Here is a 71,220-nt window from a genome sequence, read left to right on the forward strand (position 1 = left end):
ATATTTTCATATTGGTTACTTCTAATTTATTCTCAATTGCTGCATATATTTTGGCATTTCTGTGCTCATTTGCTTTAATTTATACCCAGTTTTGTTCCAGAAAGCACTTAAAGTGGCTTACATGTACGCACAGACGCGCGTGCGCGCACACACACATGCCTATAAATAATAAAAAATACATTAAAAATTGGTGGAAGAGGAAATTAATATAAAGGAAAAGTGAGAGTAGAAAATGTGAAATAATAATAATAATGCCTGAACAATGACCATTTGCTAAGTGGTAGGCACTGTTCGAAGCACAGTGAATGCATTTAATGAATGCATTTAATCCTGACAACATATTAGTACTATTATTCTATCCGTTTTGCAGATGAGGTAACTAACTGAGGCATGGAAAAGTGATTGAGACCATACAAATAGTACGCGGTAGAGCTCTGGGGCTCAAATTGAGCACTCTGCCTCTGCCATGCTTTCCTGATTCAACAATAAAGCTGGAAATGAGGTTAATACACAAAGTAGAAATTGTAAGGTCTTGCAGTCCTGCTAGAGACTGACCACAAATTTACCTCTAAGATTTTGGCAGAGAAAATCGAGAGGGGAAAAATGATCAGTTACATGATTCACAGTGCTTAGGAGATAAAAACAAGTGAGTTGCTCAAGAGTAGCATAATTATTTCTGGTTGGGAGACCAGGAAGAAAATTCTCTTGTAAATTCTTACAAAGAAGTCACTATGTAATGAAGTGGACACTATTCTCCAGCAAGGCTGACAGATTTTCATAGGGCTGTTTCTTACAACATCCTTCACTGTGTCATAATGTATAACCAGCACTAAAGCCAAATTCAGTAAAAGGCAATTCTGTAGGAGTGGGGATTTCAGAAGTTGCGGTCAGGTTTGTGGATCTCTGCTGGTCGGGCTTCATTTAGGAAAACATTTTAGGCTATTTAGAGGGAAGAATGGACTGTAGATCCTGCAGTCCACTGTCCATAATTATCATTCCTCTCAATTGAGCTTTTGTAAAACTTTGAGTGTTAGTGAATTTGAGGTTATTTCCTGACCAGGGCCTGGAGTACCACTCTTCTATGCTGTTGGTTAAGTGTAGAGTTTTAGCTTTAGCAGCCAACTGAACTGGTGAGGGATGGACTGATTTTCTTGTGAAAGTTGAGGGAATGCAAGGATATGATGCTTACAGAGGGCCACACACTCTGTACAGGACCATATTCAATGGAATAGAATCTGGGGCCTTGATCACCAAAAATGTATGGAGCCAAAATGACTGCAAAGGTGAAGTTACCCATAGAGAATTTCACTCTGGAATTCTTAAAGCAGGTGCAACCAAATACCTACCTTGAGGATTAAATATATCTCAATAATGGACTCCTGAAATTTTTCAACTTAAAAATAAAACCTATGTAATAAATATGTAGACATGACTCTAAAATAAAATAGTATATAGGAGCTTAATCAAAAAAGTAATCAATCTTTGTACCAGCTCTCTCCCTTCCTGTTTACTTGCTAGAGGCTACCACTTAAAAATTGTTTGTTTTTACATTTTACCCAGATGCACCAATTCCTAATATTTTGCCACATCAGCTTTATCATTCTGTCATTCTACACACACACACACACACACACACACACACACACACGTACACGCGCACGATTAATTTTTTAAACCATTAAAGTTTTACATCAGAAAACTTTACCCTTAACTACTTCAGCATGTATTTTCTAAGTACAACTTGAATATTCTTTCACATAACCACAATTCAACTATCAAATTCAGGAAACTTATCATTCATTCAATATTTCATTAAATCTAAAGTTCATACTCCAGTTTCATCAATTGTTCCAATAATGCCCTTTAGAGTGTTTGTTCTCTTTTAGTGCAAGATCCAGTTCAGGATCAAGTATTGTATTTATTTGTCAGTCCTTTTAATTCCTTTATTCTGGAATAATTCCTCAGCTTTTCTCTATCTTTCACAATGTTAACACTTATTTTTACATTTTATTTATTTTTAAAGCTTGAGATAAAATTGCCACATAATAAATTGTAAATAAATTGTACAATTTGATGTTTTGAAATATATATACGACTTTCCACGTGTTCCTCTGTAAGTTCTCTCCAGCTACCCACTATCTTCCCCACCCCCATACAACCCCAATCTGCTTTCTATTACTAGATTAACTTATATTTTTAGAGTTTTATATAAGTGGAATGATAAAGCGTATACTATTTTTTCCTTTCGGCATAATTATTTGGAGATTCACCCATGTTGATGCATGTATCAATATTTCATTTTTTTTATCATTGAGGAGAATTTGTTTGTATGGATGTACTACAGATTGTGTGCCCATTCAGCTATTGAAGGACATTTAGGTTGTTTCCAGTTTGGGATAATTATGTAATGAAGCTATGAACATTCATGTGCAAGTCTTGTATGGACATATTTGCTTTCTAGGTAAAGATCGGTAAGGGAATATGTGGATTACATGGTGGTGGGGGGTGTCGTCTATTAAAGTCATTTGGGGAACTTGTCTGAAAGCTGCACTGACATTGCGAGCTTACTATTTGTGTTTATTTCAAGAGGGGACTAGGGGAAATTATGGAAGCTAAAGTTTCTTTTCCCAGGTACTCCTAAGTGCCAATGCTGGAGAGCAGTGATAAAACTACATTGGGAAGGAGGGGGAGAAAGATACAAGTATGCTAAATCCTCATCTATCATAACAGGAAATCAAATGTCAATTTCTAAATTAATACATTTTAAAAGCGCTAGAAGCAAATTACTTAAATATCTGAGGAAGAACTAAAAAAAATAGAAGTTAATAAAATGGTTGACTCAACATATAACAAAACTATTTTTGCACTTATCTTTTGCCTAGCAATCCTATTTCTAGGAAATCTACACTTAAGATATACCTCAACAATATGAAAATACATATATACAAAGTTTTCACTGCCGTATTATTTGTAATTGCAAAATATGGTAAATAACCTAAATGATACTAATTTGGCCAAAATGGTATTCAAAAATACTGTGTATAAAGGGCACGTGAATACATTTCTCTTTTAAATTTTAACTCTTGAGGGTGGGTGGAGTTTTTATGCTAAAGCTTTTCACACCAAGGCATGCCAGCTTTTGTTGCCAACTTGTTATGGTTTAGGACTGAAAATTATATTCTGGAATTTAATTGGAGAATTGCTGTCTGGGTTCACTTTTTATGGCTGATCCCGTAGTGCATGAATTGGCTTACTTGTGAGAGAACACATTTCATGTAGCATAGACCTGTGTGTGGGTATTTATCCACTGGATTTATATAGTGTACATTTTTTCTCAAGTGAAGAATGTTAACAAATATTTACTTGAAAATAAGTTAACAAGTTTAAATACCAGGATAGTAAACAAAAGGAGAAAGAGTAAAGATAGACAAGAGGGGAGAAGGGAATATGGTTATTGGAAGAAGACAGAGAATAAAGCAAAGACAATCCCCCTGCTTCTCCCCTCCCTCCCTCCCCAAAAAACAACTAAGTCAGTTTAGCAGGCAATGTAACTGATACAGTAAACAACTGAGGTTATCTGATTTTGGTGCTGGAAGGCACAATTATTACTGTTGTAATTTATTTTAACAAAAGGGAAAACATGGCTTTTATTTTTGTCATTTTATATAGCAGATTTAAGCACATTTAAACACATGCGTTCAGTTTTATAAAGCTAAAGTATTACTTTGCAAACTTCTCAAATTTCACACACAGAAAGTCATGCAAACTAAACAAATAAGCTATCAACTGTTTAGCACCCTAAAGTACTTCAGCAACTCTTGAAGGTTATAAGTATTAAACAAATTTCTTTTGCTCTTAAAGACCTAAAAATCTACTTCGTTAGGCAATATATGAAATAACTGGAGATGAATAAGTTTGCTTTCTTATAAAAACAAAGTAAGTTATGTGATAGAGAGTGAGATCCTTTTAGAAATTCAGAAATCCATGTGAGTAGAGTAAAGAAGTCAGCAGTCTTCAGGAAGACAAAGTTTGGGTTTAAAGGAAGAGAGATTTGGGGGAGATAATTTTGTTTCAAATTAAATTCTACCATGTGCATGAATTACCACCTCAGTCTAGTTTTCTGTATTGCAAAAGTAGACAAATTACCACTATCACTAATTCATTCAAACAAACTTCTGAACCATTGGTCTCTGTTGCAGAGCTCCTACTCACTTGACCTCCTCATCCCCACTATTTCCTTTGGGGCTCTCTCTCATCTCCTGAATTGAGTAGCACTTTCTTTTCAAGGTCTCTAAAAATAATTATTCATAGACTTGTGAAATTTGAACACAATACTATGGCAAAACTTAGGTGCTTGAATCTCTCCCAAATTTCTACTCTCAAACCAAGAGTTTCCTTCTTGAAAGCTAGGAAACTTTTTAGGACTTAATTTGTGCCTCCCACTTGTGGCACTTGGGTTACCGAGAATGTTTCTAGGCCCAATATGTATATATAGCTCATGGCTGAGACATGAAAAGCATCTTCGGTGTTATTCTTAGGTTCCCTAGAGAATTGAATTCAGGTAACATCAAGAGGAATGATGGGTTCTACCTAGCAAAAGAGGTGAGGGTAAAGATGACTGAACTCAGGATCATGGAAGCACATCTGAAGCCAAGGGAAAGTCTGTGCTCTGCCTTAGAACATGGAAGGAAGGAAATGAGAGATGAGGGTATACACGTATTCCAGACCAGAACCCATGTGAGTCCATTTTATATAACTATTTTATATAACTATTTACTGTTGTATCTATAGTGTCTTGGATTTACCAGACATGTGTCTTAAATGAGTAATACTATCCAGAAGTCTTCAGAATTATCTGGTAAAGATGCTACCAATGTACAAAATTCTCTTAGAGTTTATAGGAAAAAAGCCTCCTTTTTTTTTTTTTTCCTTTAATAAACACAAGTTTTTGTATCAAAAGCAGTACTGAGGGAATAACATTAGGCTGTTGAGCTGCAGAGAAAGTACGAGATTGATGAATCCATGGTAGGAAAGAAATTCAGTGCAGGAAAGAACACCCCTGAGAAGAGTGACCACTGACAGTTGGCTATTGGAAGCTGTGGTATCCATCAAGGGCAAGGGCTAGGTGCTGCCATTCAAGGGACTGGCCCTTGGGAACAACAGAGAAGAAGGTCACTTTAGAAACATGATGTAACCTGCCCCTTCAGGCAGATTCAGTCATACAGCCTTTGCAGAAGATGGCGAGTCCTCTGTGTATTATCAGTCTTTCCTTTTGTTAGTTTGGTCTGACTAGACGATCTCTAGTCAAGTCTTTCTGTTTGGGAATTAAGTCTGATGACCTGAGTGAGGAAACAGGGTCATAATTTTCCAGCATTCTGATAACTTGAGTGAATTACATAAGCTCTAAATAGTAAAATGGCTCTCAGGTTCCAAGTTGGGAGGGAGTAATGACAGGAAAATGAACTGCACATATTCTCTTCCAAAGTAGTCCTACTTAGTGCCAACCAAATTCTGTAATTTTCCTCTCTCTCCTTATTCAGTAAATTAACTTTTCTGGCAGATTATTATAAATTTGTCACTTGGAGTTCCGCAAAAAAAATTTTAATCTTAGAAAAACATTTTGCTTTTTAAAATTTAAAAATTACAGAAATTTTCCAATATAAAAAATAAAATAGTATAATCAACTCTTATTTATTCATTATTCAGCTTCAATACCTAACAAGATATAGTCATTTAATAACCACTTCCAGGCCCTAAATTATTTCTATTATTTTCTCCCTTTCCCTCTCCCACTTTTTTTCTCTCTCCCCCACCACGCACATATCCTGGTCACTGGATTATTTTAAAGCAAATCCCAGACATTATCATCATTTTGTAAATATCATTAGCTCACCTAAACAAAATTTCCCCTCCCTAAACAATACTTAACATCAAATATCCAATCAGTATTCTAAATATTTCCAGATGCTTCATAAATTTTTTTTTTTTTTAGTTTATTTGTTCAAATCAAAATCTAAACAAAGTTCACACTTTGCCTTTGGCTTGTATGATTCAAAGGCCTTTCTTTAACTTCTCTTTTAATTTATAGGTTACCCTTCCTTCTTTTTTTTGTCTCTTGCCATTTTTTTTCATTAAGAAGCCATGCCTTTGCCTTACAAAATTTTTTTATTTTTGTTGCCTGTTATGTTTGCTTTTTTAAAAGAACATATTATCTCATTTTATCTAGATGAATACCTGACAAAGTAGGTAGAATAGATACTTTACTATTTAGCAAATGAGGTGATCAGGGTACAGAGAGATGAAGTAAAGCAGTTTGCCCAAACTCGGAGTTAGTAAGTAGTTGAACCAGGGCTAGAATCTAGGAAACCCATTATTTAGACCTGAGAGTTTTTTTTTTTTTTTTTTACCCAAATAATGGGTCTCTTATTTCATAATTAAAGCAGTACTAAAGACACCAAAAATCTTGAGACTTGAATAAAAAGATATCAGCAAGATTTAATAACTTTTTATGATTTCTTAATAGCAATCCATGTACACTAAGTTATCCAGGCACCATTTTTCATGAATGAGAGTCATTTGTATAAAGTCAAGCCTCAATATATGTATGTATGTTTATATGTCTACAGCAGTATGCATGCCTATATGACTTTCTTTAATTTATTCTTTCATATCATTCACGCATTTGAATATTTCTTTATTTGCTATACTAGATTATAAACTTTGCACTTAATACAATGTTAGTTTCTTTGTAATTCCTCATTGTCAAATGTATGTGACTGATATTCAAGATCTTTTTAGTGAAAAACAAATGCAAACTAGGCTGTGTGAATTCTCACGTTACTGAGGTAGAAACAGCATTTTCTGAGTAGTGAAATATCTATTGTCTGCTTTTCACTGCCATCTACTGGTGCCTGATGTTTCTGATTAAAATCCTTCAGAGACGTCTATCATAGGCACTTTTGGAGAGAAAAAAATATGAAGTTATAAAAGTTCTTTGAGAAAATTCCTTTCAAAGGAATAGGTGTTTTCTTGATAGCTAAATTTATGTTGTGTAAAATAAAAATTACTAACTTCTAAAAAAGTTTACTACAATTACCCCTAAGCATTAAGGATGCTAATTAAACTTCTAGACTAGCTACAATTTTTAAAGCATAAAATAATTCTAACTTCTAGCCAACAATTTTTATCACAATAGAATTACTGTAAAATTAATTTTTAAACAAATTTAATAAGATAGTACAACACTTCTGCTTGTTAATTAGAATATACATTATACACTTATGTAGTAGATTCTGAAAACAGAGCAGAACATAAAACCATGGTTTCTATCCTCAGAGAAGATAATTGTAAATATTGATGAGGAAGTAGAAGACATTTATCTTTTAAGCTTTTTCTAAGTTTATATAAAGAATCAACAAAATGAAATCTAAGATTTATTTAATCTCTATAGTAAAACAGGTTTTTTTTCTGCATTTTGAATTTATTGTTGTAGATAATACAGATCAGATTAAATTTCTAAAGCTCTGATATAGTGGTTTAGATTTAAGCCTTTTGGTATATCATGTTATTGAATTTTGTATTGGTGACTTGAGAGAGAATGAATTGCTGAGGTATTTAAAAAAAATTTTTTTTTCAGTTAGAGTTGACATTCAATATTTTATATTAGTTTCAGGTGTATAGTATAGTGGTTAGGTATTCATATAATTTACGAAGTGATCCCTCTGATTAGTACCCATCTGGCACTTTATGTACCTGTTACCATATTATTGACTATATTCTATATGCTGTACTTCACATCCACTTGACTTTGTAACTAACTTCTTAATCCCTTCACTATTTTTATTCATTCCCCTAAACCCCTCCCATCTGGCAATTATCAAAATGTTCTTTGTTGATTTTGTCTGGATAATATAGCCATTGATGATAGTGAGATATTGAAGTGTCTTACTGTTATTGTACTGTTATCAATTTCTCCTTTAAAATCTATCATTTACTTAATATATTTCTGTGCTTGGGTGTTGGAAGCATATGATAGTTTTATCTTCTTCAAGTATTGACTTCATTATATAATGACCTTCTTTGTCCCTTATCATTTTTGGCTTGAAGTCTATTTTGTCTGATATGGTTATGCTTATTTTGCTTTCTGCTTGCTTGAAATATCATCTTCCCTTTCTTCACTTAGGTGTGTGTCTTTAGACCTGAAATGAGTCTCCTGCAGGCAAAAGTTGGGTCTTTTTTTATCCATCCAGCCACTCTGTGCCTTTTCATTGGTGAGTTCAATCTATTTAGTTAGGGTAATTATATGTAAGGACTTAACTACTGCCATTTTACCTTGTTGCCTTCTGATTATTTTCTCTCTCCATTCTTTCTTTTTACTTTTGTTTACCTTTGTAAGTTGGTGATATTCAATGATTTGTTTTTGTGTCTTCCCCTTTTGAATATTTTGTGTCTCTGCTTTAGATTTTTGCTTTGTAGTTACCATGAGGTTCAAATAAGACATCTCATTGATAGCAGTTTATCTTTATTTGCCTATAAAGTTTTCATTCTTTTACTCCGTGGCCCATTTATATTTTTGATGTTAAATTATTTCTATGCTGTGAATTTGTTACCAAATTGTAATAACTTTAGTTTTTTTTTTTTTTACATTGCGTGGCATGGCATTAAATTTTTTTAAATTAAGTTGACAATATATTAGTTTCAGCTGTACATCGTGATTAGATATTTATATATCTTACAAAGTGATAACCATAAGTCAAGTAACCATTTGTCACCATAGTTGTTACAATATTATTTACTATATCCCTATGCTATACATTACATCCCCATAAATTATTTTATAACTGATAATTTGTACTTGTTAACTTCTTTATTCCTTTTACCTTTTTTGTCTATCCCCTACCCATCTTCCCCTCTGGCAACCATTAGTTTGTTCCTTTTATCTATACATTTGTTTCCATTTTGTTCGTTCATTTGTTTTGTTCAAATTCCCCATTTAAGTGAAATCATATGGTATTTGTCTTTCTCTGATTTCACTTAGCATAATACCCTCTAGGTCCATCCATCTTGTTGCAAATGGCAAGATTTCATTGCTTTTCTTATAGTTGAGTAATATTCCATTATATACACATACACACACTACCACATCTTTATATAGTCATTCATCAATGGACACCTAGGTTGTTTCCATATCTTGGCTGTTGTAAATAATGCTGCAATAAATATAGGGGTGCATATACCTTTCTGAATTAGTGTTTTTGATTTCTTTGGAAAGTACCTTGAAGTGGAATTTTTAGATCATATGTTCTATTTTTAACCCTTTTCCCGTTTGCCTTGAGAATACTCACCTGCAGCACTTGCGGTTACAGCATTTACCCCTAGATACCTCGCAGATTACAGTGCTAACCTTACCCCCAAAGTTTGCCATGAAATATCTTACTTTTATTATTTTTCACATTGCTCTAGTATATCCATAGTCTTTGGAAACAAATGAAATCATTCTACTTATACCACCGTTTTTAGTAGTTTGATTGCTGGAAATGTCAAATCCTAGAAAACATAGCATTCCTATGAGTGGTATTAAATGAATGCTGGCAGCGAGCTACACTTTTTTCCTAAATGAGAAAAGGGCTAATATTTTGAGGATTCTCTATACTGTTTTCCACTGTGGCTGCACCAGTTTAAAATTCCATCAACAGTACATGAAGGTTTTTTTCTGCATTCTCCCTCTCACTTTTGTTGTCATTTTGATAACAGTCATACCGACAGGTGCCTCATTGTGATTTTGATTTGCATTTCCTTGATGGTGACGTTGAACATCTTTTCATGTGTCTGTTGGCTATCTGTTATGTCTTCTTTGGAGAAACTTCTATTCAGGTTCTCTGCCCATTTTTAAATCTAATTGTTTATTTGAAGTTGGGCTCTTTGGTTCTTTATATAGTTTGGATATTAACCCCTTATCATATACGATTTGCAAATATTTCTCCCATTCAGTAGGTTGCCTTTTGGTGTTATTGTTGTTTCCTTTGCAGGGCAAAAGCTTTTTACTTTGATGTAAGCCAATGTTTCTTTTTGCTTTTGTTGCTTTTGCCCTAGGAGATGTATCTTAAGAAACAAAAACCAATCAACCAAAAAACCTGCTAAAACCAATGTCAAATAGTTTATGGTTTCTTTTGATTTTGTGGCTTCAGGTTTTATATTTGTCTTTAATCCATTTTATTTTTTGTTACGGTGTAAGACAGTGGTTGAGTTTCATTTTATGGCATGTGGCTGTTGAGTTTTCCCAACACCATTAATTGAAGAGACTGTTCTTTATCCCTTGTATATTCTTGGCTCTTTTGTCATAAATCAATTGATCATGTATACACGGGTTTATTTCTTGAATCCCCATTCTGTTCCTTTGATCTGTTTTGAGGCCACTACATCGTTTTGTTTACTTTAACTTTATAATAAATTTTGAAATCAGGAAATGTAATACCTCCAGCTTTGTTCTTCTCATGATTGTTTTGGCTACTTGGGGTTTTTGATTCCATACAAATTTTTAGGATTGTTCTATTTCTGTGAAAAATGCCATGGGAATTGTGATGGGAAATGTATTAAATTTATGGATTGCTTTGCTTGTAGAAACATTTTAACAATATTATTCTTCTATGAGCATGGAGTATCTTTCCATTTGTCTTTTCAATATTTTTTGATCAATGTTTTATAGTTTTCAGTGTGCAGGTCTTTCACCTCCTCTGTTAAATTTATTTCTAGCTATTTTTGATGTAATTGTAAATGAGATTTTTTTTCCCTGATACTTTGTTATTACTGCATAGAAACACAACCCTTTTATATTGAATTCTGCATATTTACTGAATTCGTTGATTAGTTATAACAATTTTTTGGTGCAGTCTTCAGGGTTTTCTATATAGAAAAGTTTTACTTCTTGCTTTCTGATTTAGATACCATTTCTTTTTCTTTCCTAATTGCTGTGGTTAGAGTCTCTAGTACTATGTTGAATAAAAGTGATGAGTGGGCATTCTTGTCTTTTTCACAAACTGAGTGGAAAAGCTTTGTTTTTCATCACTGAGTATGATGTTAGCTGTGGGCTTGTCATACATGGCCTTTAATATGTTAAGGTATGTTCTCTCTATACACCATAATCAAGTGGGGTTTATTTCTGGGATACAAGGACAGTTCAACATATGCAAAATCATTATGATCCATCACATTAGCAAAATGCAGGATAAAAATCATTTGATTATCTCACAAGATGCAGAAAAAGCATTTGACAAAATTCAACACCCAGTCACAATAAAATCCTCAACAAAACTGGTACAAAGGGAACATACCTCAACAAAATAAAGGACATATATGACAAGGGCACAGCTAGTATATTACTAGAAACACCAACTATTTCTCAAATCCTTCTAAAAACCACAAGAGGCAGGAAACTCATCCAAACTCATTTTAGGAGGCCAGTATTACCCTGATATCAAAACTAGACAAGGATATTACAAGAAAATTACAGGCAACTATCAGGATGAACACAGATGCAGAAATCAACAAAATATTACCAAACTGAATTCAACAATACTTGTGTTGGAAGAGTTTGAGGATTGGTATTCATTCTTCTTTTGTAATTTGGTAGAACTTACCAGTTCATCTGGTTTTGGACTTTTGGTACGTTTTCATTACTGATTCACTCTCCTTTCTAGTAATGGGTTGGATCAAACTCTTTATTTTGTCATTGTTCAGTCTTGGTAGATTGTATATTTCTTGCGATTTACCCATTTTTTTTCTTGGTTGTCTAATTTGTTGGCATTGAATTGTTTACAGCACTCTCTCATGATCCTTTGTATTACTCTATCATTTGTAATGTCTCCTCTTTAATTGTTGATTTTACTTGGGTCCTATCTTTATGAATCCAGCTAACAAATTGTCATCTTTATCTTTTCAAAACACCAACTCAGTTTCATTAATATTTTCTATTTGCTTTTTAGTCCCTATTTCATTGATTTCTACTGGTTTGTTATTTCCTTCTTTCTACTAATTTGGAGTTTCCTTTGTTCTTTTTCTTGTTTCTTGAGGTTATAATTAAGATTTTTTTTCTTAATGTATGTAGGCTTTTTATTGCTATAAACTTCCTGCTTTTGCTGCATCCCATAAGTTTTGGCGTATTTCCATTTTTATCTGGTTATTTTTTGATTTGTCTTTTGATTTCATCTTTAACCTACTGACTGTTCAGTAGCAGGTTGTTTAATCTCCACATGTGTGCTTTTTCTAGTTTTCTTCTTGTAATTCATTTCTAGTTTCATACCATTTATGGTCAGAAAAGAAACAATATAATTTCAAACTTCTTAAATTTATTAACACTTGCTTTGTGGCTTAACGTGTGATCCATCTTAGAAAATCTTCCCTGTGGACTTGAGAATGTGCATTCTGCTGCTTCTTTGGATGCAATACTTTGTAAACATTAAGTACACCTGATCTAACATGTAATTTAAGCCCCATGTTTCCTTACTGATTTTATGTGAATGATCTATCCATTGATGGCAGTGGGGGTTGATGCACCCTATTAGTGTATTGCTATCTATTTCTATCTTTGTTTTTAATATTTGTTTTATATATTAAGATGCTATGTTGGGTGCATAAACATTTATAAATGTTATGTCCTCCTGTTGGATGGTCCCCTTTATCATTATATAATCTTGTTACTTATTACTGTTTTTGTGTTAAAGTCTATTTTGTCTGACATAAGTATAGCTATCCCAACTTGCTTTTGGTTTCCACTTTTGGAATTTCTTTTTCCCTCCTTTCACTCTGCGCCTATGTCTATCCTTAAAGCTAATGTCTCTTGTAGGCAGCATATAGTCTAGTCTTTTAAGAAATTATTATGCCAGCTATTCTGTTTAATTGGAGAATTCACTTACAGTTAGATTAATAACTGACAACTAAGGTCTTACTAATGCCATCACTTAATTGTTTCTGGGTGTTTTGTAGTTCCCTTTTTTTTAATGCCTCTCTTGCTGCTTTCCTTTGTAAAGGGTTGAATATAATTTAAGACATTTATTTGGGTTTGTTGGTAGACTAAGGAGTAAGAATTGGCTATTATGCAAAATTCTGTTAAAATGGCTTAAAAATACCTCATTAAAAACTTTCTCATAGCTCTATAAATGTCTCACAGGAAGCAACATAGTAATTCTTTTCTGATGACTGTACTTCAAAGAAAATTTCTGCTTTGAGTACTTTCAGAAAGTGAAGAACCAATTTAAAGAAAACTTTTACAATATAAAGTCATTATATAATTTTATTTTTTCCTTTATCTTAATCATATACTTTAAATAAAAAAGATATAAAAGATGTTAAATAAAATTTGGGAAATTGGAATAGGCAAGCATCGTTAATGCCCTAAACATAAATTCCAAATGGTTTCTTTCAAATAGCCACATACTCAGATATATTCAATTTTCAAATCCAGCTGCCTGATGGAATGCACCCTGGTCTGACAGAAATAGTGCCATGTAGTCACCCAAGGCTAAATGCACACAAAAATGGTGCTGAGAGAAATGGTACTCTTTGGAGGTGCTATTGTACTAATGTGACCATTAAAACCTTTAATTCTGTCAGCTGTTTTTGAAATACCCAACGACACTGATATGATTACAGAAAATAATCTCCTGAAGTATATTACCAATATGATACATATTAACATGACTCCCAGGTAGCCCTGGCTTTAGAGCCGATTCCACAGGTGCATACTTAGGCCAAGTAACAGGATACATAGTACTTACTATTTTATTTACTGCTTAAGATGTTTCTCAATTAAGTTTGGAATTATAGGTAATAGTGTAGGTACCTATAATCTGGTTTATGGACTTGGGGTCAGAACTGTGAATTACACACACTTGGGAGATGGGGCCCATAGCTTTGATCCCATGGTACTCCCCTCAGTGTCTAGCACACTGGTATTCACATAACTGGTAGAGTAATTCGGTAAATATTTACCAGGACCTCTTTAGGCATTCCATTTGGGATTCTTTAAGAAACAAGCCAATTTAAAAAAATTTTCTAGGCTTTGAAAATTTAATTAAATGAAAGGCACTTGCCATTACTGATCAAAATTCGAAAAGGTGGTATTAAATTAAGGCCAGAAGTGGTGATTATTCTAGATCTGTCTACATGTGTAAAGTGAAATCCAAGACAAGGAGTTAAGGAATACACTAGAAACAATATGGGAGAGAATATAAAAAATAGGATTACAGTTGAAAATGAAAAAATCTATTTTTTTCTACAAATTACACCTATAAAATATGAGGAAATATTGGGGGAGGAAAGTGATATTAAAAAAATAAACAAAACTCTTGCAACATAATAAAACATAATCCTAATAGGTTTTAGGGAAACCTAAAGTTTTTTAAAAAGTTCATTGACTTATTTTGATTATTTGGGATTTTTACCATTCCACATACCCTAAATTACAACTAACTACATATTACTTAACAATATTTTGTTAAAATGCAAGGAAAAATTTTTGGATTCTTTTGAGTCTGAACAACTGAGAAATTAAAAGATCCTATCCTTAGATTTACATACTTAATTTTCTTACAAAAATAACTTCACTTACTGTGCCAATATTTCTCTGAACATGGTGGCCTCCAACAATAAATTAGTAACTAGAATAAGCACTGTATCATTATGAGCTATTGTAAAACAAAACTGCAAAATTACTTTTCCTGTTTGAAGAGATTAGACAAGAGTAAAACACCACAACTACGAGGACAAAAGGCAAATGTAAATAAAACATACTCATCAAAACAAAGCGCAGAAGGCAAAATCATAAATATTAGAAACATGTTTCAAAAGTAAATTATCACAGGGAAAACTTTCATGAAAAATATTCAGAAAATAAATTAACAAGTATCTTTAAAACAAAAAACTCTAAATACTTGACATATTTGGGATACTCTACAATGTGCAATTACTATAAATAATTTTTCCTCAGATAATTCTGAATGCTGTAGAAATCTATAGATTTTAACTGTTACAAAATTTTTGTTCTCAATTGTGAAAAATTAAAATAAATTCTTCAACCTTTAAGAAAGAATGCAAAATCTTTTCACTGCAACATAGCATGAAAATAGGGTATCTGTTTAGTTTGCCTGCCACATTGTGTTTTTGAAATGAAATGAATGATTTGAGAATCAATTTTGGAGAATTTTTATGAGAACAAGTGAATGAAAACCAAGTTCTTCTCATGCAAGCCATAACCTTTGATAAAAATCCACTTTGTACAACTTAGACATATATGTATATAATAGCAGAGCAGGCTCCTATTCAAACCAGCCAGCTTAAACATCATTTTCAGGGGTCTGCAATCTATGGCTCGTGGACTGAATGTGACTTGCCTATCTGTGTATGACCTTCAGCTAAGAATAGTTTTTACATTTTTTAAAGGATTATAAACAAAACAGAAACAAAGAAACGCATGTGACAATGGACCACATGCGCTCTACAAAGCCTAAAATATTTATCTGGCCCTTTATAGAAAAAGTTTGCAGACCCTTCATTCATGCCAGACAGTGCACTTACAAGTCCAATATAATGTTCATTTATTCCCATCAAGAATGTAGTAACAATCTAAAAAAATGTCTTCTGATGTCATCTGTCTGAATTTCTTTTTAATTTTTTCTTCTTCAATATCATTAAAGTTCATCCTACAATAATAATATAAAAGTAATTGAAAAAGCATGAGTTTACAATATTAAAAACAAAGTAAAATAATATAAACTACGTAAATTTTACCTTCTCAAAAATAATGACTCAATATTCTTATTTAATGAATCATATGAAAAACATATCTTGCCTACATACAACAATGGAAAATAAAAGGATATTGCACTGTTCTTAACCTGCCCATGGCAGATATTACCAGTAAGTTTTACACACTTCCAAAGTTGTACTTTGATATACTTTTTAACTTAATTTCAGTTATGATATTTTGGTTTATGACTAAATGTTTTTTATTTCAAATGTTTAACTTGAAAGTCACAATTTTAGAAAGAAAACATTTCAAGAAAACTAACATAGCTAAACCACTGGAAAAACATTTTTAAATGAAACCAAGAAAATAAAGATTCATAACTACATCTTTCCTATCTTTAAGATTTGGGGAAAGTATAATTTTTGAAGCAGGCTCTAAGAATTTCTATATTGGAGTCTGTAGTTCGAATATGTTTCTATAAAGCCAGATGTCTCTAGTGCTCTCCAGAGACTATAATTTTTTTTCCCCCTTCTTTCACCTTATGGGGAAAGAATCTAGGAAACTTCATGTGATTATATTAAATTCCATTTAGAAAGCATTCTAGCTTTCATGGATTCTCTGGTCTGTTTCTACGTATGTACTAGACTGGCAATAATTTAAAGAAGAAAAAAATAAAAAGCTCTTGAGAAGAATAGTGGAAAAAAGGTTGTACTGCTTCCTGATAGATTAAAAATTCAAGGAGAAGCCAGATGAGTAAGGGTTCCAGTACATCCTGACTATACCAAGAACAAAAGAAACTGCTATCCAAAATGTGTTATGAGGCTCCAGTATATTTATTCTTAACAAGTCAATGCTTTATATTGCCATTTGAACCAAATTTAAATAATTTATGACCAGTCACTATTTTGTGTTAAATGGTTTTACTTATCCAAATGTCTAAGCATGTCAACGTCTAAAGGCTATATTCTGATTCTTATGTTTTCCGAAAAAGAAATTTCTAACTACTTACTGTTTTTTGAAGCTTCACTTGATCTGTTTAGTATAGTAAGAATAACTTTAGGTAATGTTTGCCAAAGTTAGCTCTAGACTTGGTTCTTCTTACCTTATTTCTCTTTCCATGTTTTTGGAGATTTTCCAATTTTTCATTTATTAGGGTAGCAATCTCTTTTGCATCTCTAGAATCTATTTGCTCTCCCCAAATAGTTCTCTAAAATTAAAACAAACACCTTTCTTATAATTGAAACATGACATTTCCATCCAAGAAATTTGGTTAAATATTCCTTAAAGTTTAAGTGTTCGAAACTCGAATTTCTTCAAGGAAATGATGCTGCAAAAGCACAGTTTACCGTTATTTAACTGAAATAAATATTAACAATACTGTTATGGGTACATGTCAAATAATTCCTTGAGAAAATGCAGTGTTTACTTCAAATGCTTCAAAACACCTAAATTGTATAAGACATCCCCAGAGGACCCAAATCATTCCAATATAATCACTGGCAAAGACAAAACCTTGACTAAGCAAGCACACAATGGAAAGCATCCTGGCCCTCATCTGCCCACAGCAGGAAGATGGCTGAGAAGCAGGGAAGGGGGCAAGTCAATATATCCAATATGTTCTGCTTATTTTGGATCTGAAGCCCTGTTTCATTCTTCTTGGTGGGAGCCCCATATGTGTATGCTAGTATTTAGTTTCTTTGTGTAACTGTCCACCTGGTATTTGTTTACTCCAATCGTTCTGCTTTGGCCTTCTCATCTGGCCTGGACTTCAGGAGGCCACCCCTGTTGTTCAGTTTAAATAGGGATGTTTTGGGTTCTAATTTGTCCTCTGGGCTCCTCTGGACATATGGTAGTAACATCATCATTTCAAAGAACTCACTCGATTGCCTAGTCAATTCTGTGACTGCTCCTTATAGTGTTATGTCCCCAACTACATTTTACCTGAAAAGGTCCCTATTTATGTCACCTGTTTCTCAGTTCTGAGTATTGGGAATTAGAGGTAGCGATTACAAAAAAATGAAGATTTAGGCTCTGGTATAATAAGCTCCTTTACTCTCAAGTTCTGTCTACCCTAGGCTGTTCTTAAGATAGAGTTAGCCTCTTAAACTAATCAAAGTCATTCAATGAAAATTCTAGATTTCTGAAATTTATCATTTAATTTCTTTATTTAGCTCTATTTCAAAATGTATTATAATTACCAATAAATAACAGAGCTTAATCTGATATTCTTTCTCAAACAGTATCTTAAAATATTTGAAATTGTTTCAAAAGTTGTACTTGAAAACACAAATATAGTACATGGCAAATATTTATTTTATCACAGTTCTATTGTTGAAAATGTCATTCTTTTACTTGGGAAGACAACAAATGTCATGATTACTTTCAGTTGACAATTATACTGGCTGAAAAACATATGCTTTTGTACCAAGAATCACAGAGGTTGTCACCAGAATTGTAAGACCCGCAGGTAGAAATCTAGTTTTCTTGTTAAAAAAAAAAAAGATATTGTCAGTGACCAAAAAAAGGAATTATAACTGAAGCAAGAGACCTTAACTTTTATTTGTAGTCTAAACCATGAATAAACATTCCTCAAGATAAATGTTCAGCCATTAAGGCTATTTCAAAAGTATTATAATAGTACACTATACTTTCTTGGAAAAAAAAAATTGTTTATAAAGATAATATACATTAATTTTATAAAAGTAGGAAATAAAAACTTCACAAAGTAAATAATTACCTTGAACTCTACACTGATAAAAAACCACTATTAATATTTCGGTATATCTTTTTAGTAGTTTTTCTATTCATGAGTATAAAAATTTTAAGGCAGTGGATATCATATCAACTGCGAGACAAAAAAACCCCTTAAAATCAGTGTATATGTAAAAAGGAGTTTGTTTCAGTAACAGGCAATAAAAAATGACAAATAGAGAAAAAACGAGAAAAAAGTATTACTAACACTAAAAACAAATCTTTTGATGTTGGCCTGCTAAAAGAAAGAAACGAATAGGAAAAAGTCTGTACGTACCTTTGCTTTTTCGTAGGGATAAAATTTAACAGTTGGATAGGCTCTGATACCAGCTTTCTGGCATGTTTGAGCATAAGCCTGACAGTCTACTTTTCCAGCTTTCACTTTTCCTTTAATCATCTGAAAAAAGAAAAATACGGTTTGCCATTCTCTTTGGCATAAAGTATTTTGGCAACTACAAAGCAATATGATACTAAAAGTTTCAAATCTTTATACATCTAAATATTTGTTATTTAAAAAACTTAAGTTTTAATCCTTTCCATTCAAAATGAGATTGTTTCCAAATTTTTACCGGCTCTTTAAATCTCCTATTTGTCCAGCACCACCTCCCCAATAGCTAAAAAACTCTTTTGCCCTATTGAGAAAACTGAGACGCTTTACCCAGAACTATCTCAACTTCCTCGTACCTACACCTTGTCTGTCACACCAGACATCTCAGATTCTGTCTTCACCCCACCTTTCTCTGGTCTCATGTGCTGAGGTAGCGCTCTTCATCTTGTGGAAGGCTGATCACTTCAGCTACACTCTCCAGGTCTTCCTTGTCAGATCTCTAACTCTCTTCAGTTTTTACACACATGATCAAAAAGATTCCTTTCATAACTGCACTGGTTCCCCTAGCTACCATCCTGCTTCTCTTTCTTTTTGAGTTTACTCTTTTACTATGTTTTCTCTTGTCATTTACTTATTTATGTATTTATCAATAGATTTTGGTCTAACTTGTTTTTACTGCTCCCCCCCACTGAAACTGCCATAAATTCACCAGTGACTTCTACTTGACCCAAGTGAATGGATTTCTTTTCAATCTTCTTAATGGGTACCTGACATTGCTAACCATTCTCTTTTCTTTCTTAGTATTTGTCACTATTTTCTCTTGGCTTTCCTACCCCTCTAGCTGTTCTTCATTTCTAGTGAGAAGATGTCCTTCTACACCTGCCCTTAAATTATAATATCTAATTACAATTCTATTTTTGGTCAATAATTCCTTCACTGTGAACACTTTCTCAGGGAGGTTTTATATACCCATTTGATGCTAAACCCCATCCTCTCCCCTCAATCTCGCAGTCATGTACTGGGCTATCATGTACTGGGCTGGCTTCAGCCAAAGAAGCACCTTAAATACAAACAACATTTCTAAACCGAGCCTTCCTCCATATTAACCTACTCTTCTTCTGTCCTAGCCACTCAGTTCAGGACAGAAACTGGGGCCGTACTAGACTCCTTCCTCTCCCACCATTACCACAATCAAACCTGGAATCCTATTCTTATATCCCCCTTATATCTCCCCATTCTTTCTAACACCATTGCCTCAATCCTGGTTCAAGTTATCATCTCTCACCTTGGGACAACTAAAATATCTTTTCTGCCTTTAGTTTTGTCCCCAAGGCAAACTATTTAGGGCACCAGTGAAGCTGCAGGCAGAAACATGTACGCGCATACACGTCCACACGTCCACACACCCCTCCCCTCCGAAGGTCAGAGAAATCCAGACAAAACTAAAAATCTAAAGTTTATGTCATTTCTATATTTATTTCATATATTAGTTGCTTTGTATTCTCAATTACTTATAGGAGGGCCCTATATTGTTTTTGGTGCTTTAAATATCTTTCTCTGGCTTTGCTGGCTTGTGTTTAGTCCATCCAATGTGATCTGCCTAAAATGTAAAATGGATTTGGCCATATCCAATCATTCTCCTCTAACGTTTATACAGAACATATTCTGAATAATATGCATCACCGAGGAAGAGTGTACAATATGAATAGTAGGAGGAAAAGGACTAAACCTTCTTTTTGCCTGTTTATTGAACCTCAGTTTTGCCATTCCCCATGTGGCCTTTATATTCTGGTAGTACTGGATCAACAATGAAGATCTCCAAACATGCCCCACTCTCTTATGTCTTTTATCTCTGCAAATACTGTCTTTTTTCCTTAGAGTACTTTCTAGCCAATCCTCTCAAATGCCAACTCCTAGTCATGTTCTAATTCTTATCTCAAATACTGACTTTTCTGTGGAGCCCTTTTGTCGCCTCCTAGCATGACTCTGACGTCCTTTTCCCCATGTTTTTGCCTCACTCTAATTTCACTACAGCAATGATCCTGTTGTAGTACATATATTTATTTGCATTTTATTTTCCCACTAGTATAAACCTTAAAGACATGGAACTTTTGTCCTTCCATTTTTGTAGCCCAGTATTTATTTCACTTGGTGCTTAAGATTTATTGAATAAATGATCTTTGTCATGTTTAATAATTTTCTGCTATATTCAAACATTTTGTTAGAACTGTTGAATGACGTCAACATCGTGGCAGAGTGAGAAGGCTCCACTGTTTCTCCCCTTAAGTTCACAACAAGCTGAACTACAACTCGATAAGAATATCCTGATCAACACACAAATGTGCCTGAGAGATCCACGTTATCAGGATATACAAAGGTGGGTGTTTTGGAATGAAAGGGGAAGCAGGATGGGGGAAAGACAGGGAAAGCAGCCACAGAAGCAGTTTGGCGCCCACAACAGCTCCAGCAAGCATGGTAGCAGAGGAGGAGTTGGCTGCAGCTCTCACAGTGTGGGCCTGAGACTGGGTAGAAGCAGTTTCCCTCCCAGAAAAGGCAGTTCCCTTGCCCCCTCCATACTGTGGCAGAACTAGGTAGAGGTAACTGGGAAACTTCAAATAAAACGGTAGCCAACAGTTAGAACTGGCAGGTGAGTTGACCTGTAGGATAGTGAGCCTGCCTCCTCTCCCCTACAAGCTCCAGCACAGCCCAGTAAAGCCAAAAACACAAGGAAAAAGGAGACAGTTCTGGAAGCTTACAAAACCGGTTCCACCACCTGCCACATCCTCCTACCACAGTGGTGGTGTCTCATAACTGAGGCAAGCTGGTCACCGGGAGGACATCCGCTAGTGGTACTTTACCTGAAGCGGTCCCACTATGTTCCCAGAGGCACAAATAGTTCAGGTAAGAGAAAACAAATAACTGAACTATAGCACCATCTACTGGGAAACAAAAGAAAGTATCCTACCCATCAACCTGCAGAACTTTTGAAAGCAAAACATTACACAAGAGATCACTACCTCAAATGCACAGACACAGAAACAATCCATCAAATACTATGAACAACCAAAGTAACTTGGGAGCACAGAAAGAAAATGAAGTCTACAGACTTCACAGAGGAATGTGGTTTAAATGACAGAATACAAGATTGCAGATATGAAGAAACTCAAAGATATATAAGAACACTCAGAAAGGCAAAATAGATTTCAAAGTAAAAAAAGGTAACAAGAAACAAAGATGGACATTTTATAATGCTAAAGGGGACAATTCATTAAGAAGACATAACACTTATCAATATGTATGTATCCAATCTGGCAGCACCAAAATATATAAGGTAATTACTAACAGACCTAGAGGAAGAAACTGACAGAAATACAATTATTGACAGCAATGGATATATCACCCAGAAAGGTCAATAAGGAAATACTGGCCTTAAATGACCAGTAGACCAAATGGACATAATTGATATTTTTAGAATTTCCCATCACAAATGACAAAACAGACATTTTTCTCAAGTAAATATGGAACATTCTCAAGGCTAGATCATATGTTGAGGCACCAAACTAGTCTCAATAAATTTAAGGCTATTAATAAATCATTCCAAGCATATTCTGCAACCACAATGGATGAAACTGGAAATTAACTACAAGTAGAAAGAGGAAAATAAACAAACATGTGAAGATTAAACATGTTACCAAACAAATATTGGGTCAAAGAAGAAATAAAAGATCAAAATAAACAGAGACAAATGAAAATACTATATACCAAAATTTCTGGGATGCAGCAAAAGTGGTAGGCAAGAGGAAAGTTTATAGCATTATAGGCTTACCTCATGAAACAAGAAAAATCTCAAACAAGCTAATATTACACTTTATAAAACCGGAAAAGGAAGAACAAATGAAGTCCAAAGTCAGCAGATGGAAGAATAAAATTAGAGCATAAATAAGTGAAATAGAGAATAAAAAAATAGGAAAAAAAAAAAAAAACCTAATGAAACAAAGAGCTGGCTCTTTGAGAAGATAAATAAAATTGATAAAGCTCTAGCCAGATTCACTAAAGAAAAAAAAGACTCAAATCAGCTATGAAAGTTACAATGGACACCACAGGAATACAAAAGAGCATACAAAATACTATGAAAGGCTATATGCCACCCAACTCAATAAAATATAATGGACAAATTCTTAGAAATATACCACCTTTGTAGACTGAACCATGAAGAATTAGAAAACCTAAGCAGACCCATTACTTGTAAAGAAATTGAAACAGTAATCAAAAACCTCCCCCAAATCAAAAGTTCAGGACCAGATGGGCTTCACTGATGGATTCTACTAAACATTCAAAGAAGGTTTAACACCTATCCTTCTCAAACTCTTCAAAAAAATTGAAGAGGAGCAAATAATATCCTAATTTTTACCAGGCCACTATTACATTGACATAAAGACTAGGCAAGGACAACACACACACACACAAAATTATAGTCCAATATCTCTCTGAAGAACATAGATGAAAAATCTTAAAAATCAAGTGTAACAATACATTAAAAGACTCGTACATTATTCTAAAGATGCAAAGATAGTTCCACATCAATGTGATTTACCAAATTAACAAAGGAGAAAAATCACATAATCATATTAATAGATGCAGAAAAAGCATTTGACAAGATACAACATACATTTATAATAAAAACACTCAATAACATGGACATAGAAAGTACCACAACATAATAAAGACCACATATGAAAAACCCTCAATTAATATACTCAATAGTGATGAGTTGAAAGCTTTTTCTCTAAGATCAGGAACAAGAAAAGAATGTCCACTCTTGCTACTGTTATTCAAATGGTACTGGACATCCTAGTCACAGCAATTAGGCAAAAAACAAAAAAACAAAACAAAACAAAAAAACAAAAAAAACACAAAAGGCATCCAAATTGGAAATGAAGATGTAAAACTGTCACTATCTATAGATGACACGATACTATATATAGAAAACCCTGAAGACTCCACCAAAAGACTATTAGAAAAAATAAACAAATACAGGAAAGTTGCAGGATATAAAACAAATATACAAAGATCCACTGCATTCCTATACAACAATGAAACATCAGAAAAAGAAACAATCCAATTTATAATTGCAACAAAAAGGATAAAATGCCAGGAATAACCTTAACAAAGGAGGTGAAGGACCTACCTGTACGCTGAAAATTGCAAGACACTGTTGAAAGAAATTGAAGACACCAAGAAATAAAAAGATATTCTGTGTTCATGGATTGGAAGAATTAACTGTTAAAAAAGCTGTATTACTTAAAGCAATATACAGGTTTAATGCGATCTCCATCAAAATCCCAATGGTATTTTTCACAGAAATAAAAAAAATCCTCATATTTGTATGGAACCATAAAAGACACCAAATAACAAAAGCAATCCTGAGGAAAAAAGAACAAAGCTGGAGGTATCACTTTCCATTACTACAAGGTATATTACATAGCTACAATAATCAAAACAGTATGGTATTGGCAGAAAAATAGACTCACAGACCAATGAAACAGAATTGAAAGCCCAGAAATAAAAACATAAATGGGTAACTAATTTTTGACAAAGGAGCCAAAAATATACAACAGAGAAAGAAAAATCTCTTCAATAACGGTGTTGGTAAAACTGGAAAGCCACATGCAAAAGAATAAATCTAGACTGCTATCTGACACCATATGCAGAAATCAACTTAAAATAGATTAAGGACTTGAATATAAGGCCTGAAACAATAAAATATATATAAGAACCATAGACACTAAACTCATGGACCTTGGTCTCAGAGTTTTTGTGAACTTGATCCAAAAGTCAAGGGAAAAATGAGTGAATGGGACTATATTAAACTACAAAGACTTTACACTGCAAAAGAAACAATCAACTAAATAAAAAGGCCACCAAATGGGAGAGTATATTTATAAACAATATCTCCAATATATATATATATAAGAAATCATATAACTCAACAAAAAACAAGCTACTTAATCAAAGGGCAGAGGACCTAAATTGGTAATTTTCCAAAGAAGACATACAGAAGGCCAACAGATATATGAAAAGATGCTCAATACTGTAGTTATAAGGGAAATGCAAATCGAACCCACAATAAGATTTCACCTCACACCTGTTGGAATGGCTAGTAGCAATAAGACAAGAAATAATAAGTGTTGAAGATGTGGAGAAAAGGGAAGCCTCACACACTGCTGGTGGGAATGTAAACTGGTATAGCCACTATGGGAAATGTATGAAAGTTCCTCAAAAACCACATGACCCAACAATCCCTCTTCTGGGTATCTACCCGAAAAATGTGAAAACAGTTATTCATAAAGATGAGTATGCCCCTATGTTCAATGCAGCATTATTCACAATAGACAAAGCACAGAAATAATCTAAATGTCCTTTAATGGACTGGATAAAGATGATTTAGTACATATATATAAAATGGAATACTATTCAGCCATAAAAAAGACAAAATACTGCTATTTGTGACAACATGGATGGATCTTGAGAGCATTATGCTAAGTGGAAAAAAGACAAGAACTCTGATTTCATTCATATGTGGGATATAAAACAAAAAGAACAAGTGAATAAAACAAAATATTCACAGATACAACAGAAGGGTGATTACCAGAGGGGAAGGGAGTGGGAGGAGGACGAAGTGGATAAAGCGGGGTTCAAATACAAGGTGATGAAAGGAGAGTAGACTTTGGGTGGTGAGCATACGACAGAGTACACAGATGTTAGAGTATGCAGGTGTACACCTGAAATTTATATAATGTTATTAACCGACATTACCCTAATAAATTTAACAACAACAAAAGAGAATTGTTGAAACAAATAAAACTTAAGAGGAAAAGAGGACATTAGTGGTAAAAATGAGTAACCTCTTATTTGAAGGACCACTCAATAGCTAAACTATTTTATGACTCACATAAGTTTTGAAATCACTTTGCTTATAATGTTCAGCTGTTTAGACTGGTAGAACTGGAGCTGATTTTCTCATTCTAATGAGTGTTTTGTAGCTCTTGACAAAGGTTTTTGAATATAGAGACAAGGAACTTATCAATCCAGATTAGGTCATTAATAGGACTGTTATGAAAAAAACACCAAAAACTTAAGACTGCATTCAGTTTATGTATTCTGTTTTATAGGTATTGACTGAATTAGATACTTGGGATATAAATATAAAGGAGACCTGTACCTTCCTTCAATAATCTCACAGTCTTATGGAGGAGACAGATACCTACCTAGGCAAATAATGAATATGCACTGAATAAGTACACTGATGGAGTATAAGATAACAAGGTAATACTATTTAACTGAGAAGGGCAAAGAACACAGGAGTGTTATTAGAGCTGGGTTTTGTAGGATAAGGAGACAAAATCCAGATGACTAAAGTAAGGAAAAGCCGTTTAGAGAGAAGAAATAGTATGTACATAGTGGTATTTGTTCTGCACACCTGGAGTACTTAACGTGTAGGGTGGAGGATAGAGATAAAACTGAAGAGTTAGGAAGAATAAGATCAGAGATCTTAGTCAAAAATACAAGTGAAGGAATCTTGGTTAACAGAAAGCCAGAGGTGGCAATATTTTAGAAAGATCACTGGGGCAGAACTGAAGAATGCACACTGGCAAGATGAGACGATTTAAGAGGCACATATGATAAGGTGGTGAACAATGATGAACGCTTGAACCAAGAGGCTAGCAGAGGCCATGGACAGGAGATGACAGATTTGAAAGGCATTTAGGAGATAAAACTGTTAGGATTACTGATTGCCCAGAGGATAGCAGAGTAATGGTGGTAAGAGAAGAAAATAGGGAAAAGGCAGGAGAAATGAACTTCTGGCTGTTAATGTTAAGTAGAGGATATAGTCAGCCAAGGCAGAGAAGATGTTAGCTAAACGTTTTAATAAAGGATGAAATCTACTGCAAAGATTATAGTCATAGAAATAAAATGGAGCTTTTAAATTTCAGAGGAAACTTGAGAAAAAATAAAAATTATATTTAAAATGTTTTATCTAATTACCAAAATATGCATGTAAATACAATTTATTTTAATAGATAGACAAGACTTACCCTAGCCAAGAGCTCAAACTCTGGAGCAAAATTTTGGCAAGGTCCACACCAAGGAGCATAGAAGTCAACTACCCAATGATTCTTTCCTTGTAAAACTTTTTCATTGAAAGTCTGAGGTGTTAGATCTATGGATGCTGGAGGTAAAAATCTATGGCAAGGAATCAAAATTATTTTTCATTATACAAAACCAAAGCAAACTTCTACAATATAATATTGTAAAACTTTCTGAGTTAAAAATGACTTCAAAGAATGACAATATAATAAAGTAAAACCTTATTTTGGTAAATTATAACTCTTTATCAAGTACTTTAAAATGCTAAAGTCAAACAACTCATAGTAAATTTAATTACAGACAAAAGAGGAAGGTAAATAGCATTAAATCTACTTTTATACAATGATACATATTTTAATCACTCACCCGAGACCCCAGATTCTTAGGGAATAGGCATCCCTATTCCAACCACTGTAACTACTGAAAAAAGAAAAAATATGTAAGTTGTAAATAGTATTTTCCATTATTGAATATGTTCAAAAGCCAATCTCACTGTAGTAATTTAAAAGATGAATTTAAGCAAATGATTTCATGCAGCATCTCTCTTCTCAGATATACGTAGCTTCAAACTCTGCTTGCATGGCTTCCAAATATATTTTTCTCTAGTCTTACATGTCTTTTTGAGCTCCAGTCCTGAATGTCTAGCTGCCTGATGGACATCTCCTATAGACTCATGGGAATGACAAACTGCAAAATGTCCAAAACTTTAGTTCCCGAACCTTTACTCCAGTTATTACTGTCTGTGAAATTCCTACCCACTTTTTAAGAGCAATGTCAAAAGCCACCTCAGAAATGCAGTCTTTTACGATTTCTTACAGTTGTGATCCTTTCCTCCTTGGAAATCCATGGTTCATTTTTACTTTTTAAATAATCATCATCATATTCTGCCTTGATTTTGAGTTTTCTACCTGAAAAATCATGTGGTGTTGTGGAAATAGTATGGGCACTGACACAGATCTAGGTTAAAACTCCAGCTTCAAGCCTTAGTAGCTGTTATCTAAGGTCTGTGAATCAGTTTACTTATCTATAATAGTAGGAAGGGTAACAATTTTTGTTTCTCAGGGTATTTGTGAGGACTAGTGGAAATAATATGAGCAAAAGATCTTGTATATACCTCAAACCAAATAGGGACTTAATAAATGTTTTTTCTCTCCTTATCTTTTTTACTAGATTGTCAGCTTCATGAACAGTGGACTGTTCAATTAACTTTTCATCTTCTGAAAGTCTCATTAGAACATGATCTTAAAACATGTTGAGCCCCCCAAAATACTTGTTGGATTAACTTTTAGTATCCTATTTAGTTAGGATAACTTTTAACTTTTAACTATAGATAAATGACTATAATAGATGTCTTCATATTTTAGACAATACTTACTAATATTGATAAGCTTTATCTGATTTTGGGGGAAAAAATCTTATCTCAGGGTATCTCCGAACATTTTCTTCGGCACAAAAAGAATGATACTGTTGGCAGTCTATGCTACCCACATTGATCAGTCCAGTTAATGTCTATAAAAAAAAAAAAAAAAGAAGAGATAAATAGATCAAAGTGATTAGAATAAAATTACCTCCATAAGTATTTTATACATGTTTACAACAGAGAAACTGTCACTATGAGACAATTATACTATTTATCAGTTACTTTCATCAAATAAAAAAGGTTTAAAACACATAGAACATTTACAGCAATAACCTGGAAAACTAATTTTGTAGTCAAGAACTTACTACCATTTTGCATATTAAACAGTTGATTTCATTCACCTATTAAATTGGGAAAATAATTTATTCCTAAAATTCAAAATGTTAGAAACCAAGACTAATACAGGTCTTTCCAATGGTATTTCAAGAGTTACCTTTTCAAATGAAGACATGGGTTGCAGGTAGCATACTGACTCATTCCCAAATTTAAAAATTTTACTGAAAATAGCATAAAATTATATCTTAAATGTTAAGATACTAGAAATCACTTTTAACTGTTAGCTTTATTTTTATCTTAGAAATAAATATAAAAAAGTCACTGCATTTTCCATTCTGGTATTTACATTTCTTTCCAATCTTTCATGATTTATAACACTATTTGTATAAAATTTAAAAAACCCATATGTTTTATTGATCGAGGCTATTTTTTCTTTGAAGTTTTACAATATTGTGATGAAACTATACATTTAAGCTCTAAAAATAAAAAAAGTAGGACAATTTTGTTAGAAAATAGAGAACTTTGGGTTGACTTCGGCAGGAATTTGGTCAAATTTGTATGGAGTAAGATGTAAAAAAAGGTAGATTATTCTATACTATTCATATACTGGTCAGAAACTGAACTGAAATCTAAGTGGTATGATCAGAAATATTATTAAGTTATAATCCAGAATTGGGTTCGTGCATCCCAGTTTCAAAATAATTCTGTTAAATAAACATTCTTAGTAAATGTTAAGATTGAAAATAAAATTATTTTACTATACCCGGGCCATTCTTTTCCATTCTGGCATTAAAACTTGACATGGATGACACCATGGAGAATAGAAATCAACCATCCAGACTTCATCATGTTTTCTTTGTTTAACTAGTTCATTGAACGTGGTGGGTGTCAGGGAGATCACTGAAGGATTCATAAGATCCTAAGACAACACAGCTTTCATTACAATAGATATAAAAAAAGAGTTGTTCATAAAATTTTGGTAAATTGTTGGTATCTGTCATTTAGAAAAGTTTGTTTTTGAATAATAAAAATATACTTAAGGATATCTTAAAGAGACTCTATAGTGAATTATTTTAAAAAGGAAGACACAATCCCTAATTTTTTAAGTTTGAGATTTGACCATCTGTCTTCTTAAATCAAGATACATTTTCTTTCTATTCCTTGTATTCCTAAAATCATCTTAGGAAAGGGAAAAGAGGCAACTCTGAGATTATGGGTAGATGAGGCAAGATTTCCAAGAGCTGTCCAGATGTCTACATAAACCATATAGTTCTGCTCCGAAACCAATGATTGGTTTAGAAATGGCCCTTTAATAATGGAAAGCCTACTAGTCTACTTTTCTGACATTCTGACTGAAGATACTATACAACCTCTTTACAGATCACTTCTTCCAAATGTTTTAACAAAGCTTCAGTCTATCATGATCAGGTAATATCAACAAAGATGTTAGCTTCACTGGGGGAAACAATCAAAACCAAAAATTATTACTCTGGAGAAGGGAAGAGATGAGTTGGGCAGAGAATAGAATAGTCATTACTTAAGCAAATAAGCAAAATTTTTCATTCTTAGAAGGCCTCTGTTAACTATTTTAGTCAATCAAGATTATTAGTGAGGGGGTAAGAGGAGGGAGAAGGTGATGCTATGGATGTGTAGCACTTCTGTGCTAGTAATCCAAGCTGGGCATAGCTGCCCAGGCTTGAGAGAGGCCCTTTGTGGGGGGGCGGGGGGGAGGTAAGACTGCCCTTACTTACTCACACATTTCCTGAATAATACTGGGCTCACTCCTGTCTTATCTATATGGGCCTAAAAGAAGTAATCAGTGGTTGGGTCCATCAGAGAAAACAGGGAAAGGACAGGAGCAAAGCTTTATGTGGAAATATTATTTCACGTATTCGGTATTAGTGTCCACTAAGTACAAGGCACTGAACTATGTATCAAACAAAACACAGACTTATTCTCAGAGTTTATAGTAAGTACATAATAAAACATTAGAAAAATTTAAGGAATTCATTTTCTTCTCAGAAAAGATTTGGCATAAAAGGAATAAATCCTGTTATTATTTGTACAAAGTGCACACACACACACACAGGGATTTATAGCCATGAACTTAAAATAATTTGTTATAGACCTCCATAATCTATAATACTATGGAATTACATTAATTTAAAATACCTCTATGAACTCCAAGATCTGCTCGGCAGAGTGATGTCCTTCATATTCATGAATGTTGGACTGGTTAAATACCACTGTTGTTGGATAAGCCTGAATATTGTACTGTTAAGAATGAGAATACAAATTAAGTTAAAATTTTATACATTTTACCTATTTGTTTCAAATTGATAACCAGCATGCTTTTATTTAAGTGACAACAAGATTTTAAAAACCCGTTGCTAAATTGCTAGTAACTGAAAAATTTTAGCCTAAACAAATTTAGCAAAGCAAATGGATTCACCGTTGTACTGATGAATACCTGATCCCTATTTATAATTATTCCATTAGGCATAAAATCCATAGACGTGAAATACAGATACGTGAGCATAGGTAATTATGAGCTTGGTCTCTTTTCATTCTTCTAAACTGAGATGCTTGAGGCTATAAAGAGTAGGCTGATCTCTAGCTTGTCTTTTTTTTGAAATCATAATAAATATCCCAATTTATCTAGGTAGAAAAAAAATCAAGAAAATAGAAGAGCAAGAATAAAGAAATGTATTAATAATTAAGGTATACACAATCCTATTTTAGGATTTTCTAATCCGTTCCTCATAACAATTCTATCCAGCAGCTAAAATTACTAAGTCAACTTTATAAATGAGGAAACTGAGGTTTTGAGAGGATAAGTGACTTGGCTTAGATCCACCAATAAATTGAGTAGTGTTGCCTGGTCTCTTCCAGGTAAACTGAGACCATGGTTTTAAACTCTTACATTTTACTTATTTACCTATAGACTATTTAATAGTTGAGATTAACAGTAGAAAACCTAGAGGAATTCAAATTAAGATAATTATTGTGTCTAATTAATTTTGTATCTTTGCTTAGCATCTTTTCAGAGTCACATGTAAGACATTAAAAACCAAAGACTTTATTTATTTTATTTTAAAACTTACTGTAATGAATTTTTCAAACTTAATAAAGAGAAAAATCTAACGAATATCCAAGCCACATCTCTCTCCCCTAAATTTAAGGAAGATTAACTTTTTTGCCACATAGCAGATTGTTGGAAGTTCTCTTTTTTGATCCCATTTCCTTCCTTCCATGACACTAAAAACAATCAATATCCTAAAATAAAGGTTTCATGTTTTTATATTTTTGCTACATGCATATGTACCTCTAAGTAGTGTAATGTTTGAGCATTTCAAAATTTTCTGTCATTTTATCATAGTCTGTAGACTATTCTATAACCTGCTTTTTTCATTTTATATTGTATTCACCCATGCTGGTAAAGCTAGATCCAGTTTTAAATGCGTTATTATATTCCACTGTGTGACTGGGTAATTTATTCATATACCTGCAACTGTGAGATTTCTAAATTTTTGTTAATTTGTTAGATGGGGAGGGTCTAGGACTATTGTTGTAATTTGTACCTTTTTTTTCTTTTTAAAAATTTATTTCAAGAGATTTTGTGATCTGGCTTGACACATCCTTTACCTTAGAAATTTTTGACACTTTATGAATATGTTTTATTATTTCATGTGCATTTATCTGCAGCAGCTAGTGTGTAATTTGTACTTTCTTGATGACTAGTGGAGTATTTTCCACATTTACTTCTATATTTATTCTTTAACCTCTTTTATGTAATGTCTGTAAACATCATTTTTTCTATTAAAAAAATTGATTTATAGTCTTAAAGCATTCTGGACACTAAGATTTTGTCAGTTATATATGCTGCAAAAACTTCCTTAGTCTGCTGTTTGTCTTAACTTTAAGTGTCCCTTTCTTTGGTGATAGTTTTAACATCTCGTGTAGCCAAATTCATTCACATTTATTAATTTTTATACTTATTGTTTTTGCATTTTAAATTATTCCTCATACTGATGCCATAAACGTTCCATCCTCCATTTACTTCCATTATGTTATTAAAACATATTGCTTATTTCCCCCGCTTCTTTATCTAACTTTTTTCTCCTCCTCCCTTTTCCATTTATCTTTTTAAAAAGTTTTAGTTTTTAGAAATTTTAATTGAAAATACACACAAAAGCAGATAGCAATAAAGTCTCAGGTACTCTTGTAGCTACAATTACCCACCCATTCATGGCTGCTCTTATTTCGTCTATACCTCCTTCCACTCTACTCCTACCCTAAGATTATTTTAAAGCAAATTCCAGATAATTTTCATTCCATCCATGCATATTTCATTATATTTAAAAGAGACTTTCCCCTAAATATAATCACACTAACATTTTAATACCTAAAATTTAACACTAACTCCTTAAAACCATCAGATATTCTGTTAGTGTTCAAATTTCCCCAGTTCTCTATTTTTGCAGTTGGTTTGTTTGAATTGCATCCAAACAAGGCCTACACTTGCTTTTGAATGACATGTCCTTTAAGTCTATAATCTCTTCATCCCCCTTTCAACACAGCTGTCCGATAAACTGGGTGTTTGTTCTGTAAAGTCTTCTAACATGCTGGGACTTGAAGGCTGCATGACCCATAGTGTCATTTAACATGTTTCTCTCTGTCACTGGATTTCCTATCCTCGGAGGGATCTAAAGGCTTGATTTGATATTTTTCCCCAAGATTATTTTATAGGTAGTATTATATACTTTCATCATGACATAGATAATTTCTAGTACTTCTTGGAACTAAGAGTATATATTAATTCACCTAATGAAATATTTTTATATAAACAAAGGTCTCAAAAAGCTTGTTATTTTAACTTCCTTCTATTAGCTACACTATCCTGAGGAAAGCCAAAGAATGAAAATTATGGACAGCCAAAAAGTAATGCTAAGTTAAAAAAAATAAAGATCTTAAATAATTGAAAATTCATGAATTTTATCAAGTCAACTAAATGTTTTCCCAAGTTTGATAAGACCATATCTACATTTAACTACATATTCATGTCTTAATCCATCATTATTTTGAATCATTTTATTAAAACTATTTTTTTAAACAATTTGTTGCTTCTCTAAATATAGGTATATGTTTGGAAAAGTTATTTCATTTTAGTATTAAATCAGAATAAGTTTTTTACACTTTGCCTTACCATGTTACAGAGTCCCTCATGAACTGTACAATCTAGTGTACCAAACTTAAGCTGACCATAAAGATGCTTTGATGCTTTTCGTAGCTCTGGCAATAAAGCTCGACATGGTGGACACCACTACAAAACAAAAAAAATTCATAAGCAATGAGCCCAAAGAAACATCATTTTTGCAAAGAGCAATACGCTAAGTAAGATAAATTAGGTATTGCAAATCTTATGCATGGATATACTTAATCCTTAGAGGGCAAGTACATCATTAGTGCTCTTAGATGACATATGTGGCAGTGGTTCAAACTGAGTAACATATAGTCCTCATGGTTCAAGGTTATCTAGAAAACGTATTTTTGCTGTGACAAGAGAAAATCTGACAATATTATATTAATTTTGACATAAAGATAACTTACAGGGGCAAAAAAATCAACAAGCCATGGTTCTTTGTCATTGGCAGGAAAATTCTGAGGTCCAAGTGTGGTAACATGAGAATGAACACTTTCTTTGGCAAAGGCAAGTATATCATACAGAATCTTCTTTCCTTTGAAATGGAGCAAGAGAGAAGTTAAAGTCCACATTCTGCCTTTTATCCATAGAAAACATTTCAAGTTTTTATACTAAAAATATTAAAGGAAGATAAACTCACGAACAAATTGATCTTGGTGAGGTTTTAGCATTCTTTATGCCGTAGCTGCATAGGTTTGCTTTGTCAGGAGTACTCTTTCCTTTATCCTTCTTTTTCTTGGAGGACCAGTTAAACTGTCAAGATCTCTTTGAAATGTTCCTTCATCCTCAGAGGCAGAATTATAACTTCCTTGCAGTGTTCTTTGAGTTCTTATGCTTATCCAAACTATTACTATGGACTAACTCCTAAAGCTGTTCCTTTCACCTAGACTTCTCTTATGAATTCAAAACCTGTATTACCAACTACTCAATGGAAAATTTCCCTGGATGTCATATAAACATTTCAACCGTAATACTATGCCCAAATTGAAGTTGTTATTCCCCTTCAAACTTGTTCCTTTTTTCTCCTTCCCTAACAGGCAATAGCATAATCATCTGCTTGGTGCCCAAACAATATTTCCCAGAGTAATTTTAGCCTTCTTTCTTTGCTCTTGCATCGTAACTCCATCCATTCCATCTTTTACCATCTCCAACCCCAATTTAGGCTATTGCCTAAATTCAGTATGGCCAACTGCAATAACCAAGCTGGTTTTTCTGCTCTCTCTTTAATCTGCTTTCTATATTTCTACTATCATTTTACAAAAACATTAATCTGATCATGTTGTCTCCTTGCTTAAAGACCTGTGATGATCTGCCGTTGCCTAAAGATTACATAATTCTTGGCTTGGCAAATAACAGTTATCTCAGCCAGTACATGGGCCATTTTCCCATGTGCCCTTTGACTTATTCACGCAGTAGTCAATATTAAATCAAGCACTTATTATGTGTCAGGCTTTGTTTTAAATGCCATAGAGCATACAAAATTTAAAAAGATAAAATCCTTAAGGAGTTCACAGCCCAGAAGAGATTTCCAGAAATATTTAAATATAGTGATAAATGACACTACAGTCTCCTGCCTTGTCCGTTCTCTTCACCTGCTGCTTCTTGAATTCCTCTATCTTTGACTATACCTTCAAAGTGATTCTTAGGGCACTGACCTTGTCTCTCTACTCACTCTTAGCCAAGCTCATCTTAGACAACCTCATTCAATTATATCGATACAATGTTTATTTATATCTACATTTTTAGCCCCAAATCCTCTCCTGAGGCCAAGGGCTATATTCAATTGTGAACTGGGGGTGTCTACTCTGGATCAACTCCTCCACCAATATTCTTTCCTCATTGAATGATTCAGTCACTCAATTGCCAATTACCCAAATCGAAACTTAGGCCTCCTCTTATTCTTCCACATCTAAATCATTCAGTTATATGATATTGTATTACTGATATTTTAAAAATCTGCCCACTTCATTTTATCCATATTACCATTCTGTAGATAAGTAGCCTTCTTCTGTTACATAAGTGACTACATCAGGCTTCTAACTCCTCTCCCTTCTTCCAGTCTTGCTTCTATCCATTCTAGGCAGCCAGTCACACCTTTCTAAATGGTAAAACTAGTTAAATTACATCTCTGCTTAAATGCCTCTGCTGCTTTGCCCTCAGTATATAGTCCAAATTCTTTTACCTGACAGAGGAAATAACTTAAGGGTGATTTGAAATTTACTAAATATTTTGAGAGGCAAGAAGGATTGCAATGCAGGAAGAAGAAAAGTCTTGTATGAAGGCAAAGAGGAGTGAAAGAACATGGTATTCTCAAGGATCTATAAGTAACTATAGCTAAGATTATGAGAAGGGGCAGAGGTGAATGATGAGGCTGGAAAAACCAGCAGAGGCAGAATGTACTCTATTAATTTAACAACTATTTACTGAGTTCCTACTATGAGTCAGAGCTATAGATGCTGGAGATAGAGTGGTGAGCAAAACAAAGTCATTACTGCTGTGCTAAGAAATCTGAAGTTTATTTTAAAAGAAATCAAGGGAGTCAAAAGCGACATGACAATGTTCTAGATGTTCTATGGCAATAAATGAAAATAACACAATAACCAATTGTAAACAAGAAAGGCTATGAGATGGTAACTGTATCAGAGGATATCATAGTACATGAAGATGATGGGGGACCTGAAATAAGGCAGCAAGTACAGAGTGGAGTGGGAACCTGAGAAATATTTCAGAGGTGAAAGAATAGAACTCCATTATTAAAACTTGGTAATTTCTAGCATTTTTAAGGAGGTGGCATGTGATGTGTCTGTAAGCCTAAGCATTGGCGTCAGACATACTTGGATACAAAATCTACTTTAATTAGTCACTAGTTGTTTGTCATGGGGCTAACAAGTGATTTAACCTTTCTGAGTCTGTTTTCTCTCTTACTAGATTGTTGTGAATATAAAAATGGAAAGGCAAAAGTGCACAAAGCCTTTAGAAAAAGTGTGACTAAGAAAAAGTACTGAATAAACAGTAGTTACTGTTTGGTTTGCCTGGCCAAGCCAGCCTTTGCTCATACAGTTCCTATGGCCTACAGACCCTTCTTGTTTTTCTGTATTGCTTTGGGAAATTGAGCACTGAAATGTCACTGCAATTCTAGTATCACCCCCTGACCTATACTGTTCTCTCACCTGCACTAGATGACATTTTAAGCCTCTTGAAGGCAAGGTCCATGTCTTACAACTGTGCATTTCTAACACCTAAAACAGTGCTTGTCACATAACAGGCATAACATCAATGTCGGTTATTCACTTAACTGTGTAATAGTAATTTGTGTGTCTTTTTTGCTACATTTGACCTTTTTCAGAGGCAGGAACTATGATGTATCCCAAACCCTAGGAATTGGAACTATTACATGAATGCAGAGCTAAAGTCCCCAAACACCTGAAGCGTAGAAGTGTAATTATAAATTAAAAAGAGATGACAAAGCAGTTACTTAAGATGTTTGGTAGTCCAGTGGAGAAAAAATTCAAAGAAGTCTGGATATTGCCCATAATGGCTGAGATGCTACATTTGGCAAACTGAAATGGAAACTGCTGTTGTTATTTCTGTCTACAAGCAAGACCCTTAAATTCCTTACTTGCCTGACATGTCACCACAGTTCTTGCTTACTGATCAGAATATTGAGTAGAAACAGATTTTCCCAGACAAGAAATGGCTGCAGGAATTCATTACCACCAAACCAGTATTTTAAGAAATGTTAAAGGGACTTCTTAAAGAAGAAAAAAATAAAAACTATGAATAAGAAAACACTGCTGAGAAAAAATTCTGACAAGTGCAAACACATAATAAAAGCAGTAGATTGACCAACACTAAAGCTAGAACACAGGATTAAAAGGCAAAAGTAGGAAGATTATATGTAATCACAACAGTAAATTAAGGGATACACGCAAACACACACATATACACACAAAAGAAGTGAAAATGACAAAAACATAAATGTGAAGGGGGTGAGTAGAAATGGCAGTGATTTCAGAATGTGCTCAAACTTAACCATTGATTTAAAATGAACATAGCTTAGTACATATGAAGCACATGATAACCACAAATCAAAAAGCTACGAGAGAGATACAAGAAATAGAAAAGAGCCCAACATAACACTATAAAGTCATCAACATATAAGAGAGCAAGAGAATAAGGAACAGATAAGAACTACAAAAGCGATTGGAAAATAACATGGCAATAATTAAAAAGCTATCAATAATTAAGTGTAAGTGGATTAGATGCTCCAATCAAAAGGCAAGATGTGGTACACATAGAAAATGGAATATTACTTGGCCATGAAAAAGAATAAAATCTTAACTGTTTGCAACAACATGGATGGACCTAGAGAGTACGGTGCTAAGTAAAATATGTCAGATGGAGAAAGACAAATACTGTATGATTTCACTTATATGTGGAATTTAAAACACAAAATAAACAAGACAGAAGCAAACTCAGATACAGAGCGCAAACTGACAGTTGCTAGATGCAAGGAAGGTTAGGGGAATGGTTGAAAAAGGTGAGAGATTTAGAAGTACAAATTGGCCATTACAGAATAGTCATGGGGATATAAAATACAGCTTAAAAAACCACTCAATAATATTGTAATAACTATACACGGTGTCAGGTGGGTGCAAGACTTATCAGGGGTATCACTTTGTAAGTTATATAAATGCCTCACCACTATGCTGTACATTTGAAATTAATATAATATAGAATGTTAACTATAATTAAAAAGTAATAAATATTTTTAAAAAGGCTTATATGAAAGAGTAAAGAGTACGAATTAACTATATATAATTCAAAATATCCTTACCCACAAGAAACAAACTTACTAATATGAGAGAAAAATTATAAGTATGTTCATACAATACAAGGTAAAAAGTAAAATTAAAAATTGTTTTATTGTGTTTCACTTTATTGTGCACCAGATAATGTAATTTTCACAAACTGAAGGCAAAGCTCTCTAGAGCAAAAAGATTACAGCTCATTTTACTGTAGTGGTCTGGAACTGAATCTGCAACATCTCTGAGGTATGCCTGTACTATCTGAAAATGTAGGTACATTTCTATCATTTCCCCCCCATCTTACCATGATGAATTTCATATTCTTTGGTTCCTTGTCCTTTAAATACTGCTAGACATGGCTGAAAAACGTAGAGATTACTACAGGTATCTGGTGCAGAGGAACAGTCAAACTTGCCAATCTAAAGCAGAAACAAAAGGTTTAATTTGATGAAACACTCTTATCTATTCAATTAAATATTCAAAGATAATCCTAAAATGACAACATTCTAACAAGTTTCTAAACAAAAATTAATAGGCTACAAATGGAAGAGACAAAAATAATCAATTTATATTTAACACAGAAACTCAGTTTAAAAAATAAAAGCCTCCTAGAGAGTTCAAAACCCTGGGAAGAAATTTATCAGATAATATAAAGTTGTTTAAGAAATCCAACCTAAAAATGTAGAGGATATTTACATAATATTGAGATGGGGAAGAAAGAAAATTTTTTGAGACACTAGAAGCAGAAATAATAGAAGAAAAAAGTTAAAGTTTTCATATATTGTGGAAGAAAACTATTTAAAATACAATTTTATGTATTAAATAAATGAGAAAGCACACTAGCAGAAAGCTAGACAGAATACATTTTTCTTACTTGAATATGTTCATTTTTAAGTAGAGTTTTCAGTTTCTTCAACTCAGGATCATTTGAATTTTCATTTTTTCCAAAATGGAAAAATAAGAGCCACCGATGATGAGCTAAACGATCCTTAAAATGATTTTAAAGAAAGTGATAGAAATGTTAGAGACAGGGAACTCTAAGAGTTTTAATCTTTATTTCTTTGATTTAACTATCCTACTCCTTATTTCAAAATATTCGGACCCATTCATAATCTTATTTTGTAGTTTATTTGGAATAAGGCTGTCTAAATTAATTATATAAGATTACAGAAGTCTGAGTCATGAAATTAAAAACTCTTAGAGTAGACGACTGAGTCAAGAAAAACATGTTTTAACGACATATAACCAAAAAGTTGGGAGGTGGGAGAAGTCAGCCTTTTCAGGTTGAGCAAAAAGTCTGTCAGGAATATAGATTTAGAAAGCTCTGGGATCAATAAGTAGGAAAAAAATAACTGACTCTACTACAAACTAAATATTTACAAAGCTGCTGCTTAATTCTCAGTGAACAACATAAAATAGTTCTGTAAGCAAGAACAGCAAGTTCCAAATCAGATTCAAAGTTGCTTTGTGATCAAAATCTTCCCTTTTCTGATGTGCCCCCTGAAGCTCTTTAGGACTGGTTAGTTCTTACAAAATACAGACCCTCCCTGCACCACCAGCAACTCTAGCAATTAGAGTTTAACCTAGAATTAACTGATACATAATCTTTTGACACTGCTACTTTTTCTGTAGTGATGAATAAAACAAATGCTGATTTTAAAATGTTGACTTGAAATGTTACATTTATTATTATTATTACAAAAATATTACCTCTAATGTGTTTGCCGAAAGTAGTTCAAATTCTGGAAGATTATGCATTATTTCCAAATATATTTCTTTAGCATCCAATGAATTAAGAAACTAGAATAAGAGAATAATATTGTAATCTTTTTATCGTGTTTATTTTACTGTATTTTTTTTCTGTTTCCATAGAACTTAAAAAAAAAATCAGAGAAGTTAAAACAGTTTTCAAACTATTTATTCTAGATGCTGTCTTCTCACAAAAAAAGTACATCATATTTTGGCAATTATTAAAAATTGTATAACTGGGCTGTTCCTTCAAAAACGTGATGTAAAGCAAATTCCATTATCTGGTGTTTTATTGCCTGAAAGTTTCTATTAACTGTGCTGTGTATTTTATGACAATCCTTTCAATAACCTAGAGAGACTTCTGAATCATCAGGAAAAAGCTCTATTATGGTTCAGTTCAATTTTTATGCTAACCATGTTTTATGGAATGCCAACATTTTGCAAATTCTTTAATAATTGTTAAAACACTTGATGATCCAAGACACTTTATACTCCAACCATTAATAGATATTAAGAACTTATAACTGGAAAATTGGAATGGACCTTGTTTATTATGGAGGTTTTTAGAAATAATATCTAAACACCAAATTACCTAGGATTTTTCAGAGTAAAAAAATACTGATAAAGATCTTACATATGTTTTAGAGCTGGGTCTCTTATTTAACACACGAGAGGGTCAAAAATGACTCCACAGTATTTGGCCTGAATGATAAAAGATGGAGTTTTCATCAACTGAGATTGGGAAAGCTGTGGTAGAACAGATTTATGAGAGAATATCAGGAGTACAGTTACAGGCATCTAAGTCTGAGACATCAGTTAATATTCTAGGGGAGATACTGAACAGATAGTAGGATACAGCACATACATGGAGTGGAGGGCAGAGACCTGAGCCACTGAAGTCATAATTATATGTACACCTAAGGGATCTGGAAAGGAATTTACCAAAATTTGATAGTGCTGGTCTACTAGTGATTTAGTTTTAGTGAATTTTGCTTCTTTCTTTAAACATTTCTATACTATACATAAATTTCTATAATGAATATGTATCTTAACATCCAAAAAAAAGGAAGAATTAAAAAACAGAAAATGAAAGTAAGTTTGTCCTTTATTACAGTCTTTTCTTTTGGGGTTCTCTAGGGACCTGTCTGATGTCTCATTATTAATCTCAACTCCTTGACAACTAGCTTAAACCTCAGTTTCCTTATCATAAAATTAGGAAGGAGAGCCACATCAGGGTATCTCCAAACTGAGTTTATACTAGAATCTAACAGGTGCTTTAAAAAAATAGATACTGAGTTCCAGCCAAAGCTACCAATGATCTATAGTGCAACAATTAGACAATATATAAATAAATGGAAACCAATGAAAATTCATTTAATCTAAGAATGTATTCTATATCTTTGGAGTTTAAAAGTATAATGGTTTTTGTCAGTTTAAAAATAATTCTTATAGCAGACTTTACAAACTGAAGTATGTAGTACACAGAATCCTAGAAATTAAATATCTGTTCTAAATAATTAAATGTTCCACATTCAGATGATATAAACTGATTAATTTTCTTGTTTACTGTTTATAAAACAATGTATTTGAATGCGTGTGTGCATTTAAAAAATTAAAATAATTCATACCAAAACATTGCTCTTCTCTTTGTTATTTAAAGTGGCTCCAGGAGGAAAATAGGCAGTAGTACTTGTTGTAATATCCAAACTTGTACAAAGGTTTTCCTGGGTGGCACAGTCCATCCATCCTACATTAACAAGACCATCCTAAAATGGAAAGAAACAAAAAAATAGATCATGTTGCAAGTAAAAGAAAAAGCTAAAGGGACTTAACTTTAGCAAAAAAACAAAAACAAAACATTTTTATTGTAAATTAAACTTAAAAAAAGCCACTCAAAAATGATGCAGATTTGAATGATATAATTTGATCTAATAAATACAAAAGTTAAACTATACATACATAAAAATATTATTTTCAAGCACATCTAGAACTTTCATAATTTCTGTAACTAGTAAATTCCCAACCCACAGAGGGAGCTTCAACAGCGTTAAAGTATCAACAATAAAGACTATTTCCCCAACCATACTATGATGAGAAATAAATAACAGTAACAAAACAACACAACAAAAATAAAGTTTGGATATGACACAAAAACACTAATACATAATAACTCTTTGGTTAAAGATTATTTTATAATTAAATTACAGAATACTTATAAGTAAATGACAACAAAAGCACCACATGTCAGAATGCATAGTGAACAAGATAGTTAGGAACTTATAACTATGAATATTTATCAGAAAACAAGAAAGATTACAAATAAGTGAGTTAAGTGTTCAATAAACTATCAAAGAAAATACTTGGAACCAGTTTTTAAATGTGCTTTTCTAATATGCTGATATAGTTTTACAAAAAAATTGATGCTTACCAACATGCCACTAAGCCTGAGACGTGTCTGTGAACTCAAACAATCTAGAGAGAAAAAGAATAGCAGGCAATTTCAGCTTTATTAAGTCTATAATTTCATTTGCCTTTCTCCCAAACTATCATGTTGATTCTAAGGCAATTAATTGATCTCTACTGGTAAATGCTCAAATTTTACTGGTAGATACTAAGGTCAAAGTCCCATTCCACACACATACATATACAGACCCATTCTCTCTCTTTCATTCTTTTATTCCCTCCCTTTAGCTTCTCAGGATTTCTAGCTAAAGAGAAAAAGAGTAATTTTTTCTCAAGTATCCCTTTAGGATCTTACTCTGAAATCTCTCCCCCATCAACAATCCCTTTTACCTAAGAGATCTCATGATTTGGAGCAAATAACATGCAATAGACCTATTTGATAAAGATATGTAAATAATCCTCAAAATAAAAGTCTTAAAATAGCTTCTTCACTATTTTAATGAAAGTTCTGTAAAGATGAATGCTAGGATAAAATGAGAAAGATTTAGAAGGAAGCTGTAGCATCACAGAGCCTATTGAGGTAGGTTAAAATTGATCAAATGGGGGTGAAAGTAAAAGAATGTCAGAAAGTTTTACAAGTTTTCCTCATGTGTGAAATGGACAACAATATGTGCATTAAGCCAAAATGAGACAAACTCCTCAAAGACAAAGTTGATTTTAGTTGCAAGACAATACCTTTTCAACGGATCAGCATAAAGACTGAGAGGTAAAGTGTGAGGGAAAATCTATGTTGGGATTGTTGAAAATGTATTAATATATTAGGGTATTTGGTAATACTGGGGCCAATTTTTAATCAATCTCATGGCTTGAATACAGTTTAGTTTGTAGTTTGGTATATATTTTCAACTTAATCTATTGGGGGAAAGGTTCCTAGAAATGAAAAGTTGTCATCTTCAAATATATAATTTTGAGATAAACATGTATATATTTTTAATATGTAATAAGTACAAGGCAAAGTTAATAACTCCGAACAAATTATTATTTTGGGCAGGATCTGTCAACAACTAGTTATTTTTGCAAAGTGCCAAATACATCTGTAGCTACCTGAAGGTGCAATTTATCATGAGAATGATTAAGCAGAATAACTTGCTCAGTGAACAGAAACCATAAATACTTAAATTAATAATTTTGAAACCTCTTATGTGAAAAGTAATAAAAAGGTAAATATTCATTAAATAAAAATTTGTTATCTTGGGTATAAATTGTAGTTTGAAATACTGAATAGTCAATTATAGCAGCATACTTAAGATTGTCACCTAGAATGAGGGTATGTACTTCCAGCTGAAAGATTAACAAGTTCTGGGGATCTAATGTACATAGTGATTATAGCTAATAATAGTATATTATATGCTTGAAAGTTGCTAAGAGAACATTTTAAAAGTTCTCACTACAAAAAAATGGTATTTATTTGACAGGTTGGAAGCGTTAAGCTAATATTAAGGTGGTAATCATTTTATAAGTATATGAAAATCAACATGTTGTACACCTTAAAGTTACACAATGCTTTTATGTCAATTATAGATCAATAAAACTGAAAAAATAAAAAAATTAAATGTCATGGTCTTTTCATCATAACAGAATAATAGTTACCTCCTCCTTTGGAACAAAAAGTGATCAGCCAGCCAATACCAGCAGCAAAAGCAGTTTGTATGGCATTAACAAAATTTCCTTAAAAGAAAAATAAAGCAAACTTCTGATCACTTATTATTTGGTAATGAAAACAGTTTTCTAAACAGTTTTTCCCTTTTAATTTCACTCTCTTCCAATTCACTCTGAGTAGTAGTCAGGATTTACTAAAATTCCTCTTAAGCCTGTCAAATTCCTTCGCTGGCTCTCCATTTTTTTTTTTTTTTCATCACATAGTATCTAAACCCATTATTTCATTAAGAAACTCCAATTGTTAAGTAAAGCCCTTTGTGATCTGAGCTTTGTCTTATCCATTTATTCACCCAGCCATACTTTTTCCAATGCCACTCTACCACAGTACTCATCTTTTTGTTAGATTCATGAAATATTGCCAGTTTCCCAAATACACAGTGATCCTTCAAGGCTTTTTCATTTTCATGACAGACTGGGTCTGACTTCATTCAAGAAGTATTTTCTAACCCTTCCTTTTTTCCCCACCTGAGCAGCTTCCCTAAACTTACTTCTAGCATTAGTTACTACATTTAATTTTAGTGGTTTACAATGTCTTCCTCACTAAAATGATGAGGTCCTTGAAGGCAGGGATAATGTATTTTATTACTGTAGCCCTAGTATTTAACATAGCTTTAGAGATATAACTGGTATTCAATGGAAGATATGAGCATCTCTTTGATGTGAATATTAGTCATTTCATAGGTAGTTTAGAGTAGTTAAACAACCTACTTATAGTTACTAGCTGCATTAAAAGCCTAAGATTAGAAGAGTTTAAATTTTAAAATGAAACTGGATAGGCATGAATTCAATGCTGGATACAGTATACTTATGAAAGCAATAAAACGCTTTGTTTACTAAACATTTAGTTGTACTCTGAGAGTTACCTTTTCATCTAGTCTCATCTCATATCCATTCCCTACTTCCTAACTGTTTTAATTTCTGTATATAATTCATTTAAATGCCTACTATTTCGTAAAGGTCAGAATAAGTAACACAATTCCCATCCTAAAAAGCATGAAAATATTTAAAAATTTTAATATTATGACCAATATATTAATGTTGCCACTGAAAAACTTAAAATACCAATTTCAAAGTATCCTTGAAAATCAAGCAAATTAAGAAAATAAAATTACCTGTCCATAATTCTGTCACTGTACTTTTAACATGTTGCATGGCGAAATTCACTAAACTTTCCTTTGATCTGTCACCATGGTACTTCACTGCAGCCTTTTTTTTTTTTTAATAAAAAAGAGAAACATCTTTTACTTTTTTAAAAAAACACTAAATACGAAATACTTTAAATTCTACATTATTTTGAATAACACAGATCTCTTTCAATGTACAGTTTATTTCCGAATAATATGCTGAGAATCTTGATTATACAGATTTCATGGAAGGCATTTTAATAATTTTTATAATAATTTTAGTTTCAGTTTTATCACTTAAAACTGAAAAAAAAGGATATCAGAACTTTATAATCAATGAGATGATACCTGTAAAATACTTTGAAAACTATAGAATATGAAAATTGGTTACATTATGTTAAGATGGAAACTGTGGAAAAAATTTAATTTTGAAATAGAGCAAATATACTTGACCCTTGAATGATGTGCTTCATTTGAACCATGCAGTTCCACTGTTACTAGGATTTTTTCAACTGTCTGCAGTTCAAACCCGTGTTGTTGAAGGGCCAACTAGAGGTTGGAAATCCATGTATACAGAAGGCCACGAGTTATATGTATTTTTTTAACTGCACAGGCAGTTGGAACCCTAACCCCCATGTTATTTATTATTCAAAGGTTGACTATAATGGCATCTAAAATTATTCATAATATAATCCAAAATGTTATTACTAGAGCCCAGTTAGATGGCACCAAAGTAAGACTTAAAACTCGAAACATTCTACAAATGCACATAGTGTTTTCTCTAGTATTTTCCATGTTAAAAAATTCCACAAATATAATAAAAAATGGTAACTTTATCCCTTACCATTCCAGACCTAAAAATAAAGAGGCTGGGATAACTGTTGACTCCTTTCATTCGGCAAAGCATTCTATCATCACCACAGTTAACAGCTCCAATTCGAAGTAATCCATCTACTTCTTTAGCAAAGTCTCTCCACTGAGAAAAAAAGAAAATAATATCATTTTTCTTCCCTTGAATACACTTCAAGCCATAAATTCTTAAATGAGAATATTTTTAGCAAATAAAACCATATGTGAAATTACATAAGTTACAACTGCTATCAACAGAAAAAAATCCTAATTTATTAAACAGAATTCAAAATAACAAAACTGCATTAAACAGGATATAAAACATACATACGGTGGGAGCTAAGTCATGGCAGTGTGAGCATCCTGGGGAGTAAAAGTTCACAAACCACAGTTCTCCAGAATTAACAGCAGCATCTAAAAGTACATGAAAACAATCAAATTATTTACTAAAGGTTTATGCATATTTTCATTAAAACGTTTTTGAGATCAGAATGAAAAGAAATTACACATCTTCAATACTTGATCATTTTCTTTACAATTTTTTCTATAAGAAAACATTATTTTAACTGCCAAACTAATTAATACCTTTAAAAAAAAACTCTCCTAAGCCCATACACAAATAAGCAACAGCCTGGAACTGCTTGCTACATGTAAAAATAAGCTGTAAAGAGAGAGAATGCAATAGCCAAACCTCATATAAGAGTTTGTGTGGATGGGAGAAATGAATAAAGAAATAGTTAGACTGAGATTTAAGCTCTTTTACTATCTGCTGCATAGGTTAAACATGTGGTCAATCAATTCTAACAGCTACTTCAAATTCTGAAAGAATGAAATAAGAGATCTACGACACAGTTAAGGATCCTGGGGATTAAACTTAATCTTTGCCCTTAGTAAGACATTTGCCTTGTAAAACTGTTATTTGAAAATATTAGATTTAAGGTTTTTAAGAATTCAAAACAAACATGTATTTGCTAAAATAACAGATTTGAACACCACAAAGTGTCTAGACAACAATACATCATACATTATCATAATCTATAAGATGACCTGAAGCAAATCAACAAAATTCATACATTTAAAAATTTTAATATTGTAAAGATGTGCTCTATCATTTAAGATAAAAAGGTGAAGACAATTTGCTTTTGGTTAAAGAGTTTCCACATAATTCCTATCAAAATCAGTTATTAATTTTTAAATAAAATTTTCTTGTTATGGTACATTATAGTAAGACATCAAAACATGATATTCTAAATATGTATAACTGATTTAGATTAGTTAGTAACATGTGCAAGACTCATTGTTTACCTACATTTCAATTACAAGACACACAAATCTAAAGGAATAACAATTAACCCATATATTACAAGGTATATAATTTAAGACTGTATCAGCTGTTTTTTGGCAATGTTTAGGAAGTGTGACAGACTATTTAGTTGGTCAAAATATTTGTCATGTTGACTTAAACCACCAACTAGTACCAACTTAAGTAAAATCTCAATAGACTTAGTGTAAACTTTAATAGAAATGGGATATTTCATTAGCTATAAAAATGAGATGGTTATTTACATGTAAAAAAAACAATAATTAGACAAGGTTTTAATTACTGTTCATAAGTCTTAAATAAAAACACGATGCACAACAAATTTGATACAAAACCTTGTTTGCAGTAAAAATATCTTCTATATTGGTGCTTTGTTTTCATAAAGCACTTCTAACTTTGCCCAGTCCCCACTATTATTGAATAAGGTTAAAAATGTTAATATTATGTTATCAAAGCTCAATGGGATGTTTTTGCATAATCCAATGACCCAGAAGAGAACAAATACATTTCCAAATGCAATTTTTTGGCTTCTAAACTACACAACTACAGATGATGTCTATACAACTATAGCTAATAGCTTATTAGCCTAGGAAAATGTTAAAAAATGCAGAAGTACTTTGAGTTCCTCTTTAACTGCTCGAGCTTGTCTTCAAAAGGATGCTTGTATTGTGTGGGTACTATTCACTACGATTAGTATAAGTGCAAGATGTTCTCTGTTTTTGCAGATATTATCTAGAACTGGTTTATAATGACTGATAGTACTTTTCTATGACATAGAAAATAATTTGCATCATGTTTAACAGAGAGTCTAAGAACATTAAAAAACTTTTTTCATTCAGTTATAAAGTTCGGTATATTAGTTTCAGAAGTACAGCATAATGATTAGACATTCATATAACTTACAAAGTGACCCCCCCCAATAAGTTGCTAAGTATTGTACCCATGTGACACCACGTACAGTTATTACAATATTATTGACTATGATCCCCTAAGCTGTACTTTACCTCTCTGTGACTATTTTATAACTGCCAATTTGTACTTCTTAAACCCTTCACATTTTTCTAATCCCCCTTCCATATGGCATCACTTTTAACTCTGTATCTGTTTGTGTTTTGTTTTACTGTTTTTTAGATTCCACATATAGTGAAATCCCATGGTATTTGTCTCTTCTTGACATATTTCACTTAATGCAATACCCTCTAAGTCGCAAATGGAAAGATTTCATTGAATATATGTACATCTTCTCTATCCATATTTTGATTGGCGTGCTTAATCTATTTACATTTAAAGTAATCGACAGGTTTGTAGTCACTGCCAATTTACTGTTTTCTCATTTTTTTTTGTACTTCTCTGTTCCTTTCTTATTGTCTTGCTCTCTTTAGTATGTTGATGACTTTCTGTAGTATTGTGTTTGGGTTCTTTTCTCTTTATTTCTTGTATATCTCTTGTAGCTTTTTGGTTTGTGGTTGCCATTTTCTTAGCAGTTTATTTTAAGTTGATGGTTGCTTAAGTCTGAACACATTCTAAAATTGCTACCATTTCTACTCACTCCTTCCGCATTTATGTTTTTGTTATTTTTCACTATTTCTGCATGTGCAAGAACCTAATCTAATAGTTTTCTAAAAGGCGGTGGAAAATGCAGAACTGTATTTTATATCCAATTTCATACAAATCACAGATCAAATTAAATATGCTTACACAATAACCACATACCCACCTACCTAAAATTCTGAAATCCAAAAGCTCAGAGACTGAAAATATTTTTGTAAGTTTGCAGCCAGCTTACCTGGCATGTAAGCCTGTCCTGAACTGATATGGGGCTATGTAATATTTTTACTTCTTTTAATTAGTATGCATATTTACATATTTTGCTGCAGAAATATTAATTTTTAAAAATAGCCTGCTACCCCACAAAAATAAAGCTAAAAACTTTATTTTTTATCAGTGCTGATATTTTTATTTTGTTCTCATCCAGCTTTTATCTTTTATACATATATGTGTATACCTTTTATATGGTTTGTATTATATTGCATATACAATGTATTGATTTTTCTCCCACCTAACCTACTCTTAAATGTAAAAACTTTTTAATAATGCGAAATAGTCACATAGAAAAAGGAATACAGTTCGTTTTAATTTCATATGTGTCAGTAATACACAAACACACACATGCATAGAATGTTGAAGATGTTGCTTAGCCCTTCTAAGACTTCATTTTCTCATCTGCAAAATGTGAGAGATAATTGTAGCTACTGCACAGGAAAGTCATAAAAGTTCATTAAAACAAAGTAAAGTTGATGATGATATTAAAAGAAACTATGTGAAAACTTAATTACGGTTACACAACATTCTTTAATATACAATATATACCATGTAGCCTTGCAAAAAAAAACAAAAAAAATTCTAAATTTTAAGTATATTTGTTTTAAGAGTTTTAGATAAGAAATTGTCTTAGCAATTAGTTTTAAAAAATTGTATGCCCACAAACTTACCAAATTCTCGTCTATCCAATGTTATGATTTCAGGATCATCATCATAAATACCTAATTTTAAAAGTATATAAATTATAAAATTAAAACATCATAAAATATTACCACATAAAAATAAGTTACTTATTCCAGTTTTAGTTATCAAAAATCAGTTTAATATACTAAATCTCAGTTGAAAAATAAGCAACAAACTAAGAAAAACCTGAGTAAATAAACCCTTGGTGATACATTTACATACTGATCAAAGATATTAATCTTCTGATATTGACTGTCATAGGTGTGTGTTTGTGGGGTTCCTAATATTCACATTATTTCATCTCCACAGAAAATTTCTACTATTTTTAAGCTTTTTATTTTGAAAGAATTATAGACTTACAGGAAGTTGTAAAAATCGTACAGACTCCCACATACCTTTTACCCAGTTTCCCCTAATGGTGACATGTTACAGTTTTAGTACAATATCCAAACCAGGAAATTGGCACGGTTACATTACTGTTAACTATACTACAGACCTCATTCACTTCTCTATGTTTTCAGTAAGTGGTATTATTTTAAGTTATTTTCTATGACTAAAAGTCTTAGAATATTTGTAGAGGTAGAGATAAACTTATTAAGTAAAAATTGTATTTACCATAATAATTAAAACCAATGTGAAACAAATACTCATTACTATATAAAATATACAAATATATTGGTGATGGATATAGATAAGGGGTTAGCAAACTTTTTCTGTAAATGCCAGTTAGTAAATATTTCCAGCTTTGTGGGACATATGGTTTCTGTCACGACTACTTAACTCTGCCCCTGAAATGTGAAAGAAGCCACAGAGACTGTATGTAAATAAATGAACATAACTGTATGGGCATTCCTCAGAGACATTGTGGGTTTGGTTTCAGATCACTGCAAAAAAACCGGTATCATAATAAAGTAAGCTGTAATCTTTTTGTGGGTGGAGAGTCTTGCCTCCAATTTGTAAAACGACAACAACAACAACATCTGTGAAGCGCAGTAAAATGAAGTATGCCTGTACTTAATAAAACTTTATTTACGAAAACAGGTGGCAGGCCAGATTTAGCCTGTGCTGATATCTGATATATCAAGCTGTAGTGAATACAATTGAAAATACTATTTTGAAAAGAAAGTCAGTCTTGAGAAACAAATACTTCAGCTATAAATTAAATATTGTCTAATAGAACTCCAGTTGTTAGCTTGCATTTGAGGTTAATTAATGACAAAAGAAATATTGGGTACTTGAACCCTTTTTGCCTTGATACCTGTTCACTTTCCCCCTCCCTTGATTTAACTTGTTTACTCCTGCTCTTGCCTCATTTCCTTTTCCTGTCAACACCTTAAACCATTATTAAGGATGGCATGTCTACTGAAGTGACCACTATTAAACATAAAAGATTAAACTTTTCTTGGAAAACATGATGCTCTAAATATATTGAAAGGCTTCAATATCTAACTTCTAATGCAATATTTTGGAAACAGCAATCCTTATTTTAAAAGTATTTAACAAGATTATGACCAAAATACCTTCACAGATGTGCAGATAATATCTACACACCATCTAACTTTCCTTTTGAATTCCACTCCCATGTTACATTAGAAAGAGTCGAGGTGATACATATTAACTACATAAGCTAAGTGGCGAAACAAAATTAATTTTCTAAATTTACCCAAATAAAAAACAAAAATTTCATAAGAAATATCATATCATCTTACCAAAATCATAACGATAATAATTCCAGCTTTCATACTGGCCTCCTTGATTATCTTCAAGTCCCTTTTCTCCATATTTGTCATACTTTTTCCGTAGATCTTCATCTTTGAGTACTTCATATGCTCTATTTATTTTTAAAAAATCACTATGTGCATTTGGGTTATTCTATTAAAAAATATTAGATATAACATTTGTTTCAGATACTCAATCAAGTCTCTCCGGAACCTATATGTATATTTAATTTAATTCTGAGATTTCTGGGAGAATAGCTATCGAGATAAGGAGTAGTAGTACAATATTAAGTATGTTATCATGGGCTGAAATAAAATGGTTTTTAAAAAACTACAATCTCAAAAAAAAATAAGTAACAGAAATGGGAACTGATGACCAAAAAGGATGATAGATGTGGTCATACAATAAGTCATTCCTTCTAAGAAATGCAACTGAGAAAATACTAATAACCCTTGGAAACCCTTAATAGTGTTAAGTACTATTTGTTACCCGTAAAACAATTACAAATAAATTTGTAGGTCATTTTTCTACTTGAGGCAAAATTAACAATCCATCAGGTAATTAAATAAGAACCACTATCAGAGTAACAACTTAAAACTGGATTAGGAATATTTCTTATTTGTTACTGTTTCAAAGAGTTGGTTTTTGAAGAATGCTTTCATCTACTTAGTTGTAGAAAGTCCACCATCTTTCACATGGAAACTTAAAAAATATCACATTCTGAAATTTTAAAGGAAAACAAAAAAACCCTAAAAACAATAGAATGTAGATTTCAGGGAAAGACAACCAACTGAGAGTTTTAGAAAAATACTGACCACTCAGCTTTAAGCAATCAAAATAAAATAATCCTATTTTAAAAATTCTATCTAGAAAATAGAGAATTATAACAACCATATCTTTCTCCTTGATGAGTGTCAGAATTCAATTAAGAATTAAATTATAAAAATACCATAAGAATGAACAAATTAAATTTTGAAAGATTACATTATTGGATAATCAAATATTTATGATTGGAACTAACTGGATTTGGCTGCTCTCAAGTTTTATTTATAAAACTTCTTGACTTTGGTCATATAGACATGTGTGGAAGAAAACAGTGAAAGTTGAAGCATGCTATTATTAGCATGCTATTATTGTCATTTTTAGCAAGATGTACTCTAAGTTCTAAGGAAATCATTTTGTTACTGTTCTAAATACTTGATCTCAAACTACTTTACTAAGAAAACTACTTCACAGACATTCTTGTCTGCTTTAGGATTAACACCTGGAATAGAACTGCAGGAAATTAATTTTCAAGTGAAGAGGGAATTGTATTTTTGCTACTGACCAATCATGCTGTTCTAAACAAGAACATTTTGCAGCTTCTGTTTTTAATACAGAAACTGAATTACGTTTTTTGATATGTGATTGCTCTTAAGCATTTCGACCACTTAAAAGTAATTTAAATAGATATCAAAAGTTACTAAAATACCTTAATCAGATAGGTTTAAAAAGAAATTTTTACCTACCGGGTTTTTATCAGGATGAAGCTTCAGTGCCAATTTCTTAAAAGCTTGTCTAATTTCTCTACTGCTTGCAGTTTTGGCTACTCCAAGTAAACTGTAAAAATCCTGATCTGTGCCCACTAAAATGGCCATATACACTATTAGAAAACAGAGAATGACCCTTTTCAAGTCTCTGACATAGTCATCTCTATTTGACCAGGCTCCCATTCTTCTTCTCATACAGGTTCTGATTTAAGTACACATTAAGATACACTGTTGGTTCCAGTTGATGTAATATGCAAGCATGAGAACTTCTGTCCACATCACTCCAAGGGTGACTCAAATTTTCTCCCAAACGTTAGTCTAAAGAGAGGAAACCAGGTAGTTAAAATACATTTCAAAACAAAACAAAACAAAACAAAAAACAACCCAAGCCCACAATAACACTTTAAATAACATGGTCAGCAATACAATCTCCATTAAATAGCAAATCAGGGTGAGTGCCCCAGGTGCTATTCTTTGGAGGTCTCTTTCATTGCTTCCACAACCAAGTATCCAGATCTGTGAAATCATTCAAGAGAGCACGTAAAAGATAGTGTGTGGTTGTAGCTAGGTAGAACACTTTAAAAACAAATTCAGGTTCGCTCTGATCAACACCAAAACACAAGTGTGTGTGTGTGTGTGTGGGGGGGGGGGGTGGTTCGACAAGGACTACTACACCTGTTTCTTTCCTTTTCCTACCCAGCTTTAAGTATTATCCTTTTTCCAACTGCTTCCTTTTTGGCTACTTCTTCACCTTTTTAAAGGCTATCCAGTTACCATTTTAATCAGATTTCACTTGTAGGAAAGAAATATCCTTTAGGAGGGACTAAAAGGAAACACAAGGTTGTTCCAAAGGGTATTTTTCATATAACCCTTCCAAAAATGGCAGTGAATTTATATTGTTGTAATAGACAACTTACATATTAGGCCGTTTTCTCCCCGAGTTTTCTCAAAAGGTGCTTATGTTACATATAGAGACTATATCATAAAAATAGAATAACAACTGCAAGTTAAAGTGTAATTTTATTGTAAAATTTACGTTTGGTATATATCAAAGTTGAAAAAGAAAAAAGAAGGGAATCAGTTATTTAGACATACCTGTGTGGGGGAAAAATAAACTCCACTTTATCAAATTATATTTAAACTTGTATACTTTCCAAAGAGCTCAGTGTTTTGAAAAATCTACCTTTCCTATCATCCTGTTTCTGTTCTCATTTAATCTTAAATGTCTATTTAAATTTTTTTTTTCTCCTTACCTGTGGTCTTTGGCTCATTTCTAATCCCTCTTTTTCATGCCACGAACAAAACAATTAAAAAAAAAAAAAAACCTTTGCAAAATATAGCAATGGACATTAACAAATATCCAAACTAGAAAACACTTATTAGGGAAAAACAGAGAACATATTCTTAAACATCACTTTGGGACAAGAGGTGTTTTCTGCCTAGTAGTTGTTCTCAGCATGGGTAACTGCCTCGCCCTGTGCCGAGCTGCGGAGACAGGTGGAAGCTGCAGGTAAATACAATGCGAACGCCTTCTTGCAGCCATCGTTCTAGAATGGAACGCGGGGAGAGGGGAAAGATGGTGTGTGAAGTCTGCGGCCGGAAAAGGCGGAAAGGAGCCCGAATAACTGAGGCTAAAGTGAGAAACTGGAGCAAGAAGCGAGAGACCGCTAGCCGGAGGAAGGGTGGTATAGGACAGGTAATGGGAAGGCGGGACGGGAGAACACGACCGCCGAGAGAAGAGGGCAAGTTCAGGCGCACAGTAGTTGGGCTCTCCCTTCCCGGAGGGCCCAGGACGCCGCCGGCTCCATCGGAGCCCCGGCCCATGCCCACCTCGGTGTCGCGAGGTCGCCTCCTGCAGCTACTCTCCCATCTTCAAACCCCGGCGGTGCACCTTACCCGGCCGAGCGCAAGCTGTGCGGGAGAGAAACACGCACTCGCCTACCGCCCGGCCGCCACGCTCGGGATGGGGAAGGAAGAGCCGCACCGGCCGCAGAACGCGCGGCCACCTCCGGTCGGCTGCTCGCCCACCGGTCTCCGCGGCGAGGCGGGGCGGGGCCTGGCGCGGGGCACTGTGGGAAAGGCGTGGACGGTGCGGCCTGCGAGAACCCGCCGCGGGCTTGGCGGGCGCGGCCGCAGCGGGGTGGGGAGGGCGGTGTAGGTTTAGGTTGACGTGGCCGTCCGCGTGGAATCCGAATCCGGTTCCAACCCGGAGCTAAGGGGCGAGCTGTAACCGCAAGATCCGCGCCCCCGTACTTACGGGCTTGGCTCTTGCCGCGGGCCGGACGCAGGACAGCGAAGCCCGCCCCTTCCTGCTCCCGTTGCTATGGTGACGGGGAAACCCTAGGGCGAGTTTAGGCGTGCGATTTTCCTGTGACCCTGTTCATAAAGGGAAGTCGCCGCTATAGAAAATTTCTCTGGTTGGTGGGTGCAGTGAGGCCGAAAGGAGAAATTTTACGAAAAAAGGAAAACTTGACTGAAGTGACGCTATTTCAGTGTCAGACTAGAGAGTTGCAGAGGTAGTACTTTTCCCGCTTGAACCGTGATTCCAGCCATTTCTACAAGAAGCTCTGGTTCTTTGGGAGAATGATATTTAGATAGCAAGATCTAGGCGATAGGCATGCTCTATGCTTTTGTTACTTCCCAGCCTTCTCATTGGGCAGAGATAGGGAATATATGCGCGCGCGCACACACATGTTCACATTTACACATATATAAAACTATGATTTCACACCAAAACTTCCAGTTCCAACACAGTGCGACAGGAATCATTCATTTTGGTTTACTCTCTTTTACTTGTGTAACTCCTTTCCCTTACAATGAGAAACCTGGTTCCCATTATCCTTGATGTATATGTACTTAACTTTCAATTGCCCCACATGTAACCAACCTCTCGTTGCTATGCAGTTGACTTCATCGTACGTGGGTTCCCACGCTTTTGTACTGGGCTGCTCTCCTGAGCAGATCCTCCACTCACTTTACTCAGGTTCCAACCTATGCCAGGCTGCCCTCCCATGAGGACACACCATGAAAGGGCTCCAAAATGCAATCGCCCTTCCATCCCAATATGGACACACTCTTCACTTTGGCTGGGCTCTGACACTGCCAGCTCCACCTAATGGCTTTTGGTCTGAATTATTCAGGACAGGAAAGGCCTATTTTTTAATAACCTTTTAAGATATAGTATGAAGGGTGTATGGTAGGAGAGCAATAGTAAATATAGGAAAACTGACTAGGAGGCTATTGCAATGACCCAGGTGATACATGATGCTGGCTTGGACTAGGGTGGAGTTAGTTCAGATGTAAAGAAATGAACAGATTCAAGAAAAAAAGTAGGAGGTAGTATACATAGGATTTGGTAATGAATTGGTTATGGTAGGGAAGAGAAAGATTTGAAGTCACATCTCTACTTCAGATAATTGACATTAGGGGTGTCCACTTGCTTCGGTGAAACCAAAGCCTTGCCAGTCTCAGTATAATAAATCAAAACTTGATACAACAGATCCATTTTATATGCATAAGATATTTTAGAACAGGGGACCGTTTTGTTTCATTTGTAATTCCGTCTGAGGAACTGATATTCATCTTTCAAGAACTAGTTCACATTTCTTCTGAAAAATAATTTTCTGTGAGTCATTCAAGCATATTTGATCATTATGTCTTTTATTATTGCATTTATTATATATTATTGTAATTATATTTCATTGGTTGGTCTACTATAATGAATTCTTTGAGACCAGGAATCAGATTTTTTTTCCTCAGTGCCTAGCTAGAGTAGTGCTTGGCATCTAGTCAATTCATGCATTATGATGGAATAAAGAATCAATATTTATTATGTGCAAACAGGAAAGAATGGACCTTTGTTCTTAAAGTCCTTATTGTCTGGCCTGGAGGGGAGTGACATGAAGAACACATGTAGAAATATATAATAATATAATATAATGTCGAATGAGTGATTAAACAATATGTTCCATAGAGGACATTGAGAGGACATTATGAATGTTTCTAAATAAAAAAGAATCCTTTAATGAACTCGGAATTTTAGAATTAGGTAGAATCTTTGAAATTGTGAAGTTAATTTCTTAAAATCATAGGGGAAGAAACCGAAGGTTGATGAGTGACTTGCCCAAAGACACTCAAATGTAAATGGTCGAAGTGGGAATATAACCTGTTTTCCGTTTTCTTAGCCAGTGTGAAATGATAATGGTAATCATAGTAACTAAAACTCACATATGCTTTATATTCCAAGGCACTATATCAAGCACTTTACTTATATCAACATATCTAATTGTCACAACTCTAAGTAAGTGCTATTATGTCAATCTTACAGATGAGGTAACTGAAGCTAAGAGAGGTTAAGCTACAAGCTCAACCTTGCACAGTCAGCAATGGTAGAGTTTGATGGCATTTATTTAATTTAAGTGAAGTGTTATTTTATAGATTTTAAAAATAATAATAATAATCTATCACAAGTGCTTGATTTTGGGGGTAAATTATAATACTTTATTAGATCAGACCTAACTTGTTAAGACAAATTGGTTGATGTCTTAAAATTGCCTATAGTATCTACTAATAGAATTGATATTCAATGTACGTGTCGAATTCAGTTGAATTTGCAATTGTTTATACTTCTATAAGAATTGTAATTTTATATTTTCATCTCCAATAAACAGGTCTACCTTTAGCTGTAACTGACATTTCTTTTGTGCTTATTTCTTTACATCACAATTGATACTACAGTTTTATTAAAAATGTTATGTGGTAATTAAATTAACGAAAGTCAAAATCAGACATAGAAATATATACACATAAATACATATGTATATATACACACATATATATGTCTATATTTTTGTATACATTGGTTTTTCTTGGCACTAATTCCTAACTAAATACTCACTAAATTGAATTGAAAGCAAACAAAAATCAAAGATGGGTTGACAGTCCTAGTTAAATATTTTCTCTTTCTATTTTGCCTGACAAATAACAGACCAGGAGATCAGATTATAAATTGATAAAATGTGCCTGCAAGCCTACCCACATCTAAAATCTTTAGAGATGATAGAAAAGTTTATTCTTTTAAAAAATAAATCCACATCAATTTTGCTGAGCAAATGTCCTCAATGGACCAGGAATTTTGAGGAATCCCTGAAATGTGGAAGACAAAATGTTGAATTGATAGGAGAAATCACTGAGCAAAGCACAAAGATGAAGAATGCAACAAAATGTGAAAATAGCTCTGGATGTTTTTAAGGAAAGAAGAGAATTACAAGGGAATGAGAAAATTGGAGATGTTGGTTGGTTGAGGAACTGTATATAGTGTAGTCCCTGTGTTAGGTATCCCCAAAATTATCCTCAGATTTGATAATTCACCAGAATGACCCAGTAGGCTAAGAATGTAATTATACTCATGGCTAAGATTTATTACAGGGAAATAACACAAAGCAAAATCAGCAAAAGGTAAAAGGTACTTGAGCAGACTCTGGAGGAAATCAGGTGGAAGCTTTTTAAAATCCTCTCCCTACAACTCAACGAAAAAACAAACAGTCCAATTAAAAATTGGGCAGAAAACCCAAACAGATACTTCTCCAAAGAGGAAATACAGATGGCTAACAGACATGAAAAAATGCTCGAGGTCACTAATCATCAGAGAAATGCAAATTAAAAGCACAATGAGATATCACCTCACATCTGTCAGAATGGCTATCATCAATAAATCAAAAAACAGCAAGTATTGGTGATAATTTGGAGAAAAGAGAACCCTCATACATTGTTGGTGGAACTGCAAATTGGTACAGCCGCTATGGAAAACAGTATGGAGTTTCCTCAAAAAATTAAAAATGGATATACCTTTTGACCCAGCAATTGCACTTCTGGGTATTTATGCGAAGTAAACCAAAACAATAATTCATAAAGATCTATGCACTCCAATATTCATGGAAGCACAATTTACAATAGCCAAGATATGGAAGCAACCTAAATGCCCATCAACAGATGATTGGATAAGAAAGATCAATACCACATGATTTCAAACTAGACAAAAACAGACACACAAATATAGTGGATGATTTGGTGACAAACATAGGGAAAGGGGGCTGGGAGGCTGAGAGAATGGGGTGAAGGGTTAAAGAAGTACAAATTAGTACTTGATAGTTGGGCCTGGGGAGCATGGCAGAAGGAATGCAGTTAGCGTTAATATGATGGCTAAGTGGAGGGCCAGAGGAGGGAGAGAAGAATTGGGGGGATCGTTTTATGAACATTAAAGATTTTTAACCAATGTACTGTATACTTGAAACTAATTTAAATAAATAAATAATATATATAAATCCTCTCCCAGTGGAGTCTCACAAGACATACATCTTGTTGCTGGAGTTGTGACAACATGTACAAAGTGTTATATACAAGGACAGCTCATTAGGGACCAAGTGACTAAGGCTTTCATTGGGAACTGGACACGTAGGCATACTCTGCTTAGCAGGCACCAAAATTCTAGACCCCTCACTCCCAAAATAAAGTAGATGTTTAGCACGAATCACATTGTTTTTGGAGTTTAGGCACTGTGAGCCATTCTTATCATTTAAGTAATTTTTTTTTCCTTTGAAATAGCCAAAAGATCAAAAAAAGAGGAAGATTTTACATGAGAGGAAATGGAAGATCTAAATATTACAAAAAGGACTTTAATATGCATATTGAAAATATACAAAGGAATAAAGCAGGGAAAGTTTAGAATAAACTTGTCTGAGACTGATCCCTTGAAGGCTGTCTCCTCAGAAGGGGTTGGGCCTTTTGTTGAGCATGGAAATTAGGTACAGTTGAGCTTTTAAGGACCTCAATACTGGTAGAATTCTGAGGTGATAGATCAAGCTATTGGTCCAAAATCTGTAACCACAAGGCTTAGCTCCAGAACCCTGATCATGACAGAGAGGTGCTAGTGTTTTTCTAATCAAAATCCCTACAATACAAGGGTCAAGATGCTCTTCCAGTCTCATGTTTGGCTTCCAGATGCCTGGCTCCTAGTCCCGGATGTGATAGGCAGTGGAGGATCTCCACACCTATCACTTCATTCCCAGGAGTTTTATGACAGGCCTGGAGTGTTTGATGCCTTGTCATTTGACATTGTTTGCTCAACAATTTGTACAAAAGGTAGGGCATCTGGCCGGCCCAGTGTACCAAAGTACCACAGATCAAAGGCCTACTCCAGAAGTAGGAAAACCCAAATAATGCGTTATGACTAGCTTCAAGGATTGGGATGGATAATTACCAACTGTTTGCAGAAACTAATCCTTTGCAGTCCCACGTTTCTTAAAGCAATACACTTGCTAAGAATGTCAAAACCTGGGGAGATCGCCAATATTCCATAGCTGTTATTTAAGGCCTTAGAAGGAATTGTGTAAGAGGTGAAGCAGAAGAAGAGTGAACTGTAGGTGAACTGCAGGTGAAACTACTGGTTGGATATTCTGATGAGTGGACCATGAAAAGAATTTTAGATAAAGACCAAATAAATAGACCATATCCCTTATTCACTTTCCATTATCAGAGCATTGTAGGTTGTCATGTAACCAGGGAATATAGTATTCTTCTGTCAACACTACATAATATGAGACAGAATATTATTAAAACCCTACGTAGAATAAGAGGGAGAAGTATAATGTGACTCTTATGATCACTACTCCTCTCCCTGCTCCTATGAAGGTGATAATCTGAAATCAGACCATGTGAGCTGACAGAATTGCTGAACAGGCCTTTACAATGAGGCTGCTTTTAGGAAGTATATGTAGTTATGGTATCTAAATAAAGGGGCCAAATGTAATAATAACAAATTATTACCATCACTTTGGATGCTTTTTAATTCTTTCTCTTGATTAATTACTCTGCCTAGGACTTCTAGTACTATGCTCAATAAAAGTAATAAGAATGGGCAACCTTGTCTTATGCCCAATTGTAGAGGGAAAGTTTCTAGCTTTTCACCATTGAAAATGATTAACTGTGGGCTTATCATATATGGCCTTTATTATGTTGAGGTATTTTTCTACTATACCTAGTTTGCTGAGAGTTTTCACCGTGAAAGGAAGCGGAATTTTGTCAAATGCGTTTTTGGCATCTATTGAAGCGATCATATGATTTTTATTTTATTTTTTTTAATGTCGTATGTTAAATTTGTTGATTTGCATATGTTGAAGCATCCATGCTTCCCAGGGAAAAATTCCACCTGATCATGGTGTATGATCCTCTTAATGTACTGTTGAATTTGGTCTGCTAATATTGTGTTGACGATTTGTGCATCTATGTTCATCAGGTTATAGGCCTGTAATTTACTTGTAGTGTCTGTATGAGGCTAATGTTGGCCTTAGTTTGGATGTGTTTCCTCTGTAACTTTTTGGAAGAGTTTGAGAAGGATCGGTATAAATTAATCTTAGGATGTTTAGTAGAATTCACTTATAAAGTCATCTAATCCTGAGGGGGGAGTTTTTTTTTTTTTTCACATTATTGATTTACTCTTACTATTATTAATTGGTCTGTTCAGAGTTTCTATTTTTTCATGATTTTATCTTGGTAGGTTATATGTTTTTTGGAATTTATCCATTTCTAAGTTATCTAATTTGTTGGCATATGATTGTTTACAAGTAGTCCATATTTCTGTTAGTGTAATGTCTCTGCTTTCATTTATAATTTTATCTATTTGAATCTTCCTTTTTTCTTGTCAAGACTAGCTAAAGGTTTGTATAGTTTATCTTTTCAAAAAATTAGTTCTTAGTTTCATTAATCTTTATAGGCTCCATTAATTTATTTCCACTCTAATCTTTGTTACTGATTACTCTTTCATACCCTTTGTTACTACCAGTGTGAAATCAAAATGCTGTGTGGACCCAGGCTTTCTTATAGTGCCAACATGAAATTGGTCTCTTTGTGTGTAAGAGAGGATCACTATTTATTTTTTGTATCTTCTGCTTGCTTTAGTAGCCACATGACCTTTAAAATTTTGTGGCCAGAATGAGAAAACAAAGAACATGGGTGGGGTGTTTTTTGTCTGTCTGTCTGTCTGTTTGTTTGTTTGTTTTTAATTTGTTGCTTCTTTGATTGCTTATTTAATCAGAAAATTTACCTTTGCCACCTTGGACTATACTACTTATTGTAACCAGCTTCAAGTTATATGACTCTCTCTTTCTTGGTGAATTTATTTTACCTTAATTCCCCTTATTTGCTGTTTTGCTTTCCAAGGTTTCAGTTCAACTGTAGTCCAAAAATATTAAACGAATTGCACCTCATTTCATCTCATGACATGGATAAGGTATCATCAAACAAGTGTGGGTATAGTACTATGAGATATTTTGAGAGAGAGATATCACTTTCACATAACTTTTATTTAGCATATTGTTATAATTGTTCTATTTTATTATTATCGTTAATCTCTTACTGTGCTTAATTTGTGAATTAGACTTTATCATAGGTATGTATGTCTAGGAAAAAACATAATATATATAAGGTTTGGTACTACCTGAGGTTTCAGGCATCTCCTGGGGGTCTTGGAATGTATCCCTTGCAGGTAAGGAGGACTACTATATACCTAAAAGAATTTCTTCACTAAATGTTATTTCCAGGGGTTATTCCTTTTCTCTCCGCAATATTTAAAAACATAAAACAGATCAGAAAGTGTTATTTGCTCAAATTAATATATTTAAAGTTAAGATTAATAAAAATGTGAAAATTTCAGTTGCATACTAATATGCAGAGAACCCTCCATAATGTTGAATGGAGATGCTAAATTACTAGGCCAAGCATTTTCTATGCTTGTATGAGGGAATACTGTTCCTATCTGTCTAGGTAGAAGTGCCTGATCTGGCAATGGCACCTTTTGGAGTCATACCTAACAGTGAGCCTCCTACATTTCATATAGGCTCCTATCTTGTTCTCCATTGAAAGGTTTTAATTTCTATAATAGACTTTTCGATAAGAGCTTATTATTAGATTGAGCAATTCTGTTGGCATAACTGACCACAAAAATTTAATATGTTCCCTCCGAATAGCAGTGGATACTTTAATGCAGTTATTCCATGTGTAAGAAAGTTTTATAGCATAATAATAAAATCAGCAATATTCTTCTGTTAAATATAACTTTCATTCTATTGCCATAAATTTTTCATTGGAGACTTAGTTCTTATCAAGACTAATTTACATCCTAAAGACCTAATCTACTTCTTATAAAAATGTTCTCTTTAATGCCTTTTCCTTTATTAATTAGCAATATTATTAGTTGAATAACTTTTTTAATTTAAAAGTTAAGGGGAAGATTGCCACTAAGTTGATGGCAGCAAAGGTACTGTCACTATGCCTATCTTATTATTGTTTTTGTTTAATTCATGAAAATGCCACCAAGCCACCAAAAGGTACCACCCATTATTAACTATGCAAGATGAGCTGTTAAATTATACTGGGAAAGAAATAGTTTTTCTGGTGAGAAAGCCTTATTTCATATAGGACTTTTGAAAAATTATCATACATGATATCTGGCCTTTCATGGTACCTGCAGGTTTCCAAGTTTTTCTATATTCTTAAAGCAAAGTGCTAAAACTTTGATTTTGTTTCTATTTTTATCAATTTGGCACTTGCAGAAGCAAGAAAACTATTGGTTGCAGTTTGCCATGTTGTCAAGGCCATTTCTGAAAAGTTAAAAAAAAATCTTTCAATAGTTCAATCAATAATTAAGACATGAATTATGATCTAGGGACCCTGGGGTTCCCTAATCTCTTTCCAGGAATCTGTGAGGTCAAAACTAATTTCATAATAACAGTGGCATGCTAATTGTTTTAAAAACTATTTTCATAATAATAGGATATTGTTTTGTTCACTCTCACTCTTTCACAAGTGTACAGAAAAATTTTCTGGAGAGTACATAATGTGTCATATTACAGTAGATTGAATGTAGAAATAAAATGTGAAAATCTAGCCCTCTTTTGTAAGCTATGCATTAAAGAAATTTGCATAAATGTAAAATCTTGCCATCTTTATTAATTTTGGGGAAATTATCATAAACATGTATATTAATATGTAATGGATTTATTACTAAAAATAAGTTAATATATATTTAAAATTTCTCAGTTTAATTTCTAATATGATAAATATCAGTAGATATAACAGATAAACAAAAGCTCTTTGAAATCCTCAATAATTTTTTAAAAAGGTAAAAACATCCTGAGACAAGGGTTTGAGAACCAATCAATCAAATTGCTAAAAATTGTGTACTTGAATTTTTACCTAACATTCTTACCCATTTTAATGACCTCAATTCCATTTTTAGTTTATGTAGCCTATGCCTCCCCTGCCCTCTGTTTCCTAACCTGCTGCCCAGCTATAGATTCATTGCCAGATCAATTACCTTAGATCCTGACTTTTAGAGAGTCCTATACAACTGCAGCAACTTGGTGACTTGGGAGGCAAAACTGCTTGGAGAATTATGAGAAAATAAGAGTAGGAACAGTGAACTTCAAAGAACTGAAGTTTTATAACTGGTAGTATTTTTTCCTAAAACTCCTTTAGTCACATAACCTAGGCAACAAGAATTGGCCAAAGCTAGACCCTTATCATTTATGATGGCCTGTAATGTGTCAGACATTCCATAAGCTACATTATGTTTTTTTTTTTTTTTTATCCTCACAATTTCATTGAAAGTATGCATAATTGACTCATTTTATGGATGAGGAATCCTAGGTTTAGTTGGCAGAGTTGGGATTCCCAGCCTGGCCTGATCAGCCTCTGGGCCACATAAGAAAGAAATATCTTTCAATTCCTTTTGTGATATATTTTCTTCCTTGAGGAGGTCTGGACCATAGTAGATGTTTAATAAATACGTTTTTGTAAAATGGAGACACAAATTTGACCCAACCCAAGAGCTTAGTCCTGCTTAGCCGTTTTAGAATTCTTTCCCTTTTCTCTCAGATCATTCCAGATCCCTGATCAGAATCAGAATTTCTAACTGTTCCCTCTATTCATAAAGCACTGTAATCAGATATCTTTTAGCATGGAGAATCACTGACCTTTTAAGAGCTATGAAAATTAATGAAAGAACATAGGCCTGTTTTTCTCAGAATATAAATTGGAATTAGTGTAAGAGGAACTCAAAAATAAGCTGCCACTGGGACTGAAGAGTTACTAGAAATAAAGATCAAGTTTCAAGTAAGATTTTTAACATAACATGAAATACTTATCCATACCATCTCCTGAAAAGAAATTCCATTTGTTTTCATTAGTCTCTCTAGAATAATTTCTTTGATTCAAATATACTTTAACAATCAACTTAAAGTACACAAACAGTTTCATGTTGTTCATTTTCATCTCTATTTGCTATCATCACTTGAAATCTTCAAAAGTAATGATTATTCTTTGAGAAAGTATTTTGTGTTACTTTTCTATCTGAAAGATCAAAGAAAAGAGAGTGAATAATCCACACAAATACGAGCTGTTATATTTTAACTCTCATCTATTTATTCTTTTTACTTCTAACAGGAAAAGACTTGAATTTATATCAGTCACATCAATGGTAGTGAGGGAGCAATACAAGCCTCTTTGCTAATAAAGAGTTTATACTGACTCAAGGCAAAATTATTAATATGGCATATGATAAGTTAAGAGAAATCTAAATGATTAAGAAAATATCTTTTAAAAGAATTGTTCTGATTTTATATAACTTACATAGTTTCTTATTCAGAAATATATTTTTTGCTAGCTTTTATAATTATGAAGAATAAGACAATTGTGTCTTTATTTTCTCTGATCCTATCTATTAATTCATTGCACATATTTTATGATCACATACATCCTTGTGTGTACATTTCTCCTCTCTCTTACTAGACTGCAAGTTTGTAAGGACAGAGAACCTACCTTTCATTTTTGCATCCTTCACTAAAAGCACAGTGCTTTGCATGTCGTGTGTATCTAATACTCATATGAATAAATCATTACTTATCATACATGCTGTTTCTATCAAAATTTTAAGTCTATATTAGTTATTTAAAGGAACCTAGAATATAGAGCCCCAAATTTAGCTGAGTCTTCCTTAGACTATGTATGTATGTATGTATTTATATTCTTAAATGAGTGTTAATATAAAATGTAGCAACCATCTAGACAATGATTAAAACTGGTCTTGTTAGCATTGTCTCAGTCAGTTACTTTTGCTGGAATAAAAGTTCTGTTCTTTGGTCACATTCTGGAAATCACATCACCTCTGTCATGTCTTTGAAAACTGGCCTAGAATCACAAGAGAGTGAAAGAAAATAGATAGTTTTGGACAAATCTTGTATTTGGACACAGATTTTAAAAATGAACAGATGTTAACATTTGGGATGAAATAAAATATAACTAAACAGGGCAGGAAGTAAACAAAGTATTCATGTCGGGAAAGATATTTTTAAAAAATGAAAACTAATAAGAATATGCATTCCAAGGATTACATTTTTTTAATGAGAAAATTGCTGATAACTAATTTGCCATATGTCGTATTTTAGAAACAGTTAAGCTATGAGAGTAAGGTGTCTTCACAAATGCAGCAAACCTGTGAGTAAGCCACCACTCTTATTCTTAGGAAATGTGACCCACTGCGAAAGTACTTGTGTTGTTAAGAAGAGTGATATAATGACAGAGGTTAAGATATAGTGGTTTTCCTCATGAGGGGAAAGTTGGAGAATAATGTCTTGTCCAATTTTTTTTTTTAAAGGAGAGAAATAGAACTAGATGACTACCAGTGATCACAGGAGAATGGGACAGACCTGGGTTTGAATCCCAGCTATGCGATTTTAGCTCTGTGAAAATCAATTGACCTCTTTTCTCCTTATTTGTAAAATAGTCATATGATGATTATACAGGATTGTTTTCAGAATTATAAAAGATCATGTTTCAGAAAAGGTTGGCACATAATAAGCATTCAGAAATCGTAGCATATGACAAACTTGTTCATTCTACATAAATATTCTTGCAGCAGAGAATGCTATTTCATCATGCTATTTTAGCTTAGTGGAAATATTTTCCAAGAGTCCACAACTATTATCTAAAATTCTACATACTCTAAGTAACCTCCTCTATTCTATTTTTATTTTTTTGAAGAGGAGTTGTCAGATGGCAAATATATTGCAGTGTAAAATCATACATCTGCATTCTGGATTTTAAATCGATTTCTGTAAAATATATTACGTATGTTAAAATCACCAGTACTTTATTAACTCCTCAGGTAAGTGATGAAAACAATTTTCAGAAACTAGAAAGCAAGAAAAATTTGGTCCTGAAATTTGGTGTTTTTACCAAAATGCAAAATCCTGTGAACCTGAAACAATCAGCAGATTATACCTATTTCAGTACCTGCAAGAGAAATAGAGTGAATTGCCTCCTGATATTGGATAGTCAGCTGTTTAGTACAGAGTTTTGTCTAGAAGCATTAGTTACTTTGATAAGTATAATTTCTACTGTGGTTTCCTTTGTGAAGGTTCAAGTTGAGGGCCGGGACTAGAATATTATCACATATCCTTTTCTCCTCCAGTTAACAATTAAAAGAGAATAATCTTGGAGATTTGAGTCAAACAGGAATCAAGACATTAACATTATTATTAATAAAGAGCTACATCAGTGATAGACATGCAGCCTTTAATACTTAAGAATTGAAATAGATTATTGCCTGATCCTCCTGTTAGTTGACAAATACTGCCAAGTGTCTGTAGACATTCTTTGGGAACTAGAGATCTCAGGGCCAAATGCACTGTGTTCTCATGTTCTCCCATGTGAGTATATTTAGAAATGAAATCATTTTATTTTATTAGAAATGAACTTTAAGAACAGCCTTAAAGAGGAAATGAAGTCATAGCCAGGCAGTTTTATCTTTTGCTTCAGTGATAATGTATGTTATATGCTCACCGTATGCAAATGTCTCTGAGTTTTAAAAAGAAATGTATTTTTTATGGTAAGAATTGGCATAAAAAGGAAGAAAAAAAGAAAAAAACTTGTTCATATATTGACCACTCCAATATAATTACTATGAGCAATTTTCTGTGTATCATTCAGTTTTCACAAATCTGTAAAAATACTGAAAAAATATTTTTATTCTTTCTTTTCAAAATTATAATTTTAAAAAATATTTTAACATAATATTTATAAACATTTAACAATAGTGTAGTATATAATATTTCACCAAGTGGATTTAGCATTATTTATTTAACCACTCACCCTATAGTTATTTCCAATTTTTTAAGTTGTTTCCAGATTTCCCCTTGCTGATATAAATGATGCTGACGTATCATTTGGGGTAAAACCTTGGCTGTTTTCTGATTTCTTACTTTAAGATTGATTCTTTTATTATTTTATTTTATTATTTTTTATTTTTAATTTGATTTAATTTAATTCTTTTAGGCGAGGCAACCTTTGGTTGACCTCACAGATTGCAAGGAACTTGTCAGTTTACAATCCCTTATTTTTTATTTTTTATGCCTACCGTACCTGGTCTTCCTAGGTGGTCTCCTATCCAAATACTAACCAGGCTCGACCCTGCTTAGCTTCTGAGATCAGATGGGATTGTAAGATTGATTCTTGAGTCATATTTTAGGACCCCAAGTATACTTAGAGTTTAAAGGTATATTTCCTCAAGGCATTTTTAGTAAGAGGCAAAGAACCACTTTCCCCTAATAAAAACCTATTCAGTTTAAGGCAGCATAGGGACTCCGGCCAGTTGGAGGACATGCTGGATGGCAGAGAGGAATGACAGATATGTCACTGTTGGAGCTGATTGGAGTTTGGTGTTGCCCCAACGGTATGGGGGAGGGAGAGGGATAACAATGTGTAGTTTGGCAGTGAAGAATCACAGGTCATTGAGATTCAATAGTTTTATTAAAAATTTATTTTAGAAAGACAAAGAATGCCCCAAGGAGGCACATGGTCTCAGAGCTGTAACCAACAGAAAGGGGCCAAAATGGCTATAAAAGGGCGAAAAGTTCACAAAAGGCCACTAAAAAGAGAGTGAACTCAAAAAGGGGAGCCCAGAAGGACAAAAGGAGGGGAGACCAGAAGGGCAAAAAGGATCTAGACTGGGAATGCCTGCCTTAGATTTGGGCCATCATGGGTGGTTCCAAAGGCATTTTTTGGTGATTGGCAAATGAGGTCATTTTGATTGACACCTGACACCTAACTTTGCCTAGTGAGCATGTGTGTACCCAGAATTCTACTACACTGGGGTATTCTTTGAGCAATCACTAGGCTAGGCTTCTGTTTCTTTGTTCCCCCTTGTCACTCATGTCCGAGTAGCTTTCTAACAGATAGTCTGACCATGGGAATACCACCACCTCATTATTCCCTGTGCAGAAATGGGAAAGTGGCTGATATTGTGTCCTTTCTGGCCTCTTGCTTCCTTGCATATGTCTAAACCATGATTCCGCATGAGCAGTTTAACAAGGTCTAGCCACTATACAACCTTTCTGGGGTGGTGATCATGAGCTGTCCACCATCTTGCCTCCACTGTGCACGAACATGTGGACAAAATGATGTATATACCCAATTTTATGTCACTGTCTTTGGAATTTTCATGCTTATGTGAATTCCTGTGCACAAATATTAGAGTTTTATTTTCTCCTGTTATTCAGTCTCTGTTAATATGATTATTAGCTAGAAGAACTTAGAAGGTGAAAGGAAAAGCACTTTTTTTAGCCCCTACATGAGGAATGAAATTCTAAAAAGAAATCTTTTGAAGAAAGATATACTTCATCAGTTATAGCTTTAAGTTCTTTAATTTTATACTCTTAATGCTTTTTTCCCCCAATTTTTTATTTGGCCACAATAGTGATTGCTTTTAAGATAAAAATAAATTTATTTCGAAAAGTGTAAAAGTAAATGTAGTTAAAAAACCATCAAAACCCCACGGTCACATACAATCACTGTTCAGCAAGAAGTTTTAACTTCCACAGCTGAAAGTCTTTTTAAAAGAAAGGGTTTATTAGGCCATTGCTACCAAAGAAAGAAAGAAAGAAAAAAAGGTCAGTTTTGGGATACGGAGTCTAAACTACCAGCAGTGAGGGGGAGGAACAAACTTTTCTTTACCCTCAAGGTTCTTCTGGCTGTACTAATAATTGAATAGGCATGAGACAGATTAGCAAGAGAAAATAACCAAATTTAATGTACATGTATGTATTGGAACCCTGCATACATGAGAGAGTCCAAGACCTCACATACAGGAGAGGTTCAGAGATAGAAAGGGAACATGAGTGTATAAGACATCTCTAGCTGGAGATGATGTAAGGGGTCTTGTGGGTTTCAAAAGGTCATTGCAGGATGAAAAGAAGAGTAGATGGTTAGTCAATAGAAGTTTGCCCTGTCCTATAGATAGGTCAAAAGAAGTTATCTCTGACAACTACTTAAGGGCAAGGTCTCTAATTCAAATTCTTCTAGGTAGTTAAGGAGGTGGGTAGGGGACCCACGGTTTCTCTTGAGCCTATAGCTAAAGTTGCCCTTAGCACAAAACATTTTGTACACCACTGAGACACAACTTGGGGTGACTCGTTCTGATCCTCAAAATGGCTAAGTAGGAAAGATAACTCTGTTTTCCCAGAGTTTTGCAAGTGTTTTAATACATCAAGTAGTGGGGAGAAAGATGTAAGGCGTT

General features: G+C 33.6%; 1 protein-coding gene across 5 annotated transcripts; it reads right to left on the reverse strand.

Moving 5' to 3' along the window:
* Positions 1-15,182: 15,182 nt before the first annotated feature.
* DNAJC10 (DnaJ heat shock protein family (Hsp40) member C10) lies at positions 15,183-55,910 on the reverse strand. 5 transcript variants are annotated; one of them, XM_036236604.1, is made up of 23 exons: positions 55,425-55,643; positions 53,574-53,912; positions 52,056-52,218; positions 50,334-50,384; positions 46,852-46,934; positions 46,516-46,647; positions 45,660-45,753; positions 44,479-44,556; positions 42,854-42,897; positions 42,054-42,191; positions 40,387-40,476; positions 39,551-39,664; positions 38,981-39,095; positions 34,276-34,403; positions 33,872-33,988; positions 30,838-30,939; positions 29,429-29,584; positions 28,345-28,478; positions 27,336-27,389; positions 26,918-27,065; positions 18,771-18,890; positions 16,845-16,949; positions 15,183-15,695 (listed from the first exon to the last, which is right to left on the reverse strand). In XM_036236604.1, exons 2-23 carry the CDS (start codon positions 53,787-53,789, stop codon positions 15,684-15,686), a joined length of 2,394 nt encoding a protein of 797 aa, XP_036092497.1. In that variant the 5' UTR covers positions 53,790-53,912; positions 55,425-55,643; the 3' UTR covers positions 15,183-15,683. The 5 variants fall into 5 exon arrangements, with proteins under 5 accessions (XP_036092497.1, XP_036092498.1, XP_016005268.2 ...); XM_036236605.1 differs by lacking the exon at positions 55,425-55,643 and adding an exon at positions 54,848-55,141; XM_016149782.2 differs by lacking the exons at positions 15,183-15,695; positions 55,425-55,643 and adding an exon at positions 55,852-55,910 and having other exon boundaries at positions 16,764-16,949.
* Positions 55,911-71,220: the final 15,310 nt, after the last annotated feature.

The sequence above is a fragment of the Rousettus aegyptiacus genome, unplaced genomic scaffold (assembly GCF_014176215.1).
Source record: "Rousettus aegyptiacus isolate mRouAeg1 unplaced genomic scaffold, mRouAeg1.p scaffold_m13_p_2, whole genome shotgun sequence".
In the NCBI taxonomy this organism is placed as follows: Eukaryota; Metazoa; Chordata; class Mammalia; order Chiroptera; family Pteropodidae; genus Rousettus; species Rousettus aegyptiacus.

Excerpts from the sequence above, each read along its gene's own strand:
- DNAJC10 (XM_016149782.2), bottom strand. The coding sequence starts at position 53,789 with ATGAGAAGAAGAATGGGAGCCTGGTCAAATAGAGATGACTATGTCAGA. Across the intron at positions 40,477-42,053 it reads AAGAGAAGAGCAATGTTTTG|TTTCTTAATTCATTGGATGC; the intron begins GTATGAATTATT and ends CTCTTATTCTAG. Across the intron at positions 30,940-33,871 it reads ATGAGGGACTCTGTAACATG|TACAATATTCAGGCTTATCC; the intron begins GTAAGGCAAAGT and ends CATTCTTAACAG.